Source organism: Drosophila ananassae, chromosome XR (assembly GCF_017639315.1).
Source record: "Drosophila ananassae strain 14024-0371.13 chromosome XR, ASM1763931v2, whole genome shotgun sequence".
Classification (NCBI taxonomy): domain Eukaryota; kingdom Metazoa; phylum Arthropoda; class Insecta; order Diptera; family Drosophilidae; genus Drosophila; species Drosophila ananassae.
Genome location: NC_057932.1, coordinates 4,462,327 through 4,534,415, shown reverse-complemented (window position 1 = coordinate 4,534,415; position 72,089 = coordinate 4,462,327). Strand labels below are relative to the sequence as shown.

Genomic DNA, 72,089 nt, shown 5'->3' with positions numbered 1-72,089 from the left:
AAATTTAAATTGAAAATATCGAAACTGCCCACACTCTTTCAAAGGTACATTTACCTATAAACAATTTAAAGGTGACAATAACATTCCACAGGTGATTCTGAAAGAGGGTTTCACAAAGGTTAATACTAGCTAGTAAAAAATTATTGAATTTTGTAAAATTAATATTTAGTTTATATCGTAGATAATAATATTTTCCAATCGCACATAAACGAAAGATATCACACGCTGCCACGTCATGGGCCGCGATTAACCATTTGCAGAGACTCTACGATCATCCGTGCATGCTCGCCACCGCAACAAAATGGTCTCAGACTCAACTCCCTTTTAAGCCTGTCCCTTTTTTCACTAAACGAAAAAAGCCTGCAGCATATAACGGAGTCGCAATTGCTTACAACCAAATGCCACCTGCAGCAGCGTTAAACTGTTTCGCGTCCTGCGTATTGATAAGGATTAAGATTTATCAGGCTTACTCACAGGCGGCAAAGCAAAGCCTCGATAGTGGTGAATCCTTCCTTGCTAACATGGATATGGCCGAGGACGTCCTTTTTTAAAAAGAAGGAGAGTAGTTAACAATGCACCGGTGATCTGAGCTTAGAGCGGACGACGGACGGCACACGAATTCTTAGATCTGTGCGAATTAGGTTTTGGATTAAGCTTTTTTCTTAAGTTAGTCAGTTCTGGGTTGACAACCGAATAATAAAGACATCATATCTGAGCCGCGACAGTGTAGCTGAAGCTAAGACCCTGCTATCAGCTTACTGGAAGAAGTTCAGCGGCATCATCATCACTGATCTTGACCACCAACTGGTCTGGATCGGTGCTCTGCAGCGCAACACGACTGTAGAGGCACCTGACGAGTAGCCCCAACGGTACACAGCCGGTGAACAGCACGTGCCACGGCGTAACCTCCTGCAAGACCTGTGCAGGCGGGAGATATTGTGGGCATCTCCGTTGCCGCACTATCCCACACCTTTGTCGTAACAGCTGAAGCTAAGACCCAGCTATCAGCACCATCACCATTGATCGTGGCCACCACCTGGACCTGATCCGCACTCTGCATCACTCTACAGTAGCAGAGGCATCCAACATATTGACTGATCGTTGCGGGCAGCAACGTTATAGCCTTAACCCCCTGCAAGACCCGTGCGGGTGGAGAATATTGTGGGTGAACACGCCGCCACAGTATTACCTAACATTATCTTACACTCCACTGCGAACACTGCGAATTGAAAGTGAATAAATATGAGTTCGCTTTTGTCATTCTATTTTTAGAAAGTCCCGTTAGAAATGCCAAGCAGACTATTTTGCGTCGTAAATTTTGGACAATTAGCTAATAGTAAAACCGGTTTTCGCTAGAATAACTCAAAATCAATTTTTTTATTTTTGGCCTATAGCAGCGACCACTGTGCGCTCAAGAATACTTATGATAAAATGTTGTCCATATATGGTTGATCACATAAAAATTAAAACACATACTTTTCACTTCATATCTTAGCTGATTGCCGTCTGACATTGCACAGATTTTGTAGCGTCATTTCCAATCGGCACTCTCGAGGAGGGTTCGGTAAGGGAATTTTTGCCAACCAAAAATATTATTTTTTAAAAATTATGTTTTTAAATTAAACTATTCCATTGCATCACAAAAATCACTTTTCAATATAAAATAATATGTAAAGATCTTGGCTTATGATTATGTTACGATTTCTTCCAAAAATATGACTGCAAAGGTGGAAAAAAACGGGAATTGTCGCGGCCAGTGGCCGATTGCAAGGCGCCTGCAGCGGTGAATAAAAGAAGCTGCAAATTGTTTTTTTCGTGGTGCGGTCGCGGACAGTGGTCAGTAAATAAATAGTTTCTAACAAAGAAGTTCTTATATAAATTAAATGCATTTATTCTATTTACCCTTGCAGAGGCTTTCGAAATAGTTCGAGTGAATATCCTTGTAATAGTTACAGTGAATATCTTCTTTATTATTAGAGAGCGACATGTCGTGTCGCTACTCTGGGTTTTTTCATTCTGATCTTTTTGTACAATTTTACTTTTTCTAAACCTTTCATAAAAAGGCTGCGCTGCTGCAGAGGGTAGCGGCCTAGCGTCGGCAATATATATTACTTATATAAGTTAATTAAGTTAGGTAGTAGTAGTAGTTATTTGTCCTATGCTGATGACGATGTCCTCAGATGCGGATAATGTCCATGGGGGTTCTTCCTTCTTGCTGGAAGTTATGGTGGGAGTTACTAACTCCGTCGTTACTGCCCTTGAGGCTAAGTAACCAATTTCACAAATGAATTGACTTTTACGGCTTGTGCCGGAGAATTGATATAAGACTCCTTTTTTGTATGAAGCTCAAGCATAAACTGAAACTTAAAGCGAACAAAATATATTTCATAGCGGCCACGCAGTGTTCGCCGGCTATGCACGGGCATCCGGCCAGACGCTGTGTCAGCAGTTTGGCCAGCGCGAGCTCTTAAGGAATCGGACATTGCCGTTGCGCGGTTAACTTCAGTTAAGTTATATACTCGCTAATATTTGAGTGAAGTAGATGGACTGCTGTTTATCGTTATGTTTTATCATATAAAAAAACCTCTTGACGAGGTAAAGTACCGGTGACGAACCTGCATGCGAAACCCAAAATATCTGATATCAATTTTAGTGACGAAAATATGCTATATAGGTGTACAAAATTGCATATAAAAAATATTCTTGTTCGGCACGTGACTGATTTTTTTTTTTTGTTTTTCCTACACGTGCCGAACAAGAATATTTTTTATATAGTATATATAGTAAATATATATATATTTTTTAACATTCAAGAAGGTGGAATAATTTTTGATTTTGACATTCAAGAAGGTGGAATAATTAAAAACCTTTCAAAAGATGTAAAGAATTTTTCTATAGCTTCAGTGGCTCTGAAGTTATACGTATTTTTAATTTACAAAGGTATTGGAATTTGGTTAGTTTAAAAATTTTAATTAAAAATTTGCCCAAAAATGTATTTAAAATCCAAAATTGTTTCGTAGTTGTGGGAAACCAAATTGTTTTAACAAATTAACAGATGAGAGGCCTATCCTTATGAGAGTTTTACTATTTAATAAATTTAAAAAAAAAACAAGAAAAGAAAGCTAACTTCGGGCGGAGCCGATGTTTATATACCGTTGCAGTTGAGTCGCAGTCCGCTAGGTGGCGCCTCGCATCTTATATTATTAGATACATACCGGATCGTATATAGTTGGCCGATCCTTATGAAATATGGCATATCGAATTATTTTGCCAAAAGAGGAATCCATTGAAACTCCCATCCTTCTAACTTCAAAAACAACGAAGTTATAGCGAGTTCCGATCAATTAGTTATATGGCAGCTATAGGATATAGTCGGCCGATCCTTATGAAATTCGACAAATCAGATTTCCCCAAAATAGAATCTGTACCAAATCCCATCTTTCTAACTTAAAAAACAATTTGAAATATAAAAATATTTTGGATATTTCCCAATTTAACTTTTCACTTTGATTTGTCGTGTTGCCTTTTGTGTTTTTTCGAAACTTTTTTTCGTTCCTTGCAACCAATCTTAAAAGGCAATTAATAGCGAAACCAAAGTTATGCCAATTTTAATCGTTCTATGGGATCTATGGGATCGTTCTATTTCGATCGTACAGCTATAGGATATAGTCGGCCGATCCTTATGAAATTGGCCAAAATTGTACACAAGATGTTTTGGTCAAACATAACATGTGTGGAAAGTCTCAACTGTCTAACTTAAAAAACACCAATGATATGGCATTTCCGATCAATCCAATATGGCAGCTATAGGATATAGTCGACCGATCCCGGCCGTTCCGACTTATATACTACCTACAAGGAAAAACAGGATGTGTGCAAAGTTTCAACTCGATAGCCTTAAAACTGAGAGACTAGTTTGCGTAGAAACGGACATGCTCATATCGACTCAGGAGGTGATCCTGATCAAGAATATATACATGCGTTGCACACTTTTGACCAAAATTATAATATTTATACCCTCTGCAAGGGTATAAAAACAAAGTTTTGGCATATCCAATCAATGCGCAAAGATAAAAAATTAAAAAAAACTGGAAATTACGTTTTTCCAGTTTTTATAGATAAACCAATTGTTGAATGTAATAATTTATTTTGGGTGTGCGATATTAGAAAAGTATTGGCGGAGTTGTTTTGCCTAGGTTTTTTTTATAGCTTTCAATCCATGATTTGGCCCAAAAATGGATTGAATGGTGGTGGCTGTAATTTAAGCAAAGCAGTGTTTTATTTATATGCATTATATGTTTAGTGGGGGCATATGCATATAACGCTATTTATACCCTTGCAGAGGGTATTATAATTTTGGTCAAAAGTGTGCAACGCAGTGAAAGAGACATCTCCGACCCTATAAAGTATATACATTCTTGATCAGGATCACCTCCTGAGTCGATATGAGCATGTCCGTCTGTCCGTCTGTCCGTCGGTCCGTCTGTCCGTCTGTCTGTCGGTTTCTACGCAAACTAGTCTCTCAGTTTTATAGCTATCGAGTTGAAACTTTGCACACATCCTTCTTTTCCTTGCAGGTAGTACATAAGTCGGAACGGCCGGGATCGGTCGACTATATCCTATAGCTGCCATATAACTGATTGATCGGAAATGCCATAACTTCTTTGTTTTTTAAGATAGAAAGTTGGGACTTTCCACACATGTTATATTTGACCAACATATCTTATGTACAAAATTTCATAAGGATCGGCCGACTATATCCTATAGCTGTCATACAACGATCGGAATTGGCATAACTTTGGTGTTTTTTAAATTAGAAAGATGGGACTTGGTACAGATTCTATTTTGGACAAAATAATCTGATTTGCCAAATTTCATAAGGATCGGCCGACTATATACGATCTTCAATATATCTAATAAAATAAGATGGGTGGCGCCACCTAGCGGACTGCGACTGAACTGCAAGGGTATATCAACTTCGGCTCCGCCCGAAGTTAGCTTTCCTTTCTTGTTAGTCGTAAAATTGTGCATTTGTAAGTCTTCTCATTAAGACATGAGACACTGAAACACAAAGCAGAATTACATCAAAATTTGCCATCAAGCAACGAAATTCGAGATTAGCCGAGTGGAGAGCGTTGTGGTTTCTTACACGGGAGGGCCTGAGTTCTAGTCCTAGTTGAGCCAGTGTTTCTATTTTACTCTTTAAGCCCTTTTTTTATTTGCATTTTATTTTTAAATAAATAAACTAAAAGCTGAAAAGATATACTCCATATTTTTTAGGGTATTGACCAAATATATGCAGACTCCAAAAAGCCAATTGAATACACACACATGTATAAGTAAATGCAAGCTTCACAGGAGGCTGGACAAAATTGGTAGCTGCACTTACAGGTCTATATCTTGAGTTAACGAATTTTGCGTCATCTCAAGAGCTATCTCCACGTGCAATATGAATATGATCAAATGAGCCAATTTTGAAAATAAATTTGTTTTCTTTGGTACCTCAAGATTGGTACCTCAACCGACCCGATCCGACATTTCTTTCAGAAGTTGTTCAAGAAATTCGATTTTTACAGCTTTTTACAAATGCAGGACCTTCACAGGAGGCTGCACAAAATGGGTAGCTGCACTTACAGGACTATATCTTGAGTCAACGAATTTTGCCAGATATGAGCAATTTATCAAAATTTGCGTCATCTTAAAAGCTATCTCCACGTGCAATATAAAAAGGACCAATCGAGCAAATTTTGAAAAATAATGTTTTTTTTTTTTTAAAAATAGTTTTTTTTCAGTGTATGTTTTTTTGTGTACTATATAGACGTTTGGTATCAAAGAAAGTGAAATAGATATTTAAAAATTTCAAAGTGAAATAAATATTTCAACGGTGTAAAGCTATTTTTAATATCTTTGTTAATTATAAAGTTATGAATTTTTTAATTAACAAAGTTTTTTTAATTTTTTGACGAAAGCTTAAGGTATTTCAAAAAGTTGTAGAACAAAAGTTGCTCATATGATAGTAACAAATATTTTCAAATTTTTTTCAGGATTGTTAAGAAAAAAATAGTGCAAACAGACCAACCGACAAACCAACGCAAACTGGCTTCATTTTGAAGAAGAAGAAAAAATTGAATTTTTCGAATAACTTCTCGGGTCGGGTCGATTGAGGTACCAATCGACGCGTATTTAACTCTAGAATGCGAATATATAAAAATATTCTATCTGGGGACTAACATGTGTCCACCAGCCTCACTTCAGTGATTAAAAATTTTTTTACTTTCACCCTAATTTCTCCCAAACCAAATAACTTTTGGAATATGTTTCGACAAAAATTATATAATCGAAACAATACCTTTCGATTTGTATATAATTCATTTAGATCGGTTGCCTACAGATAATTTTTAATTCTTCGGCTATATATAGAGTTTCCTCGCGCACGCCAAGGCATGCAGGTCGTCACTTCGTGGACTTCCGTCCACAGTGATAATAAACAGTATTATTAAGTAATGCCTGGTGGTTGCATTGATCGTTTGAGTCGTTGCAAGTCGTCATTACGATACCGGCCATAATTTATCCTATTTTTGTCAGCTAGATCAATTCAATTAATCAATTGAATCTGTATGTTCTTGTTTACGTGTAACGGATAACCTAGAGCAGATGCTAGTCCCGACTGAGCGTTGCACGCATTTGTAATTCGGCTCTGTCTCGTCAGCAAGTGTAGTAGTGTTCGATGAGCTGCAGTCTTGGGGTGCTCTTAGAATCCTAAATATTCGAAATGTGCGTGCGAAATAAGTTTGCCATTCTGGCCGGAAAAAGAAGGATAAGCTCAACACAGCAAAATGGAGAGGGTTAAGAGACAGATGAAGAACCAAAATAACAAACAACTTTTTTGTAGGCCGCCTAAATATGAAAATCTAAGTCAATACCCTTCTCACAAAAAACCACTTTCTCAAACACTCAACCAGATGAACCACAGGATGGTTTAATAGATGCCAGAGAATTTCCCTCCTGGGTGATCTGCACGCACTTTAGGCTTAAAAAAAATCTTATGATCTTAGATGAGTTTACTTGTTACAACAACACTTCACTGGCTGTACCTTTCTTATGGAGGGTCAGATCGAAAAGAAATCCACGAGGGACGTCAAGGCTGCTCGACAGGTTATATCCGTTTTATATATAAATATATATATATACATATAATATATACTCTGCATATAAGCCATGTTATCGATAGTCTGCATACGAATTCTGATTCGAATTCTATGGGTGATTCGTAACCCCCCTATGGCAATACTAGAGTGGTTCATCTATCCCCGTCTAGTGGCGTATTCCTAAATCCCTTTTCAAACCTAGCCGTTACATACGGTCTCGTTTTTTTGTGAACTGGATTTTTGACAGTTTTGTCTACTCGTTTCTGAGTTTCTACTTCTTACATTTGGTTGTATTGTTATATATTATATTATACAAGGTGCGTTCCAAAGTAAACAGGACTTTTTGAATTTAGCGCCCTCTTGTGGCGCCATCGATATGTCAACTTGTGCGTTAGAATCTGCTATCCGTTATCGACTTTCAGTAAAAATTGCATGACATTTCATCTATTGGAAGTGAGGTTAACATTAAATTTTGTTTTAAAATTGGTGAAACTTTTACCAAAACGTTTCAATTGATGAAACAAGTTTATGGCGATGATTGCCTATCCCGTAGAAGAGTGCACGAGTGGTTTCAACGTTTTTAAAGTGGTCGTGAGGACATAAATGACGATGAACATGTGGGCCAACCAAAATCCATGATCACTGAAAATTCCATCGAAACTGTGCCTGAATTCATAAAAAATCAGCTGAAATCATCGTTAAAATTCATGGAAATAGAATTGATCATCTCCATAACATCGATTTATCGCATTTTGACTGAACATTTGGGCTTACAAAAGGTGTGTGCACGGTTTGTGCCGCACAAATTGACTGACGTCCAAAAATTGCTCAGAATTCCACATTCGAAGATCATCATTAAAGGGCAAAAAAAACCCGTACTTTCTTTACAAGATTGTGACTGGTGGCGAAACGTGGTGTTTTCAATATGATCCCGAAACGAAACGCCAGAGTGCTGAATGGAAGGCGCCGTACCAGCCGAAACCCAAAAAATCGTGCCTGGAGAAGTCAAAAGTAAAGACAATGCTGATTTGTTTTTATGATTCCAAGGGTATTGTCCACAAAGAATTTATTCCACCCGGTCAAAACATTAATACGGTATGCTACCTTGGAGTTTTGAAGCGTTTGGTGCGCCGTATTTGATGTGTTCGGCCCGAATATCGCGAAGATGGAAGTTGGAGTTTGTTGCACGATAATGCGCCGTCTCATCGATGGACGCTTGTGACCGACTATTTGACCAAAAATCACATTTTAAGCATCAACCACTCCCCGTATTCACCTGATATGGCACAGTATTGATATATATCAGTATTGTTATATAATGTGTAATGTAATGTGTTTTATGTGATTCTGTTATTGGGAATTTTTATAATTAAAATTTTTATGGTTTTTTGCCGAGGTTTTCCTGGTTTGTAATGGCTCTGCTTGTGGCTGGATACATGGCTAATAATATAGAACATTCCGGACCACATTAGGGCGAGGGTGTATTAAAAAAAAATACATGCTAGTTTAGATTAGACATAAGCTGAAAGATGAGTCAGCAATCAAACCAAATAACCTGGAGCCCGTAATACGATTAGCACTCGCTGTACAGAATTATTGTGCCAATATTCTTTCAGTGGGGCTACAGGAATACCTAATCGACTCTGCTCTGTTGAGTGTATTGGTTACTAACCTGTTGGGTCATCTGAAGCCGTAACTTTGTATCATAAAACAAAAGGAGGAATATTTTTGCCTTTATCGACGAAGGGTCTTCCTGTACTCTGATGGAGCGCAAATTAGCTAATGAGTGTAATGTTATTGCTTCATATGGGAGGGGTATATGGACCATTTAAGACGGGATCGTCCATGCCTAACTTGTTTATCTCCGGCTGTCTTTACCCAACCAACCTAGAACCTTCTATGTGGCAGATTATATCGTACAAATTCCCTATAGCCGATCAATTGCAAGCTATTAATTACCCATATCCACCGGAATAATAAGACTACTCTTCTTCCATGTTCAACGTTATAATTAGATTTATTATATTTGTAAAGATCGCATTGATTGGCGAAGACCAACTTCGAGTAACATCTTAGCAAGCTACGTTAAACAACTAAGCAAAGGAAATCAAAAGTAACGTATTCTTTTGTAGTAAACTAGTATTCAAGGAAGGGGATTCATACGGTAATGGCATTCTTGTCGCTGACATTATTAATTGGATTGTTTTTTTTTTTTCTGTGAGTTTTCGCTTATTTATAGCATATCTTCAAAATCATTATGTTTGGGTTAGATACACTTTCATGCGGTCCATCCGCGTGGAAAGACCTTCTTATGATGATAAATTTGGATACATTGTTGTCCTTGGAATCTTGGAGGCTCTAGGCTGGAACTTCAGATTATTAATTTATGCATGAACAAAACAGCGCTTTAAATGCCGTTGAATCAACCCTAACTGCTTTAACTTACTTACGTTACAAAGATAACTTTCTTTGGGTTGTGCTATATTTAAAGCTACCTATAACTTGCCTACCAGGCTCTGGGCAAGATTCAATGTTTAATTGCGTCCACTCTTACTAATCACGGAGAGTGTGCCACACGGTTAAGTTGAACCGCCATGTTACTTCCAATTGGTTTGGTTTATCTTTTCTATTATTTTATTATTTCAATTGTACACGAGAGTCACGTCGGACAAAGCACCGCTTCTATAAAAAATTCCCAACCGTATGGTATTTCGCAATGTAGATGAAAGAAAGAAGCTTTGCTTCGTGTTGGCCTTTTATATTCCAATTCCAGGAACTTCGCGGCGTTGCTTTTAGAAAACGTGGATTTGGCTGCAATTTCCGACTCTCCAAAAATCGCAGGGCGACCTTACATTAACTACCATTTGCTGTTTCCAAATTTCCCTCACTGGCGACAAAATTGTCAGAATGGATAGGTTATTACCGGACCATTACTTGAGTTAGGCTTGGACGGGCCAGAAGATCACGCCAGCGAAAACTATCCAGAAGCTTTAAATGTGTTGATGTTTTTGCTAACTTTTGCTCTCAACAAATTCTGCGGCTAGCTCACAGAGTTTGGGGAATCGTTCCACCCAATTTATATATTCGACGTGATTGCCCTAGCCCAGAAATAACACAGGTTGTCTTGGTGCATGGCGCCAAATCGGCTCACGGTTCCCTCCGTTTGGACTCACGTGCTTCAGTTGCGGGGCCTGTGCCGTCGCTGTTGGTGTCGTCGCTGCTCTCGTGTCGTCGCCGCTGCTCTTGTCGTTGGCGTCGCTCCTGTTGCTGCTCCCGTTGTCGCCGCTGCTTCCCGTTGCTGCTTCCGTCGCTGCACCAGTCACATCCTTTCGCTGCTTCTCCTCGCCCCCGGTTGCGTTCGCCACTCGCCTCCAAACACCTGCGTGCATACTATGCAGGATCTATGGCAGACCAGAGGTTTTGGCGTCGCGTCTCCTTTAACTCTAAGTGATACGGATCAGGATTCAATTGACTTTACCGGAATGTACCTGCTTGAATGAACAGTGAAACCACTGTTGGGCCTGAGTTCCCGATTTAACTACCCCTTGCTTTACAGGATCACACCTGGTCCTAACGGTCAGGACAAAGCGTACGCCAGGTCGATCCGTCGCTATCGCTATGACACCAGGATACCTGTTGTGTCCGGGAATAATCCAACTCGACTCGAAGCCCAAGGGTATGCTTAAGTTCCGTCGCGGATCCTTGATCCTTTTCCCACTTGCTCCTTGATTACTACTCCTTGGCTGATTCGCGTACCGCCGCCGGACTTACTCACAGGGGGTCCTTAAGCTACTGATCGCAGATCCTTGCGCACTCGCTTTTAATCCCGCACCTGAGACTGTCGGACTTACCCACAGGGGTCCTTCTAATTCCTCCTAATACTCCTAATTCCTCCAAGGAAACTTTCCGCTTGAATGTCAGACTTACCCACGGGGACTCGGTCCGATTTGCTCCATGGGCCCCCCTTATATAGTGCCTGAGGCGCCCGTTAATCCTTGCAAATTTCGCCTCCTGCCCCGCATTTCTATCGGCGGGCTTTCATTATTTACCCCCCCGTTTCCCCGCTTGGGCTTTCGATCTGTATTGCTATTTTGCAGGTCATCGGACTATTACAAGGTGTTAGCACCTAGTGCCAAGACCTAGTACCCGATCAAGATGCATCAGCAGGTCACAATATACAAGCATCAGACCTACTAGCCTATTAATAATGTAACGATAAGCATAAGCCAATTCCAACCTACTAACCCGGCACTAGTCGATGGCACCGGAAGCAGAATCAGCATTATCAGCGGGAAGAATGACCGACTGACCGAAGCAATCAAAAACCAGCCAGCGAAGCCGAAATGCGTGTGGAAAGCAGTACATGAACAAACAATCTGAGTCAGCAGATTCAGAGGTGGGTGACCCTGGCATTAACCTTAGTTTTAGCACGTCCATAACATTGACCTTTCTTAGCGTTAATGATGTATAATTTAGCATCTTATATAAGAGTTGTTCTTCTGAAATAAAGACACTTGCGAGATCAGAATCAATAGTCTCGTTACTTAGTGTTGAAACTACGGCACTTAAAATTGACCTACTTCATGTGATCCTGTGTAAAACGATTCACAAAGTAGGACTCTCTAAAACCTATCTACTTCGCGTGGCTTCAGTGTAAACGGACCACAAGTAGAATCCGCGGCATACCAGTCTACTTCAAGTGTTGCTCCCGTGAAACGGATCACAAGTAGACCCCGCATTACCTAACCACTTCGAGTGTTGCTCCCGTGAAACGGACCACGAGGAGATCCCGCGGCATACCAGTCTATTTCGAGTGTTGCTCCCGTGAAACGGACCACCAGTAGACCCCGCGTTACCTAACCTACTTCAGACGAACCACCATACCACCTGTACTTGAGGAAAACCACCCCAGGACTTCAAGCACATCAACTCCAGTCTGATCACAGCAAGCGTCTGGCCAACCCGAGCAGTCCCTTGCAGAATCCAGGTAAATTTAGTCAAGACTATTTACGGTCTTTGACTACGACTCCGGGACCTACCGTTACTCCCGTGAGTTCATGTTTGACGTAGTTGCCGCATAATGCTCTTCGGACGAACATTTGGTGACCCCGACGTGATCCTTTAGGATCACAACTTGAACACAAGCCTCAACGCAATTTAACTCAACGAAAAAAAAAGGGAAGAGATACATCGCAACGATGGGATCAGAATCCGACCCCGAAATCCAAATGCTCTTTGATGAGCAAATTGAAAGCAACATAGCCATCCGCAGAGCGTAAACTCAAGGGAGGATACTTCGAGGAGAGACTCAGACAGCTCACTGACTCATGGACCCAGTTTAAAAAAAATGATGCTAAGCTCCATGAGCTAGCACTAAGTCCTGAGAATGAGTATTTCACAAAGGCCAAAGCGCTAGAAGAGCTCGTAAAAAAATATGAAGCAATATTTTCGGATGGAATCCCATCCGTGTCAGGCCCGTCACAAAGGCCCCGGAAAACAGGCGAAAATCTCGAGCCAAATGCACAATCATCACGAGGAAACGAAGGAGAAGACCTTCGATTAATATCATTAAAACGAAGACATGAAGGACGGTTAGACGATATGGAAGACTTTCTGTGCAACCGCACCGAAGGACGGAAAGTGTCCACACACGTCAGACAACACATGAAGGAGCTATGGAAGGAAATCGTCATGTGATACCATGATCTCATCGACCTGGAACCAGCCATAAAAAATTATGGACACACCAATGACAGATTTCAGGTGGTACGAGCAGAATACTTTTCGTTTCTGAGCGAAGGATCGCAATCGACTTCAGCATCAACACAAAAACCCGCGATCGCACCTCCGTTTGTAATACCACCAGTAAAAATTCCAAAGTTTGACGGAGACTACCGGCATTGGCTACGATTCTACGAAATTTTTACGGAATGCATCCACGATCAAGACTATAGCGATGCAGTAAAATTCCGTCATTTGGAGAATCATGTAACAGGTGAAGCACAAATCCTAATCGCAACGTCGATTGGCGGACAGACCAGTTACCAGGATGCATGGCAACGACTAAAGAATCGATACCACAATGAACGGCTGTTAATTGAATCCGCGATCCAAGAGCTTTTCGGACACCCCAGAACAAATGGATCAGCGGACCAGCTGCGCAGCTTACATGATACCGTGCTCCGAATGGTCGCCACTCTCGACGCACTCAAAGTGTCAACAGACAACTGGGAGCCAATCTTGATACACATCATTGACGAAAGATTGGATCCACAAACGCTGTCATCTCTAGAACTAGCCATCACCGATCCCACCAATCGACAATCTCTGAAGGAGATGTTAGAAAACCTGGAGCGTCAGGCAACCAGTCAAGTAACAATGCAGAAAAATATGTCGACCGCTCCACTTCGATCCAGTTCATCACGTGGTGTGTGTTCATTACATGGACCAGCCGGACCCCCTCAGCAATGCTGCACACTCCTATATTGTGGATCACAGATTAACATAATCACCAGAAGGATGGCTGACACACTTGGACTACAATTGGAGCCAACCATGAACATCGCTGCACTAGAAGGACAGCCACTACTAAAAAATACCGCACTTGGATGGATTGTGATGGGGCCAGTGCGACCGGAATCAGCTCCTAATATCAAGGCAGAACAAGTCGTCGGTAATACGACGGTTTGGACACCGGAAGCTAACGATCCACGACAAAATTTGATTGCATGCATCGGCAAGGAGCAAATAGTAAAATCCAGAAGATTACATAGTTTCCCACTCATGGCGGATCAACCAGGAGAGCCGCAGACGGACCCCGAACCACAAGCCCAAGGTTGTCAACTACATCTGAAGAGCATAGAGTGCAAGGGCCAGTAACCAAGGAAATTCAAGGAGTGGAAATCACCTCCTATTCGGCATGGGTAACATGCATCTCCAAAAGGGAGCAAGAAGCAAAGTCAAGAGAGGACCAAGAGTCCTGTATGCGCACTGACCAACCAGAAAAACGGTCTAGTACTTCATGGGATGCCCAAGGAGAATGGTTACGAGGGCGCGCAACAAGGCGAAGGAGACAACAGAGCGGATAGAATTATCGTTAGTATCTTATCAATGTTGGAGATCTCACCCACATGATTCAAAATTTTTTTTGGTATTAACATTAGGTTTTTAGTAATTAGTTTTAAGATCCACAATATTTTCTAGCGCAAGGGTACACATCGATTCTCTGAGACGGACCAACAACAGCGCACAGCCCCTATTATTGAGTACCTCAATGGGGGGGGAGAATGTTGGCACCTAGTGCCAAGACCTACTACCCGATCAAGATGCATCAGTAGGCCAAAATATACAAGCATTAGACCTACTATCCTATTAATAATGTAACGATAAGCATAAGCCAATATCCAACCTACTAACCCGGCACTAGTCGATGGCACCGGAAGCAGAATCAGCATTATCAGCGGGAAGAATGACCGACTGACCGAAGCAATCAAAAACCAGCCAGCGAAGCCGAAATGCGTGTGGAAAGCAGTACATGAACAAACAATCTGAGTCAGTAGATTCAGAGGTGGGTGACCCTGGCATTAACCTTAGTTTTAGCACGTCCATAACATTGACTTTTCTTAGCTTTAATGATGTATAATTTAGCATCTTATATAAGAGTTGTTCTTCTGAAATAAAGACACTTGCGAGATCAGAGTCAATAGTCTCGTTACTTAGTGTTGAAACTACGGCACTTAAAATTGACCTACTTCATGTGATCCTGTGTAAAACGATTCACAAAGTAGGACTCTCTAAAACCTATCTACTTCGCGTGGCTCCAGTGTAAACGGACCACAAGTAGAATCCGCGGCATACCAGTCTACTTCAAGTGTTGCTCCCGTGAAACGGATCACAAGTAGACCCCGCATTACCTAACCACTTCGAGTGTTGCTCCCGTGAAACGGACCACGAGGAGATCCCGCGGCATACCAGTCTATTTCGAGTGTTGCTCCCGTGAAACGGACCACCAGTAGACCCCGCGTTACCTAACCTACTTCAGACGAACCACCATACCACCTGTACTTGAGGAAAACCACCCCAGGACTTCAAGCACATCAACTCCAGTCTGATCACAGCAAGCGTCTGGCCAACCCGAGCAGTCCCTTGCAGAATCCAGGTAAATTTAGTCAAGACTATTTACGGTCTTTGACTACGACTCCGGGACCTACCGTTACTCCCGTGAGTTCATGTTTGACGTAGTTGCCGCATAATGCTCTTCGGACGAACATTTGGTGACCCCGACGTGATCCTTTAGGATCACAACTTGAACACAAGCCTCAACGCAATTTAACTCAACGAAAAAAAAAGGGAAGAGATACATCGCAACGATGGGATCAGAATCCGACCCCGAAATCCAAATGCTCTTTGATGAGCAAATTGAAAGCAACATAGCCATCCGCAGAGCGTAAACTCAAGGGAGGATACTTCGAGGAGAGACTCAGACAGCTCACTGACTCATGGACCCAGTTTAAAAAAAATGATGCTAAGCTCCATGAGCTAGCACTAAGTCCTGAGAATGAGTATTTCACAAAGGCCAAAGCGCTAGAAGAGCTCGTAAAAAAATATGAAGCAATATTTTCGGATGGAATCCCATCCGTGTCAGGCCCGTCACAAAGGCCCCGGAAAACAGGCGAAAATCTCGAGCCAAATGCACAATCATCACGAGGAAACGAAGGAGAAGACCTTCGATTAATATCATTAAAACGAAGACATGAAGGACGGTTAGACGATATGGAAGACTTTCTGTGCAACCGCACCGAAGGACGGAAAGTGTCCACACACGTCAGACAACACATGAAGGAGCTATGGAAGGAAATCGTCACGTGATACCATGATCTCATCGACCTGGAACCAGCCATAAAAAATTATGGACACACCAATGACAGATTTCAGGTGGTACGAGCAGAATACTTTTCGTTTCTGAGCGAAGGATCGCAATCGACTTCAGCATCAACACAAAAACCCGCGATCGCACCTCCGTTTGTAATACCACCAGTAAAAATTCCAAAGTTTGACGGAGACTACCGGCATTGGCTACGATTCTACGAAATTTTTACGGAATGCATCCACGATCAAGACTATAGCGATGCAGTAAAATTCCGTCATTTGGAGAATCATGTAACAGGTGAAGCACAAATCCTAATCGCAACGTCGATTGGCGGACAGACCAGTTACCAGGATGCATGGCAACGACTAAAGAATCGATACCACAATGAACGGCTGTTAATTGAATCCGCGATCCAAGAGCTTTTCGGACACCCCAGAACAAATGGATCAGCGGACCAGCTGCGCAGCTTACATGATACCGTGCTCCGAATGGTCGCCACTCTCGACGCACTCAAAGTGTCAACAGACAACTGGGAGCCAATCTTGATACACATCATTGACGAAAGATTGGATCCACAAACGCTGTCATCTCTAGAACTAGCCATCACCGATCCCACCAATCGACAATCTCTGAAGGAGATGTTAGAAAACCTGGAGCGTCAGGCAACCAGTCAAGTAACAATGCAGAAAAATATGTCGACCGCTCCACTTCGATCCAGTTCATCACGTGGTGTGTGTTCATTACATGGACCAGCCGGACCCCCTCAGCAATGCTGCACACTCCTATATTGTGGATCACAGATTAACATAATCACCAGAAGGATGGCTGACACACTTGGACTACAATTGGAGCCAACCATGAACATCGCTGCACTAGAAGGACAGCCACTACTAAAAAATACCCCACTTGGATGGATTGTGATGGGGCCAGTGCGACCGGAATCAGCTCCTAATATCAAGGCAGAACAAGTCGTCGGTAATACGACGGTTTGGACACCGGAAGCTAACGATCCACGACAAAATTTGATTGCATGCATCGGCAAGGAGCAAATAGTAAAATCCAGAAGATTACATAGTTTCCCACTCATGGCGGATCAACCAGGAGAGCCGCAGACGGACCCCGAACCACAAGCCCAAGGTTGTCAACTACATCTGAAGAGCATAGAGTGCAAGGGCCAGTAACCAAGGAAATTCAAGGAGTGGAAGTCACCTCCTATTCGGCATGGGTAACATGCATCTCCAAAAGGGAGCAAGAAGCAAAGTCAAGAGAGGACCAAGAGTCCTGTATGCGCACTGACCAACCAGAAAAACGGTCTAGTACTTCATGGGATGCCCAAGGAGAATGGTTACGAGGGCGCGCAACAAGGCGAAGGAGACAACAGAGCGGATAGAATTATCGTTAGTATCTTATCAATGTTGGAGATCTCACCCACATGATTCAAAATTTTTTTTGGTATTAACATTAGGTTTTTAGTAATTAGTTTTAAGATCCACAATATTTTCTAGCGCAAGGGTACACATCGATTCTCTGAGACGGACCAACAACAGCGCACAGCCCCTATTATTGAGTACCTCAATGGGGGGGGAGAATGTTGGCACCTAGTGCCAAGACCTACTACCCGATCAAGATGCATCAGTAGGCCAAAATATACAAGCATTAGACCTACTATCCTATTAATAATGTAACGATAAGCATAAGCCAATATCCAACCTACTAACCCGGCACTAGTCGATGGCACCGGAAGCAGAATCAGCATTATCAGCGGGAAGAATGACCGACTGACCGAAGCAATCAAAAACCAGCCAGCGAAGCCGAAATGCGTGTGGAAAGCAGTACATGAACAAACAATCTGAGTCAGCAGATTCAGAGGTGGGTGACCCTGGCATTAACCTTAGTTTTAGCACGTCCATAACATTGACTTTTCTTAGCTTTAATGATGTATAATTTAGCATCTTATATAAGAGTTGTTCTTCTGAAATAAAGACACTTGCGAGATCAGAGTCAATAGTCTCGTTACTTAGTGTTGAAACTACGGCACTTAAAATTGACCTACTTCATGTGATCCTGTGTAAAACGATTCACAAAGTAGGACTCTCTAAAACCTATCTACTTCGCGTGGCTCCAGTGTAAACGGACCACAAGTAGAATCCGCGGCATACCAGTCTACTTCAAGTGTTGCTCCCGTGAAACGGACCACAAGTAGACCCCGCATTACCTAACCACTTCGAGTGTTGCTCCCGTGAAACGGACCACGAGGAGATCCCGCGGCATACCAGTCTATTTCGAGTGTTGCTCCCGTGAAACGGACCGCCAGTAACACCGGCCGATAAGGAATCAAACGAACCACCATACCACCGGTACTTGAGGAAAACCACCCCAGGACTTCAAGCACATCAACTAGTCAAGACTATTTACGGTCTTTGACTTCGACTCCGGGACCTACCGTTACTCCCGTGAGTTCATGATTGACGTAGTTGCCGCATAACGCTCTACGGACGAACAAAGGATATATGCTTGATCAGGATCACCTCATGAGTCGCTATAAGCATGTCCGTATGTACGTCTGCCAGTTTCTACGCAAACTAGTCTCTCAGTTTTAGAGCTATCGAAACTTTGCACACATCCTTTTTTTGTTTGCAGTATATAAATCGGAACGGGCGGGATCGGTCGACTATATCCTATAGCTGCCATATAACTGATTGATCGGAAATTCCATAACTTTAGTGTTTTTTAAGTGAGAAGGTTGGGACTTTCCACACATGTTATATTTGGCTAAGATATCTTATCTACAAAATTGTATAAGGATCAGCCAACTACATCCTATAGCTCTCATAGAACGATCGGAATTGGCATAACTTTGGGAGTTTCAATAGATTCCTGTTTGGGCAAAATAATTCGATATGCCAAATTTCACAAGGATCGGCCAACTATATATATCCGCTATACTTCGACTCAACTGCAAGGGTATATAAACTTCGGTAATCGGTGCTATAATTCCGTAATCGCTACAACCTTTCCGGGATCCATGGCAATTCCCTGACTCGTTATCCGGTGGCCTAGTTACAATAGCTCTTCAATGAAGAAATGGCACTTGTCCGTGTTCATTCTTAAGTTTGCCGCCTTCATTCTACAGAATACTTCCTTCAATTTCGCCATATGCTCCTCTCTTGTGCGTATGATCACGATGATGTCATCCTGATACGCAAATGCGTGCGGATCCATATCCGGGATCCATATTACCTGGTCTTAAGCCCTTTGAAACTTTGCCAAGGCCGAGTGTAACCCGAACGGCATAACCTTCCACTGGTACAGACCTTTTCCTGGTACCGTAAAGGCCGTGTATTTTCTGCTCCCTTACTTCAGTGGGATTTGCCAATAGCCGTCTTTAAGGCTGCTGAAAAATTTTGCCTCCCTCAGTTGTTCCAGTTATTGTTGTGTCGAATTTTGCGAGGAAATCCCATTCAAGCACCACGTGTCTCCCATGCCTGGCAACACTAACATATTCAAATTTTGTTCCTTGTTGCCAAAGCTTACTGCTGTCTGGAGTACCATTTGAGTCTCTGTGTGGCTCCTGTTGGCCAACTTTATTAGTCTCCTTGTTCTCCGCTCTTCGGCGTTTCCCGGGTTCTCTGCTAGCTCTTCTGAAATGAAGCTAGCCGTTGCCCCGGGGTCTATCATGGCCCTCACTTCTGCACCTCCGACCTTGACGACCGGCGCCAACTGCTGATCGTCTCCTTATAAACCTCCATCTAGTTCAGAGAGGCAGCACCTCGCGATCTCTGCCTTCCTCTCTACGGCTGAGATCTCTGCGCGTTTCCCGCTCTTTGGCACCATTGTGTGCTTCTTAAACCCACTGCGCCGCATATCCTGCAGAACAAAATTCTAGGGTTCCTGCACCCACTGGAATAATGGCCCATGCCTCCGCACCTGTTGCATGCCTGTGCTGGGTTATGGGATATGTTCCTGTCTAGGCGTCGCTGCCCACTGCATGTTCGGCTGCCTTTGACTTTGGTTTGCTGCCCATCGTTGATTCGGCTGCTGTTGCCTTGGGCCTGTCCATTGATGGCTCGGCTGCTGTTGCTGCGGCATTTGGCGATGCTCCTCAGGCTGCCATCTCTGCCCCCACCCCTGTCCTGGATGGCTCTGTTGCTCCGGTGGTTTATGGTGCGGTTCCTCTTTTGGCCATCTTCTGTCTACCGCGGAGGCTTGTCTATTGAAGATCTCCTCTTCCAAGGCCAGCTCCTCGAATTCCTCGGCTAGACCCATAACCTCCTCGAGCGATGCGCATGCGTATGGCCTCATGAACATTTTCATTCGCGGCATGCAGTTCTCCACCAGCCTTTCAATCACCTCCTTCGTGACTTTTCCTAAAGGCTTCATAAGCGTCTGAAGGTCCTCCATATATTCCTTGAACGGTTCTTTCGGCAGGAAAAAGGCCTCGAAGCTCTTTCTGAACTCCTTCCATATGGGCCACTCCTCATCTTTCATGGTGAACCATCTTTGCGCTCTGCCCTGGAGTAGTTCTGGCATCGCCTGCTGGATTGTGTTTATTTCCAACCCGTAAGTTTTAGCGGACCATGCTACTCGGTCCACGAACTCGAGTGGATCTCCTGTTCCGTCGAATCGGAACGACCATTGCCGGTTTTGTTTGCCCACTTTCGCATAGTCAACCTGCACCGGGACTGGCTTCCGCTCTTGTGGCTCCATGCTCCTTATACTTTTCAATTCTGGTACTGCCAGACTTTGAATGAGCTTCTCCGACTCGCTCACCGCTCATTGTCTCGGCGTGGACCTCTGCCCGTATTTCTCCTTGAATCCACGCGAGACCGCCATCACTTCGTCGTCCTTCGTCTCGTCGACCCACCTTGCAACAAGTGCCCTCATGTTCTCTACTATTCCATCCGCTGGGAGACCGAGCTCTCTGCACACTTCGCACAACTCCTCCTTGCGAAACGCGTAAATCCAATTCTTTCTCCCCTTCTTGAAGCTGTGTTACTCCTAGACTCTAAAGCAATCACGTAGTTTGGCCGCCAGGTGTAACGAACTGTTTTTGCTAACTTTTGCTCGCAACAAATGCCGCGGCTAGCTCACAGAGTTTGGGGAATCGTTCCACCGAATTTATATATTCGACGTGATTACCCGAGCCCAGAAATAACACAAGGTGCTTCGTTTTATAAATATCCCGTTTATTCCGATAAAGTTGACAAAGGGTGAATCTCACCGGCTGCTCGGCTCAGCCGACCGACCGCTCGTCCTCCCATCGATCTCCAATCACCGCTCCGGGTTGATGCCAATACACACGCCCTCCCAAAGCTTGCGCCCAGCAGGTCGTGCCTGGCGCCGAATTGGCTCACGATTCCCTCCGTTTGGACTCACGTGCTTCAGTTGCGGGGCCTGTGCCGTCGTTGTTGGTGTCGTCGCTGCTCTCCTGTCGTCGCTGCTCTCGTATCGTCGCCGCTGCTCCTGTCGTTGGCGTCGTTTCTCTCGCTTCTCCCGTTGCTGCTTCCGTCGCTGATCCTTTCGCTGCTTCTCCTTTGTAGACGCCGTGGACCTTCGGATTAGGTGGCCGGCACCTAATCCGTGTGAGCAGACCGATAGGCTCACCACCGAGGTATACACCGGGCCGGATACGCTTCTCGGTGCCTGGTGGCCGGATCAGGGCACGAAGGGCCTACCTACCGCCTCTGGACTTACCCGCAGGGGGTTCTTAAGCTACAGATCGCAGATCCTTGCGTACTCGCTTTAAATCCCGCATTTGAGACAGTCGGACTTACCCACGGGGGATCCTTCAGCCTATACTCCTAATTCCTCCAAGGAAACTTTCCCGCTTGAATGTCAGACTTACCCACGGGGGTCTTTCTTTATTTATTTTTTGTCTCTGAAACTATTTACGGTGCGACGAGGCGTTCCTATTCAGATGCTATCAGACAATGGATGGAATTTTCGCGGCGCTAGAGAAAAAAAAGCAACAAATTTGTAATTTTGTAATTTTGTTTGCATAAAGTCGGCTTGATTTACCTGGGAGGCTCTAGGGACCTGGGAGTGTCCCAACACTGCGCGTTGACTGAGTGATGACATAATCCCGATGCAGGTGAGGAATTGGGATCTTTAGCCTAAAAAAAATCATCGCAAACAAGTGGCAGATGCAATGTGAAAGTATCGGTCACTGGCAGCGCTGTGGCTGAAGGGAATCGCTGGGTTCTGGTGGTGTGGCAATTTTGATGATATCCGTTGATTCAGGGGCTGGAGGAACTGGGCACTTGGCCCAAATTAGAAGAACGAACAATGTTTCCCAACATGAGGAAAGTGCACGAGTATGCGTTGCCAATTTCGCCATAACACAAAACGTCCAGCTCATCATCGAATGCTGAAAATTTGGCAACCAGGGATTATCCCAAAATTTCCCACAGTCGCAAATTTCCGAACATTTGAACATTACCAAACTTTTTTTCCACCAAATCGTGGAGTTGCATTTACTCTAGGCAACTTCAAGCTTTTTTTTCAAAAGGGTTACCCTTGAAGATAATGATCATCTCCAGAATCTATAATACGCCACTTTGGCAACAGAAAAAGTGTAATGGAAATGGAAAAAGTAACTGTGATCAAACACGCTTTATTGATAGGCTTGGTCCGCCCATAGAGTCCTATTTTTATTTTATCCAATCTATTTATATGCAAGCGCTGACTGACCGTTATAATTAATTTCAATACCGGCCGGTACCACCAGAATGAGTCCCCGATAACCAAATTAAATAAATAAATAAATAGATAAATACATGAATAAAAAAATAAACAAAATGAAAAAATAAACAAATTAAATAAATGAATAAATAAATAAATAATTGATTTTAAAAAAGATAAATAAACACTATTAAACCAAATGAACAAATGAATAAATCAGTATACTAATAAATGTCGAAATACATAAATAAATAATTACATAAACGCTCCCTCCTTAAATTTTGGACTAATAGACTTCTATAAAAAAATTCTCGCAGTAACACAACTATATATGGTTTCCTATCTGGGGGCTATAAGGAAGGATGTTTGGGGTTCCAGATTAATGCTTTCCGTCTGAACCGTGATTTCCTTGATCTCCGGGAGAGTGTTATTAGCGGCATTGTCGACTATACTAACCATCAATTTTATTGATGGTTATTAGTCAAGATGCCTTGAGATATATATATATATTTAATATTTTTGTTTTCCATTTATAGGGTTTTTTCTTCTGGTCCTTCTTGGAGCAACGCAAAGGCTATTTGTGTTTAACCGTTTGGGACTTCCGTTTTTGGTTCAGAACCCCTAAAAATATAAAAAAACATCCTTTTTATCCTATTCTTCTATCAACGCATATGTATCCTTTGTAGTTTAAGACACAGCCGTTGTATTTTCTTTTTCTATTAATCTTATCCTTTTCCTACTCTTATCTATTTCTACTTTAAGTCCTATATATTTATCACAGTACATATCACAATTTATTCCTTGCTGCGCAAATCGGCCTTTGGTCTATTCAGGCCCGATGTCGCATATGGAATTTCAATTCAACTTTGATTTGTACTGCCATAAATTGACTCTATTTCCTTTCTTCTTTCGCAGTCCAGAAACCTACTAATTGAGGACCTCTCGAGCGGTTCTCTTTCTGGTTTTAGCTTTCTGGACCCACGAAAGTAGAGGTTCCTCTTGTGGAGGCTATATCGTTGGTTTCAAATATTGGGCGCCATACTGTTATGACCTACTCCTGGTCCGACGGTCCGCCAATCGGCATGGGTCTGGCTCAGGCTAGCTTATCCAGGGCCGTGGTTCTTCCGTGACCCTTCCCATACAGACCGCTAACAATAATAAACATCCAACATATACTAAACAGCACATGTTAGACGTTTCACAACACTAAATTCCCCACAACATTTAAATTCAAATCCTAACATACCGAGACCAACAAACTTCCAACACTCATCCTCACCTAACCAACACGGGATCTCTATCCTACTCCTGCTGACATGGAGTAATTGGGCCTGCCCTCCCTTCCATAGCGGAACGCTGGCCACTTCTTGCGTCCGCCCCTATTCTTTCCTCTCAATCCCCTCCTACTTTCCCATTATCGTATCCCTAACCCCCACTTTATCCTCTACTCAGTCTTCATTCTTTCATTCAAATTTTTATTAAATAATCTATACAAATTATGCTTAACCAACACGGGATCTCTATCCTTCTCCTGCTGACATGGAGTAATTGGGCCTGCCCTCCCTTCCATAGCGGAACGCTGGCCACTTCTTGCGTCCGCCCCTATTCTTTCCTCTCAATCCCCTCCTACTTTCCCATTATCCTATCCCTAACCCCCACTTTATCCTCTACTCAGTCTTCATTCTTTCATTCAAATTTTTATTAAATAATCTATACAAATTATGCTTAATCAGTTTTCTATCTCTAGAGGCGTAGGGACTACCGCCAAAACAAAAAGGAAATTTATTTAATTTCCTTGGGAAATTGTCAACCGTTAGCTCCAACAGCCGCGATCGGAACTTACATTTAAATGTACAAATAAAAAGAAAAAAAAAAAATATATATAAAATAAAAAAAAAAACTAGAATAAAAACGGGTTTTTTGATTTCTGAGATTTTTTTAAATTCCCCAAAAAAAAAAACACGCCAGGCCTAGCTTTCTTTTTCACGGCCTGGCTTCTTCCCCCGGAGATGCGAGTCTGGTCGGTCCTGGAATGAAGAAGCCCATTTATTACGGCTCTCCTTCCTGGACCGACCTCTTACCTTAGCTTCCTGCCGGTCCTGCTTCCCGCTCTGTCTCCTTCAATTTCCTTTGATACGGCAAAATCACAATTCCCTTACGCCACAAAACAAGAAGAAGTTCCTCTTTTTTATTTTTTTTATTTTATTTTATATGTATACGACCGCACCGCTTGACCACTGCCTTTCAAATCACCTTCTCTGCCATCCCTGGCATGGTCATTCAGATCGGACCGTTGTTCCAGACCCGCTCCGTCCCAGGTCATCAACCCTCTTATCCCAAAATTTTCCTGCTCTGAACTAGGTGGCAGCCCTGCGACCCTTTTCCTTCACTAGGTGGCAGCCCTGCTCCGATTGTTTACATCGGCCACAACAGCCACATTAGCATTTTACGCTTATTAGCGTCAAATGATAATGGAAAGGTGGACGATTCAGCTCTACTTCTTGGATCAGACCCATGCTCGGGAGGCGGCTCTGGACCCTATCTTCAGCGCCCAACGTGGGAGACGACCCCTCGGATTCTCGATGTCACCATGGCACTTGGCTTCTTCCCTCTGCCGGCGTCTTCTTGTCCCGCAAGTACCTCCATATTTACAAGATGCCTGATTTATGCTTTCTTTTCTCTTCCAGGCACCTCTCCGTTGGTCGTTATCTCCTCCCTTTCTTATTTGTGTCACTGCCTCAGATCCTTTACGTGGAATACTCCCGCGGTCTTTCCGTCCAGATTCTCCACCTCATACATGTTTTCGCCGATCGGCCTAGGTCCCAATCTCTGTGGTCCTCGTCCAGGTATGCCCTAATTGCGTTCAGTACCGCATTCGACTGAGGGGAATAAACTGCTGTCCTGACGTGGCGGATGTGGAATTCCTGCATCATTTCCTGGAATCGCTTTGCCACGAACTGTTTCCCATTGTCCGAATAAATGGTCTTCGGCACTCCAAAGGTGTGAAACACCTCTCCCACCAGGAACCTAACCACCTCTGCCGTCGTGGCTTCCTTCATGGCTTTCAGGAACACGAACTTTGAAAAATGGTCTACCACAATAAAGATATACGCGTGCCCTTTTCGAGATCTCCGATATTTCCCCAAGAAATCTATGTATAGCTTTTGGAATGGCCTGTAGGTTACCGTTTCGGCTCCTAGACCTGGCCGCGGGACGCTTTTCGTAGGTTTCGTCTCCTTGCAAGTCCGACATTCCCTCACAAAAGCCCGAACCTGAGCCACCATTCCTGGCCAATAAAATCGCTGCCTTAAGCGATGCAGGGTCTTTGCCATCCCTCCATGAGCCTTATCGGGCGGGGAATGCGCCTGGTCTATCATGGCCGCGCTCAGCGAGGCCGGTACCCACAACTTCCAGGTGTTCTCCTCCAACTCCACCGCGCTTTTACATTCTGTCCTTTTGAATACGAAGCCATCCACAATCTTTACATCCGGAAACCTATCCTTTTCAGCCTCGAGCAACTGCTTTAACTCCATGTACTCTGGGGATTCAAATTCCGTGGTTTGGAATCCGAGCATCCAGTCTTCCTCTGGTTCCTCGACGGCTTCCACCATCCTGGAGAGCGTGTCTGCCACCACGTTCTCTGATCATTTACAGTTCTCGATTGCCATCTGATATGGTTGCAGTTTAAACGACCACCTCGCTAACCTTCCCGCCAGGTTCTTCACGGACATGATCCATTGTAGGCTCGAATGATCCGTGATCACGGCATAAGCTCAGCTTACCGCCAGCACGGCTGCTAAACATTCTTTCTCCGTTTCGCTGTAGTTGCGCTGCGCTGGGTTCAGTTTCTGCGAAAAGAAGGCTATGGGACGTTCGTTTTTTTCCTCCTCTATTTGGAACAGTACCGCTCCTACTCCGGTATCTGAAGCATCGCACTGTACATAAAACATCCTTTTAAAATCCGGATGTCTCAGAACCGGTGATGCAGTCAGCGCCTCCTTCAGCATCCTTACGGACCTCTCCGCCTCCTCTGTCATAACGAACTTGCCCTTTTTTCAAGGTATCCGTGAGCGGCGCCGCCAGTTCTGCAAAGTTCCGTATGAATCTTCGATACCACCCTGCCATCCCGAGAAACCGTCGAACCTCCTTGGCACTTTTCGGCATCATCACCTTTTTTATGGCCTCCACTTTCTCTGGGTCCGTCCTTACAATTCCTCCGCCGATCACATATCCTAGATATGTGTGGCCCTGCTGCCTTCAGGCTCCTGGATACCTCTTCCAGCATTTCCATGTGTTCCTGAAAATTTTCTGACACTACTAATAGGTCATCCAGGTACACGAAGACGCTTTCCCTGAGCCTCTGCGGTATTACTTTGTCTTTGGGCTGCGTTTGTCCCGAATGGCATCACCACGAAATGGTATAACGGGCGTCCCGGGACCGTAAACGCCGAATACCTCTTGCTGGCTTCGTCCAATTCTATCTGCCAGAACTTAAGGTCCATACTTGAGATATACCTTGTCGTTTCTATTCGGCTCAAGATCCCCTCGATGCGGATACGCGTGCTTGACCGTTATCTTGTGCAGCTTTCGGGCATCGAGGCAGAGGCGATTCTTTCCTGGCTTTCGGACTAACGTGATGGTATTACTCCATGCACTGTCACTCTCTTCTATAACTCCCAGGCGTAGCATCTCATCTATTTCTTGGTAAATGAGTGTCTGCACCGCTGGTGACACTGGATAGTGCCGATCCTTGAGCGGGGTGGCCCCTTCCGCCAGCTCGATGCTATGCTTCATGACCTCTGTCCTTCCTAAACCATTCTCCTCAAAATTCGGGAATGAGTTTTTTATTTTGTTTAATTGTTTTTTTTTTCCTCTTCTCCCAATTCATGCTGCTTATGACCATCCTTCTCTGTCCCTGTTCTGCTCGCTTTCTCTTCATCCATTTCTATCTCGCCTACTCCAAACAACTCCGTCGCGATTTCAAACTCTTGCCAGAAATTCACTTCTAGGTATAATTCTTGCTCCAACGATGGACATAGGTAGAATAGGATTTCTCGAGCCCTTTTTTTGTACTCCACCTGCATCTTCACCTTGCCTAAGATCTGTTGCTTCGATCCATTCGCTGTTCGGACCTTTGCATGCCATGGCTTCCATGGGATTTCGAGACGTTCCACCAATTCTCTGCAGCCTCTTCCCATTAGACTAATCGAAGCTCCGGAATCTAGTTGTCCTCTCATAATTCTCCCTGCTACCTTGACCATAGCGTATGGTCGAGGGTCTGTCTTGGAGGAGGACCCACGCGTCATGGACATCACGCTCGCGGATCTTCTTGACCCTTCTTGTAGCCATCGTCATACCTGCTAGCTGGTTCTCTCGGAAGATTCTTTCCCTCGCCTCCTTGTACTGACGCACCCTCTCCTCCAAACTTCGATAGACTTTTTTTTCCGCTTTACCTCCTATCGCTTCCTAGGTGTCGGATAAGGGAACTCGTGCTTCTATCTTTAGCCTTCCTACTGCCTCTTCTGGACTTCGGGCTCTTTCGTCGAACGAAGGTTGCCCTCTGACGCAACGTTCCTGTTAGCGTTTCCCGGCCTGCAATTTGGGCATTTGGGCGTTACGGTATTTGCCAATGCACATTTGTAACAGAAAAGCCTACGCTGAGCCGCTTCGCAGTCCATGTAGACATGACCCTCCTGCTGAGAGTTCAAACAGATGATCACTTTTCGGGGTGCGCCGCTAGAGATTGCCTAGTTTATCCGTTGCGTTCATTTCGGCTTGTCCTCCTGTCCAGTAGGGATGCACTTTTCCAGTCTTCCAACTCGTTGCTCATCCTGGGGCTTGAATCCAGCGCTCACGCGATGCCTATGTCCTGCTCCTCGCTCCAGATTTAGAACTCGTTCCACTTCCTTGCACTCATCGTGCAGATGTTCTAGAGTGTAAGCTCGCATCGGATAAGTCCACTGCCTCATCGGTTTCAGGAGATTTCTTTTTGCCGTCTTGATAACCTAATCGCTTTCCACTCCTGATTTCACAGAAGCTACCAGTCTACTTAGAGCCATAAAATACTCTTCCAGTGACTCTCCTTGCCGTTGCTTCCTCTCCGCGATGTACTGGATTTGATCGTAGTCGCCTCTATTATCGCAATATCTGCGTTGCAGGGCTTCTTTTAATTCTCTCCAGTCTTGTGGCGGCTTGGTCCTTATTAGCAGCCAGTACCATTCGGATGCCTCTTCCGTCAACAACCGGTGGAAGTCTCGAATCAGCTCAATCCACGGCATCCCATATTGTTTCTGAAAATGTTCTACCCGGAACAGAAAATCTTCCGCCCTCATCGTTCCTGGACTACCTGAAAATTGGAAACCCCATTTATCTATCGGAACATACTGCCGGCTCCTCTGTTGTGATCCCTGTTCCTGCGGTACCATATATGTTCCAGCCATATTGGTGCTTCTGGGCCCGTCCATTTGTGATCCTTGGAAAGTTCTATTCCTGCTCGAGCTCCGGTGCCTCCAATTATTCGGCGGTGGTGGAAACTCCCAATTTCCGCTACGCTCCGCTCTTTGACTGCTTTCCGCTAATACCCGGTTCAGCAAGGCGTTCGTTCCGACCGTTCCTAATGCGTCTCCTTGGCTTCTGTTGTTTCCTGTCCCTGAACTTGGTGGGGCAAGGAAAACCGTATCTTTCTCTGCCTTTTGTTTGTCTCCCTATTGCTTTCCTGAATTAGGAGAACCGCCAGCTGAACCATTAGGCCGTGGATTCTCCACCTGGATGGCCATGGAGGATTCTGATGACCTCGAGGAAGGAACTTTTCCGGAGTCCCGATCCATCTTCCGGAGTATTTGTTCAAATCCCGTCCTCATGCACAGGTCGATCCTTCGATCCACCAGTTGGCTGAGATCTACCCTTAGCTGCTCTTGGGAGGTGTGAATGAGGGCCTGCATCTCTAATCGATTGAAAGATGCATAGGCCTCTGCGTTTTCCAGGCTATACTGCTCCTGAATGGGATCTAATTGGACATGAGAGTATGTCCCGAATGGAGTTGATGATTGTTCCATGCTGAGGTTTTTCGGGATTGCCCCCCTTTGTTGTGCGCTGAGTCGAGTGGTCTCTCTGCTTTGCTCGGTACCTCTCTGTGCTCCCCCCTTCATGTCCAAATCTCTTTCCCCTCCTTCGAGCATCGATAGGCTTGGTCCGCCCATAGAGTCCTATTTTTATTTTATCCAATCTATTTATATGCAAGCGCTGACTGACTGTTATAATTAATTTCAATACCGGCCGGTACCACCAGAATGAGTCCCCGATAACCAAATTAAATAAATAAATGAATAGATAAATACATGAATAAATAAATAAACAAAATGAAAAAATAAACAAATTAAATAAATGAATAAATAAATAAATAATTGATTTAAAAAAAGATAAATGAACACTTAATAGTGTATATACCAAATAAACAAATGAATAAATAAGTATACTAATAAATTTCGAAATACATAAATAAATAATTACATAAACGCTCCCTCCTTAAATTTTGGACTAATAGACTTCTATAAAAAAATTCTCTCAGTAACACAACTATATCTGGTTTCCTATCTGGGGGCTATAAGGAAGGATGTTTGGGGTTCCAGATTGAGGCTTTCCGTCTGAACCGTGATTTCCTTGATCTCCGGGAGAGTGTTATTAGCGGCATTGTCGACTATACTAACAATCAATTTTATTGATGGTTATTAGTCAAGATGCCTTGAGATATATATATATATTTAATATTTTTGTTTTCCATTTATAGGGTTTTTTCTTCTGGTCCTTCTTGGAGCAACGCAAAGGCTATTTGTGTTTAACCGTTTGGGACTTCCGTTTTTGGTTCAGAACCCCTAAAAATATAAAAAAACATCCTTTTTATCCTATTCTTCTATCAACGCATATGTATCCTTTGTAGTTTAAGACACAGCCGTTGTATTTTCTTTTTCTATTAATCTTATCCTTTTCCTACTCTTATCTATTTCTACTTTAAGTCCTATCTATTTATCACAGTACATATCACAATTTATTCCTTGCTGCGCAAATCGGCCTTTGGTCTATTCAGGCCCGATGTCGCATATGGAATTTCAATTCAACTTTGATTTGTACTGCCATAAATTGACTCTATTTCCTTTCTTCTTTCGCAGTCCAGAAACCTACTAATTGAGGACCTCTCGAGCGGTTCTCTTTCTGGATTTAGCTTTCTGGACCCACGAAAGTAGAGGTTCCTCTTGTGGAGGCTATATCGTTGGTTTCAAATATTGGGCGCCATACTGTTATGACCTACTCCTGGTCCGACGGTCCGCCAATCGGCATGGGTCTGGCTCAGGCTAGCTTATCCAGGGCCGTGGTTCTTCCGTGACCCTTCCCATACAGACCGCTAACAATAATAAACATCCAACATATACTAAACAGCACATGTTAGACGTTTCACAACACTAAATTCCCCACAACATTTAAATTCAAATCCTAACATACCGAGACCAACAAACTTCCAACACTCATCCTCACCTGACCAACACGGGATCTCTATCCTACTCCTGCTGACATGGAGTAATTGGGCCTGCCCTCCCTTCCATAGCGGAACGCTGGCCACTTCTTGCGTCCGCCCCTATTCTTTCCTCTCAATCCCCTCCTACTTTCCCATTATCCTTTTCCTAACCCCCACTTTATCCTCTACTCAGTCTTCATTCTTTCATTCAAATTTTTATTAAATAATCTATACAAATTATGCTTAATCAGTTTTCTATCTCTATCCTTTACTTTTTTTTATTCCGACGCTTTGGTTTCGCTCTGGGCTTAATTCATAATAATACGGCAATTATCATAATATAATAACAAACTCACTTCCCGCCCGGGTTTATATCCCTACCTAAGAGAGCTCTCCTTAAGACGTAGGGACTACCGCCAAAACAAAAAGGAAATTTATTTAATTTCCTTGGGAAATTGTCAACCGTTAGCTCCAACAGCCGCGATCGGAACTTACATTTAAATGTACAAATAAAAAGAAAAAAAATAAATATATATAAAATAAAAAAAACAACCAGAATAAAAAAAAACCGAATAATTAAAGAACAATGAAATACATATACACCAACACAAAAATAAATGGGTATTAAAATTAAATAATAAATTTAATTAAAGCGCAAAAAAAATTCTCTCCTAATGTATATCTCTATCGGATTTCCAATCACGATCGGCTATCTTCCAGGCTTCTTTCCTTCGTGGGTGGATTCCGGCCCCGAGAAGATGGGGCAATTCTCCGGATTATGGTCAACCAGTCATATATAGAAACAAGAATGGAAAGCTAACTTCGGGCGGAGCCGAAGTTGATATACCCTTGCAGTTCAGTCGCAGTCCGCTAGGTGGCGCCACCCATCTTATTTTATTAGATATATAGCGGATCGTTTATAGTCGGCCGATCCTTATGAAAATTGGCAGATCAGAGTGTTTTCCCCAAAATAGAATCTGTACCAAATCCCATCTTTCTAACTTAAAAAACACCAAAGTTATGCCAATTCCGATCGTTCTATGACAACTATAGGATATAGTCGGCCGATCCTTATGATTTTTTACAAATTTTGTACATAAGATATTTTGGTCAAATATAACATGTGTGGAAAGTCCCAACCCTCTAACTTAAAAAAGACCAATGTTATGGCATTTCCGATCAATCAGTTATATGGCAGCTATAGGATATAGTCGACCGATCCCGGCCGTTCCGACTTATATACTACCTGCAAAGGAAAGAAGGGTGTGTGCAAAGTTTCAACTCGATAGCTCCAAAACTGAGAGACTAGTTTGCGTAGAAACTGACAGACAGACAGACGGACATACGGACATGCTCATATCAACTCAGGAGGTGATCCTGATCAAGAATATATATACTTTATAGGGTCGGAGATGTCTCCTTCACTGCGTTGCACACTTTTGATCAAAATTATAATACCCTCTGCAAGGGTATAAAAAGAGGAACTTCTTCTTGTGTTGTGCAGAGGTGCAGAGGGTAATATAATTTTGATCAAAAGTGTTGTTGGGACTTTCCACACATGTTATATTTGACCAAAATATCTTATGTACAAAATTTCATAAGGATCGGCCGACTATATCCTATAGCTGCCATACAACGATCGGAATTGGCATAACTTTGGTGTTTTTTAAGTTAGAAAGCTGGGACTTGGTACAGATTACTGTTTGAGCAACATTATTCATGGCATGGTCATTCAGATCGGACCGTTGTTCCAGACCCACTCCGTCCCAGGTCATCAACCCTCTTATCCCAAAATTTCCCTGCTCGGAACTAGGTGGCAGCCCTGCGACCCTTTTCCTTCACTAGGTGGCAGCCCTGCTCCGATTGTTTACATCGGTCACAACACATGAGTTCTCTATTGCAAAATAAAATTTTGTGTTGGCAGGTGTAATTATATTGAATAGTATACTTACGCAGTGCCTGTTGATAAATCCCGTTTAATTTGGTTTACGTCACGAGTGCGATGCATTTTAGTAGGTGGTACATATAAAGAGCTATCATTGGTTGCACTACTAACATTGCGGATTGAAGTCGAAGTTGCTTTGTCGCTTTCTGCAGTGCATCTAGGTTTTTCTGTGTTAATATCATTTGAGATTGTCCCAAGAAGTGTCGATAACGGTAAATTCTGTGCAATCGTTGCTACAGTTTCATTTGTGCCATGACGGCGAAAATCCCGAAACTTAGTTTTAGTACTATTTAAACCACTGTTTGAGCAGTCGGATACACTTTCATTAGAGCTTGACGTTGATGCAGTCATAATAGAAGAATAGTTTTAACCCAACTTGTATGAGTAATGGCCACTTTTGTTGGGGTATTGCTGCTGTGGACCACAAACATCATTACCCAATAAATTATCTTTTATGGGTTTTTTGAAAGTCGTTGGTATAGTTTTTTGAGTTATTATATTAGCTGGTATCGTTTCAGAACTAGAAGTACTTGCAAAAAAGTGAGTACCGGGGCCAGACTGTGATTCCATTGATGATGCAGTCCTTTCAAATTCTGGATGGCGCCTATTATTGGAACTGCTTGATGGTGATGCTTGAAGTCCGAGATTTTTTATCTCACTATTAGTAATTTCATAAGAAGACAAAACGACATTATCGGCACTTGAACTAGTAGCAGGACACTGTAAAATTCTATCTTTTTGCATCATTGTATTTGTGATTCCAATTTTTGATTGTCCTATTTCACCTGTGCTATGCAAAGTTGATAAATTACTTCCCGAATTATACACATATTTAACAACATTTGGAATACTCTGCAAACTTGATGAAATTGTAGGTTCAGTATAATCCGGTTTCATTGCTACTCGATATATTTTTTTTTTTGGAAAGGATACTTTGCACAACAAACTGTATCTCCTTTCAAAGATTTTTGTAACTGAGAAGCTCTAGGCATTCGCTTTGGTGGGCTGTGTCTACCGGTATTGTTAATTTTTAGGGCACTGGTGTATTCTGAAAATGTTTCTTTACTCTGAAAATCCGATCATAGTTATCAATCTATATATTGATGACTAAATTTTAAAATTTATAAATTTAATTAAATTTAAAATCCAATATGGCCGCAACCGTTTCTTCCCGTGGTCGCAATAAAGTTGGTCCAAACACTACACCAAGATTAAAAACCGACATCTTATTTTTTCGTATTTCCGTGAAACTCCGAAAAAAAAGTAAAATTAGATTGGCTAGAATAAATCAAGTGATCACTAGAATAAATCAAGTGAGGCTCTTGAGTTACAGAGCGTGTTCGGTAGAAATTTTCCCCATTTCAAATAAAAAATCATTGCTCTTTATTCCCAAAATTCTCATAGAAGCGGAGCGGGGTCAACGACCGTGGTCTGAGATGCACGATGAGTTTTCCATAAGAAAATAGCTTTACGGTACAAACAGTCGCACATTATGAACAAAGAATTCTCATATTCATGCATTGCTCTCGAAAAAAAGGACTATTCATAATGCATTAGGCAGATTTGACTGCAGTTATGAGAGATGCGCTATAAAAAAGTATTCAACAAAATTTAAGATGAAATAAATTTTGTAATGTACAAGAGGATGCTGGTGTAAACGAAAAAAAAAGAAGATAACCTCAAAAATTTTATATTGCATTTTATGACCTTCCACCAACTGTAGTTGACAATTTTAAGTGTATAACAAACGCCTCCTCCGATACCAAAAAGAAAATCACCCAATTCTCATACTTTGCTGTCCACCGTGCGTTAAAATTGATTTCAAAGAAGAAATTGATTTGTGTCAATGTCGGACCTTAATGAGGGTAATCTCATGCTAGTAAAAACCCAAGTCAATGATGAATAGTTTATAAACATTACGGATCTCACTGATATATGCAAAATAAAGTGTTAATTCTATGAGGCCCTCAATTTGATAAAGCCCGTTTTTTCAGTTTGTTCGAAAGATATTTAGCTCTACGACTTATAATACGAAAGGGACCAAACGTGCGAAGATCCCTCGGAGGCACATTAAAATTGATAAGCCCCAGTAACATGGGGCAATCAATGTTGTTGGAAACAATATTTTCGGCAATCATCAACGCTGCCACAGTACTTCGATCTTCCAGTGTAAAAATATGAAGGAGAAGGCACCGGTTAGGGGAATTTAATTCGGTGCCAATTTTATTAATTTTTTCTGGTGTCTATTATAAATGATTTTGCTTGCGGGACTCCCAATAATTAATGCATATTCCAACCCCGACTTGACGAATGCTGTAGCCTCAAATAAGGAATTTTAGAGTGTTCTGTGTGCCTCTTCACAAAGCCCAGCATGGCATACGCCTTAAGTGTTATAAAGTCAAAGTGACTTAAAATTTTAATTTATTATCAAAAATGACTTCGATCCAAAGATTTTGTTAGATGACTCCTACGATACCTAGCTTAGGGCTACTGAACGGGTCGCATGTTACGGATACCAAACCACCTTATAATCTACGGACTAAAGTGTCACTCAATCCGTGCCGAGTCAGCCTGGCGGTCCGGTATATAAGTTCTGCCCAGTCTCTAACGGAGGGCTCTATGTACCTGGTGACCCCCTGTTCTTAGAAGCCTTTCCTGGGCTTCGCGGAACTCCACCCGGGTGGACTGTTCCCTTTCCGCATCTCGTGAGACATAATAAGGAAAACCTAAAAATAAAAATCAAAAGGGGGTACCATAAGGGTAACCCCGAAGTCAAAATCCCAAGAGATAAGTGAAGATGGGTAGATGAGTAGCAGCAAAGTGCTTCGAGCTTTTGGTCAAGGAACCAGGCCCCCCTCCTGTCTGCAAAAACGGGGGTGATTCCAAAGCAGTGTGCAAGTTATAGAATTCGATGATGAGCGGTCCGAAGAGCTGTACAAAATGGCGGTAGACGAACTAGATGTGAAATTAGAGCCAGCATTTTAGCTTAAAAGCACTTTAGCATTTTTTTGCACCTTTTATTATTGCAAATCGAAGGGAATGCATTGATCTGATGCTAGTATCAAAACAGGTTCTCAGGTTCTCCACAGAAAAACCAACTGGGTCAAATATAATCGAATCCTTTCCAGTATCCTTCTATCCACACCATTTCACCAAACCATCAGACTATCCACAAGCCCAAGAACAAAACCAAATAAGCAAAAAAGCATCCTGGAGTTCTACAGAACTAGCAATCCTCCAGACGAAAAGCAGAGCCCTATTCAATAGGGCTAAAGCCAGAAACGAGAAGATACTCAGGACCCAATACAAGGCTTCCTTTGCCTCTTAAAAAAAGCCATCCGAAAAGCGAAGCGCTCCTCATAGAACTTTTTCTGCTCGAACATTGAAAACACCACCAAAGCTGCGAGGCTTTGGAAAATCCTATCCCAATCAGCCACAATTTTAGGCTATCTTAAAAAAAGAAGATGGCACGTAGACCAGTACAAGTGAGGAATCTCTAGCTACACTGTTGGACACCCACTTTCCAGTTGCACCCCAGAAGCGGCAGAACCCGCATCAGCACGGTTTTATAGCCACGGCTTTATAAGAGTTATCACGGGGAACTGGCTAGTGGAAACAAATGCTAGTCGAATGAATTCACCCCGCAACAACTACTGTCGCAGGTATAAGGACGAAGAAGAGGTAGAAACTGTTGAGAATCTTCTATGCCCAGCCCTGCAGTGTTTCAGACTTCTACCCATAGGTGATAGGCTCTTTTCCAGCATCTCGGTGAGGTCAGAAATACTCAAAACTTATACCTCTACTCCAAAATGTGAACTAGACAAAGTCAATTGGGATCTCTAAATGCGAAATTTGCTTTAACTTTGATACGACCAATGAATTAAATTTGTTTATAGCCAAAATAATAAAAGACAAGTATACCATAAGTATACATAAATCTAAATAACTCCGCAACAAATCTTGGCTCCAGTTTCACTTTTAGTGAGCTTGAGTATGTATCATACTTCAGTAAGCGAAAAGAGGAAACTCGCAGTATAGATCGGATTTCATATCCAATGCTTAGGCTGTTTCACTCTGAAGCTAGGTACCGCCTATTAGAAATGTACAACACAATTTTCGCTTGAGGCCTCTACCCCCATGAGTGGAAATTCGACAATTTTATCCAAATTCAAAAACCTAATAAACCAACTTAATTTTAGACTACCCTGTTCTACTTCCCTGTCTAAGCAACACCCTAGAAAAAAATTTAAAAGCCTACTATGGTTTATCACAAAACATAAACTTGTTAGTTTCCACCAAATTGCTTTTAAAAAACTATTGATTCCCTTCTGCATGCCCATTGTTATGCATCTGATGACGGTATTGGATTAACTTTCCCGGTGGGGGGTACTTTAAAAGACCTTCATTTTAGCGAAGGCTTACATCTCCGAATTTCTACATTTATTTTTCCTAGCACGATCCGAATTTGTGAGACTCTTTCAAAGAAGTCCTTATTAAAAGCACTGTACGGATTCAAGCAAAACATTTGTTTGAATATTGAACACAACCGACACAAATAAAATGTAAGCATTTCCAAATTCGAGTACAAACCATCAGAAAACTACCAAATAGTTTACTGATATATTCGGAATAAAAACGGAACCCTTTTCAGCAAATAATTTAATTAAATATAATTAATAATTAAAAAATAAGCTGAGATTAAAAGACAATACCCCAAATCAAAAAAAAAAAAAAAGATAATCAAATAGATGACATAGAACAATCCTCAGTATCAGAATAGAACAGCCCGGTGCCATTATCACATAAAAACTCACTTCCTGGCTCAGAACAAAAACGTTGGAGCTTAGTAATTTACCACCGTAATAAACAAAGGAATTTTACAAAAAAAATTTAACTTAATTTTTAACTACCATTTTCAGTCCGATGCAAATAAATAAAGTAGATTCAAACCGTTCTGCAATTATTACAGACGTTTCATAACTAATAACCTTTCATATCCTCCCGCCTCACGTACATTTACAAATGGCGAAAGTAATAAATCGTAAACTGAACGGGAATTGAAAGCGATACATTAAGTTATAAATTATATATATTAGACGAAACATATATGGCACAAAATTCACTATAAAAACAGATCACAAACCATTGACACACTTATTTTCGATGAAAACCCCAACTTCCTAGTAAATCAGAATGAGATTATATTTAAAAGAATATCAATTCACAGCTGTATACCTTAAGGAAAAAGCCTTAAGCCGTATCAAAAATAAGCATAAAGGAACTAAAAGATTTAAATAAACAAATTGTAAGATGATGATTCCATAGTAAACAGAACAAAAACTGCTCAGTTTTACCATCTAGTTCGGATTTGCAAAAGAAACCGACAACTTCTTAGTCAAAAATATTTGACGTCACTCATAACGAAAATGTTAAAAAGTAGTGACCTTCCATTTAACAATATTGAACTGTTCTCTTAAGAGAGGAAAACAGGTATATGCAAGTTGATAATCTATATACCAATAAAATATTCGACTTAGATTAATTTTTCCAAAGGCTCTTCTCAGTGACGTAACCGAATAAAACCCAGTGACATAACCCGAAAGAATATAGTGAAGCAGCTTCACCTCATTAAATTATTCGATATGCTTTGTAATTAAATGTCTTTTTAAATTTGATGTATGAAAGCCTGCAAGCTTTACACCGCAAACGTTGCACTTTGATTATTTTCTTCCCAATCATCGAAACGTTCAGCGAATGAGCAGAGTGATAAAAAATATTTAAAATGGCTTTTCGGTAAAGCACAAACCGAATTGCTCAATAGACACTGGAGCGCGATTTTCCCCTAAATCTTTGCGCAAATGGTCCCTAAACAACAGTTATTCTTAGACAATAAAAAAATAGTTGTGTTATTTGCGAGCTCTGCCAAACCCCCCAAAACCCCTTTGACGACAGAATCACCGTTAAAAGCATTTTATACAGTGTAAGTGGATACGATCGGTGCATTATCTAAATCAGATTAAGGTTACGATCAGATACGCAGTTACTCTAATCTGCGATTTAATAAAATACCTTGTTGCAATCATCATACAAGATAAAAGTTCAAGAAAAGTAGCAAAAATTGGAATCTTTTATTGTAAAGTACGGCCCAATGAAGACGTTCATTACGGACATGGAAACCAAATATAACAATTCAGTTATCAATGATTTATGCAAATATCTGAAAATTGATAACATAACATCATCACCAAACCTTGGGGACAATAGAAATAAGCCATGGAACATTTACCGAATACGTTAGATTGTACATCTCGTGTAGCAAAACACAATGGGATGTTTGGCTTAGATATTTCACACATTGTTTTAATACTACATTCTCTGTGGCACATGGATACTGTCCATATGAGCTTGTGTTTGTTAAACCCCAACTTTAAAAATTGCTGTTGAATGTCATTGACTTTAAGACACCAAGATAATATAACATTTTAAAACAAAATTTAATCATTTAAAACGAAAAAATAAAAATAAAATAGTTCATAAGGATAGAATCAAGTAATTTTACTCATAAGTACAAACTTTATGGTGGACAACAATCAAAAAAAAACCAACACAAAAATAAATATAAATAACATGACTATTGTTTCTGAGAAAACAAAACAAAAACAAGAAAGGATATCTATCTTCGGGTGGAGCCGAAGTTGATTCACCCTTGCAGTTAAGGTTGTGCCATTTCCGATCGTTCAGTCATATGGCGGCTATAGAATATAGTCGGCCGATCCGAATGAAATTTGGCAGAACGAATAAGATTGCATTGTAGCTTAAAAGACACCAAGTTATGCCAATTTCGATCTTTCAGTTATATGGTAGCTATAAAATATAGTCGACCGATCCTTATGAAATTCGGCAAATCAGATTATTTTGTCCAAAATAGAATAGCTGGTCTGGCTTATATACTGCCTGCAAACAAAAGAAAAATGTGTGCAAAGATGTGTGTAGAAACAAACAGACAGACGGTCATGCTCATATCGACTCAGGAGGTGATCCTGATCAAGAATATATATACTTTATAGAGTCGGAGATGTCTCTTTCACTGCGTTGCACACTTTTGACCAAAATTATAATACCCTCTGCAAGGGTATAAAAATTATAACAATAACACTGTGCGACAAACAAAAAAAAAAAGGAAATACACTTGGGAAAGGAGATAGTGTAGGTTGTTAATCTGGTCGAAGAGAACTCAAAAATATTTTTTTTATATTTTTGGAACCCTCCAATTTTTATTTATTTAAAAAAAACCGTTTTTTCGGGACTTTTTTGCGCTTAAAAATTCCTGAACGCGTTTTTTTCAACCGATTTCAAAATTTTCGGTGTTTTTCAATAGTTAAATGTTGTAGCTTTTGAAAATAAAATATATCTTCGATTTTGTTGAACAAAAAGGACAATATTTTTACACCTGAAACTGAAGTTTTCGACTTTTATTCGTGTTTTTCGGATTTTGATGCCAGTTTTTCGGTACAACTTACAAAAATTCGGCCATTTTTGATACATATCAATGTTGCCTCATTCCTTCTGAATAAAACGAGACGAATTTCATAAAAAAATTATGAAAATTGGTGAAGTTATAACGCTTTTCCTAAAAAGAGTCAATTCAACCTAGCGTGCGCTCCGGAGTACCTGTGCGTATAAGACAGGAATATGCTCTTCTTCTTATAGTGCTCCCATGGTTTTATTGACTTTTTTTGGGAAAAGCGTTATAACTTCAACAATTTTTATTATTTTTTAATGAAATTTGTATCGTTTTATTCAGTATTAAAGAGACAATATTAATATGTGGCAAAAATGACAGAATTTTTGTCAGAAGAAAGCAATATACTCTTATTTTTATACACATTGTTCCTCCGAAGCGCTCGCTAGGTTGAGTTGACTTTTTTTGGGAGAAGCGTTATAACTTCACCAATTTTCATATTTTTTTGATGAAATTTGTCTCGTTTTATTCAGAATAAATGAGACAACATTGATATGTATCAAAAATGACCAAATTTTTGTAAGTTGTACCGAAAAACTGGCATCAAAATCCGAAAAACACGAATAAAAGTCGAAAACTTCAGTTTCAGGTGTAAAAATTTTGTCCTTTTTGTTCAACAAAATCGAAGATATATTTTTTTTTCAAAAGCTACAACATTTAACTATTGAAAAACACCGAAAATTTTGAAAGCGGTTGAAAAAAAACGCGTTCAGGAATTTTTAAGCGCAAAAAAGTCCCGAAAAACGGTTTTTTTTTAAATAAATAAAAATTGGAGGGTTCCAAAAATATAAAAAAAATATTTTTGAGTTCTCTTCGACCAGATTAACAACCTACACTATCTCGTTTCACAAGTGTTTTTTCACTGTCGCACCGTGTAATCATTATTTACGGTCCCTAATAAAAATACATTTGAATGGAAAAAATGACTTTTGATAAAAAAAAAAGTAAATAATAACTTTTTTTAAAGAAAAATTACAAAAATCTTGAGAAATTCCCAGCTTAGTATCATATCTAAAACATTTTTTTACCTTTTTAAGCATTTTCAATATTGTCAATTTTTCTACCGCAGAGTGACGCTCTTATGAGGCTACATTTAAAAAAAAAATTTATTTTTACGATCATTTACACAGGCCAACAGAACAACAAAGGCCAACAAAGTCCAGAACAAACATGAGTTCCATCACCCACAGTTTCCGCGGTACACCTACGAGAAGAAATTGATCAAATTTTATCATTTATTGAATTATGTTGGTCATGTAATTGCGTTGACCATCATTGTTTTTAGTGCATATCATTTTTGAAATGTATGTGTACCAACTTAAATAAAAAAACAAGAAAGGAAAGCTAACTTCGGGCGGAGCCGAAGTTGATATACCCTTGCAGTTGAGTCGCAGTCCGCTAGGTGTCGCCACGCATCTTATATTATTAGATATATAGCGGATCGCATATAGTTGACCGATCCTTATGAAATTAGGCAAATCAAATTATTTTGCCATAAGAGGAATCCATTGAAACTCCTTCTTACTTCAAAAACAACGAAGTTATAGCATTTCCGATCAATCAGTTATATGGCAGCTATAGGATATAGTCGGCCGATCCTTATGAAATTCGACAAATCAGATTGTTTTTCCCAAAATAGAATCTGTACCAAAACCCATCTTTCTAACTTAAACAACACCAAAGTTATGCCAATTCCGATCGATCTATGACAGCTATAGGATATAGTCGGCCGATCCTTATGATTTTTTACAAATTTTGTACATAAGATATTTTGGTCAAATATAACATGTGTGGAAAGTCCCAACCCTCTAACTTAAAAAACACCAATGTTATGGCATTTCCGATCAATCAGTTATATGGCAGCTATAGGATATAGTCGACCGATCCCGGCCGTTCCGACTTATATACTACCTGCAAAGGAAAGAAGGGTGTGTGCAAAGTTTCAACTCGATAGCTCCAAAACTGAGAGACTAGTTTGCGTAGAAACCGACAGACAGACAGACAGACAGACGGACAGACGGACATGCTCATATCAACTCAGGAGGTGATCCTGATCAAGAATATATATACTTTATAGGGTCGGAGATGTCTCCTTCACTGCGTTGCACACTTTTGACCAAAATTATAATACCCTCTGCAAGGGTATAAAAATATTTGACAAAATGGCGACCTATCAAAGTTGAAAAATCGTTTTTCGTTAAAAAAGCAGTAGTTTTTCAGCTGTAAAAAAAAAGTTTTGCATAAAAAAATCAATCCTTCGATTAAGTACTAGATTATTATGTAATAAAAGAGCATGCTAAATTTCAAGACAATCGGGTCACTAGTTTTCGAGTAAGAGTGGTCACCGACTTCAAAAACGTAGTTTTGAGAAAAACGTGTTTAAAGTTTCAACTCACCATTACGCTTACCGGACGCCCCTCCCTTTCAACATGTGTATCTCAATGTATGTTCACCGGATCATTTTAAAATTTTGTGGACACATTTCTAAATGTATATACTTTAAGAAAATGCAAAAAAAAAAATTCGATTTTTTGAAAATTACAAGTGCGCATGCCCCCTTAAGTTGCAGAAGAAAGATGGTCAATGCAGCAAAAGAAAAATCATAATTTTTTTGCGTTTAATAAAAAGTGTTTTTATTCAACCCAGCACATCATTTCAAAAAGTTACATTTTAAATTATTTTAAGCTTAACTTGTACCAATCCCCTTAAAAAAATTTTACCAAATAGAAAAGAAAGCTTTTCTGTACACCAAAATATATATTATTGAATCAACGTGCGTTAGCTCTTAGTAGTCGTGGTCCTTCTCCAACTTTTGTGTGAATTATATACTTCAATGTATTTTTTTGTTGAATTTTTAACAATTCCATTATTTCCCGAAAGATATTGTCTTTTGTTTTTGATTGTATGTCCAGATTTGACAAGGGAATACCTCTCAGATAGTCTGCACTTTCCTCATCATTTGGGAATGCTTTATTGATTGCATAAATTAACTTGGGAATATTCTCTTCCAAAATGTAAACATTCGTTTGGTGCGGCATCAATGGTAAAAGCGATAAGCGAGCTTTCCATCAATTCATTAAAATCGTGGACAAACGACACAATTGAATGAGAAGTTTCGTTCATGTAAACACAAGGCGGATAATTGCCCATGGCAATAGCATGAAATTGATTCGAGTCTTTCATTGTAATCTTAGCGAACGTATCAAAGTCATGTTTATGAATTACTGTTTTTAATTGATTCACTCTTTCGGGGACTACTTTATCGGCGCGATGTTGAATTAATTGAGACGTTTGCACAGAACGTTGCATTCCTAGCGTAGAACCGGTATTTTTCCGTTGATCATTGACGACTTAAATAATCGAATTGTAGCGGAGCGTAGAACTACAGGATCAAGGGGTACTAGCGCCACCTATCGGGCGTTAGCCGTGGTAAGTGGCAACATTATACTCTATAGTTTATCGGCAATCTGCAAGACTGCATTTGCGTTAACGTTAAGTCTCCCACTAATCCCAGCTCTAGCGCCGGCAGGAAGCTACTGCTAAACGCACCATGCTTTCTTTCCCAAACCGCACCTTGACCTGAAAGGTTGCTTACTGAGAGGTTGCTTGAAAAGTAGCTGTTCAATCCGGCTGTCCAAGAAAGAAGAGAGAAGTTGGATCCGGTTAAGTCGCTATCCGATCTTGCCCCGATCCAAGTCGAGATTTGCTAGCTACACGGATTTAAAGTGTAAAACAGTGGATAGTAGAAGCGTTCTGGCCAGATTGTGGTCATATTAAATATTGTTTTCCCAGGCCCCTAAGGGTAAGTTCGATAAGCTGCAGAGCAAAGCAAATGAATATGCTCTCACACAAACATTTTTAAAGAGAAACTTCTTATACGACGCCGGAAAATGTTGCGTTAAACGTTTAACGCTCCAGTGGAGGGGGAATAGCGTTGAACGCTTAACGCAACTCGGAAGGAGAAGAGGAAAAGAGAAAGATAGAGTGCGAGAGAGAGAGAGAGTGAATGAGAGTAAGGTATCGCCAGGCGCATGCGCTGCTATGGCGATACACGTAGCGCGTAACAGCTGCCTAGACTAATATAAGTGCCTATGCGTGAGTGCATAAAGCGTCCTATGTGTCGAAAATTCTTTTTCTTATTCTTATCTCGTATTTTGTTATTAAAGTGTTTCCCATAATTAATTCGTGTTCTATATAATATTGACGCACTACTTGTAGTATTAGTACAGTGAATAGTGATTCAAACAAACAATAAAATGAGTGACAGTGAAAATACGCATAACACAGCGGATTCCAGGTTATGTGGTGGTACGTTTCTCTTGAATATTTCAATTGTCCATAACAGATGCACCTTGTGGATCATATCATCTTGAAATTAATATCAATTGGATTGGCAAAAATTTTAATGGTTTGATTTTGAATTGATTTTACAGCGGAAAAAGACAGTGCAGCCGGTGTTTTAAGAGGAGGGAACAGAGCACAATATTATCGTGAATACCGAGCACGAAAGAAAGCAGAACTTGGACTTTGCTTTATAATAAATTTATAAAATGTGAATTGAAGAAAGTGTTGGTCACTCCACTTTATTTTTATCCTTTCCCTCCCGCTATTTTTTTTTATACGAAATAATGTGCATTTTTTGGAATATCGCTAAGAAGTTTCACTTCTTTCGCGCGTAGGGACTCCACGCACACAATTTTTTTTTATCTCAGGGTAGGGAACGCTGGCTTTGAATAATCACCGTTTACCTCTGTCACGGAGACAGAAGCAGCGAGCAGAGCAAAATTGATCCCCGCTCCAAGAAGCTTAGTCTATTTTCGGCACGGTCTCTATACAGTTCGGCGTGGGCATAAGTCCGAGTGCGGCGAGGAGGGGACAACTCCCCTAAAACCACAAAAAAGTCTAAAGGTGTCTCTTACCGTTTTGGGAACTCTAAGATCCTTTAAATAATTCAGAAATGGCCCAAACATCATAAATGCATTACGCGTAAAAATATAATATAAAGAAAAAAACCCAGTTATAGTTAACACTAAATAATATTGTAGGTTAAAATTTCGAAAGTTTAAAAATATAAGTTAAAGTCAATTATAATGAATAACAAGATTGGTATGGATTTGTAAAATTTAAATATGTAAAAGTTGAAAAAAAATGTCAATATAAAAAGTGAATTATGAGGCTACAGAAAAAAAAAATATGCAAAAGAAGTTATAAAATCACTTATCAGTAGGAAGATCTTAGAAAAAAATATGTGAAGGAGGAATTGAAAAAAAAGTTAATGCAAATTTCGGTCGCTTAAAGACATGCGCTAAATATTGTGCATTTGCCGAATTTTTTTTGTTGTTGTTAGTTTTTTTATTGTGTTTGCCTGCCAGAATTTCACAGCACCACCGTCAACGAATGGAAGCGCATTCGTCATTGGAGAAATTTAAGGTGAGCTTTATATATTATTTGGTAATAAAACAAGTTTGATTCTTTTTCTACCGAAATTTTGTTACACGATCACATGAATATAAATGAGTATGAAGAAATAATTTTCCTCAAAAATTTAAAAATATTAAAAAAAAAACATTTAATTGAATTGCATTGGAATAAAAACTTTAACCCACAAACTTTTAGAAAGATTTACTGTTATTTTTTATACCCTTGCAGAGGGTATTATAATTTTGGTCAAAAGTGTGCAACGCAGTGAAGGAGACATCTCCGACTCTATAAAGTATATATATTCTTGATCAGGATCACCTCCTGAGTCGATATGAGCATGTCCGTCTGTCCGTTTCTACGCAAACTAGTCTCTCAGTTTTAAAGCTATCGAGTTGAAACTTTGCACACACCCTTCTTTCCTTTGCAGGCAGTATATAAGTCGGAACGGCCGGGATCGGTCGACTATATCCTATAGCTGCCATATAACTGATTGATCGGAAATGCCATAACTTGGGTGTTTTTTAAGTTAGAGGGTTGGGACTTTCCACACATGTTATATTTGACCAAAATATCTTGTGTGCAAAATTTCATAAGGATCGGCCGACTATATCCTATAGCTGTCATAGAACGATCGAAATTGGCATAACTTTGGTGTTTTTTAAGTTAGAAAGATGGGATTTGGTACAGATTATTCTTTAGGCAAAATAATTCGATATGCCAAATTTCATAAGGATCGGCCGACTATATACGATCCGCTATATATCTAATAGTATAAGATGCGTGGCGCCACCTAGCGGACTGCGACTGAACTGCAAGGGTATATCAACTTCGGCTCCGCCCGAAGTTAGCTTTCCTTTCTTGTTTTTAGAATATTTTATGAGCATTAAGAATGAATGTCCTATCTTTCCCTTTATTACATGAATAAACAAATATTATAATGTCTGAGTAAATACCCAGTTTTAACTCCATGCTGACCCAAGAGCCGTCGTAAGTTCAAGATACTAAAAGGGGCCTAATGCATGGCTTTGTTGGAAGAGCATTGGCCATGGTAGGGAGGGCTGATAACACCCCGTTCACATCTAGGGGCGTGGCATGTCAAGCGAGAAGTACTGTTTCATTTTCTTAACCGCCTGTCCGATTTTTATGCTATCTCTTTTCCGGCCGATTCAGGCTCGTTACCTATTCGCACGCGATAAATTTTAATTATTAAAGATACAAATGAGCGCCCGTAATCTGAATCCTCTAAATAACACCACGACATTTGCCGACGAGATATAGCCGGGTTTCAACGCGTGCGGGATTAACAGGCTGCAAGACCACCAGCTCAACTTTGTTCGTTACAAAATGCATATTTGGCCAAAATTTTGATGATAAAACTTGTTTAGCAACAGAGTCACACCCACTATCTAAATTTCCTCGATGCCATTGGACGAATCCTCCATATACGCTACGACAGGCCGACCCACTTCCTGGTCGAGCTACAGTACTTAATTGATCATTAACGGGAATGCCATACAAACAAGCTAAAGAATAAACAAGACAAGCATAACCAGCGGGCTCGAAGCAAGTCCTGCTGCGGTATTATAAGAGTATATTTATTGTATAAACAAAAAACGGACAAGGCCATAACGCCTCGGTTGTTGATGAGGAATATACATACTTATACATTTTCCTTGGTCGGAAATGGATTTTTCAAGCGTATGCAAATTACGGGCTATTAAAAATCGGCAGGAGCCGAAGTTTGCTAATAGTTGTTGCAATAAAGGCGATAATGATACTAGGTAAATATTTCTGATAGTTCTCACAGATAGACAAAGAAATTGACTGATCTAAGCATTTCATATGAGTAAAAACAAGGAAGAAAAGCTAACTTCGGGCGGAATCTTTCAAAATAGTAAGGTTGTGCCATTTTCGATCGTTCAGTTATATGGCAGTTATAGGATATACTAAACCGATTCTTATGAAATTTGGCAAATGGCTCATTTTTGCCCAAAATACAATCTGTTTAGGACCCATCTTTCTAACTTAAAAAACACCAAAGTTACGGCATTTCCAGGTATATGGCAGCTATAGGATATAACTATATAGTTTCAACTCGATAGCTTTAAAACTGAGAGACTAGTTTGCGTAGAAACAAACAGACAGTCAGGCGGACATGCTTATATCCACTCAGGAGGTGATCCTGATCATATATACTTTATAGGGTCGGAGATGTCTTCTTCACTGCGTTGCACACTTTTGACCAAAATTATAATACCCTGCAAGGGTCTCACACAAAGAGTGTAAGAAATATGAAGTTGTACGAATTTCGGATTATGCCAGATATAAGCGATATATCAAACCTTGCGTCATCAAGGGCTACCTTCAAACTCAATATAAATAAAATCGTAAGAGATTAAAAAACTTCTTTTCAGTGTATGTCTTTTTTTCTAGTACGTAGACATTGTCGGGTCAAGAGCCGCTGGAAAGTTTGGCCGGCAATAATTTATTGAATTTGTTTATCTTTTCTTTAATCTTTATCTCCGGTACCTCTCGGTCGCTTCGCAGCATCAAGCGTTGAGCCGCGTTTCTTATTCTAATTCGGTCTTCAACCCTACGCAGTCACATACATATTTCATATGTTATATATATAAACCAATCATTTAAATAAATTTTAATCAGACATAGAATTCTAAAGGTCCTTGTTTTTTATTAAAGCCTAGATTTGGAACATTAAATGAAGCTCCTGCAAATACTCGGTAACTGAACATTAGTGAACCCGACGTGATTGTGCTTAGGAAGATATTTGGTTGAATTATTGTTGAATTAACTTGTAGAATTATTTTCCATTGGAATTTTTTTGCTGCATGGCTTAAAATATATAAACATATGTAAATAAATTTAAACATTAAAAAACATTAATCGGTTTGTGATTTGTGCGCGCAATATTAACATCTTGCGGTTGACATACAGACATACGCTTTTTGCAGAGTGCTACAATCGCGCATACATATAATATATATCCCCGTTACATAGAAGTTTCACAGTGGGTCGTGAGCTGACAATAAATAAACGAACTAAAACAATATGTTTCTTGCGAAAATGAATCCGTTTTTCAAGTGTGTATCTTCTGGAAGGAAAGAATTTCTGAGCCAAAGTGCAGTTATCCTTTTTGAGGACCTTGAAAGATTGCTGTCCTCCTTGAAAGCAGTGGAGACATTTCCGGAGGCGATGATAAATGTGCGACTTAGCGAATTGGAAGGCATCGTTGCGGATTTCAAGAGCACACACAAGGAGCTGTCCGAGCTGGATGTTTCAGAACTCAGGAGCGATCTGCGCGTTAACAACAATGATGCGGCGAGGGAGGCACGATTTATCCTGGACCAGGAGATTATGTGGCGCTCCAGTTTGTTGCCAGCGAGTTCGACACTGATCAACGCTACTTCTGCCACCAATTTTGATGCTTCGTTCGGCAGAACTTTCCAGGCTTTGCCGTCACTGCCACTTCCCACTTTTAGTGGAGGTTATCTGTTATCTGTTTAGTGGAGGTCACTGTTCTCGATCACGGTGGACGCAAACCCATTCATAAGTCGGATCGAGAAGCTTCAGCGGTTGCGGCCGTCGTGAATCTGCCTTGCAGACTGTTCGATCGTTGGAGCTCACGCACAAAAATTATGACGTCGCATTGCATCGTCACCGTCGCATCCGGTGACAGTATCCGGTGTAGGAGGCGCAGGGTTCTCTACAGATGGGTTTTCTGTGAAAGTCAGTTTGCAATTCTAATGCTCTGTCTACTCGGCGCAAATAACTGCGATCGTAGCCTCCAACATCACTGACCTTCAGCCCAATTTTGCATTGGACGTCGGCTCTTGGATAATTCTCGATAATGTAAAGCTAGCGGATCTTCATTTTCACTAGCCTCAGCCAGTTGATTTGCTAATTGGAGCTGGATTATTTAAGAGTTTCTATGTATGGGGCAAATTCATCTGTCTCCTGGTAACCCCTGGAGGGCAACTCCATCCAAAAAACTCGGCTCGGTTGAATCGTTTGTGGAGGCGGAGGCCCTGACGATAGTAAGGTTCTCATGGTAGCTGAGCAGTCAGAGTTGCTCGCCCAGCCTCAGACGGAGCCAGTGGAGATGGAGTCTCATCGCAGTTTTGTGTCCAAGCCAAAGAAGAAGCACCTCCGCAAAGTATTCAGCGAGAAGGATAAGTATTACAGGCACCGTCGTCACATCGAGCAGCGCATGGAGAAGCGTCTGGCCGAGATCTGCACAATGGTGGCTAGTGTGATAGGTCATATATTACCCAGTGTGGATATGAAGCCGCTCTTGGACTTTGGCACTGAAATGGCTACCGAGATGCCATCGCACAGCTGCAGTGACAGCGAGGATGAAGACGTCGATGACGGAGTGTGTCGGGTGCGCTGCTGAAGACGGCGTCCGGAGCTACAACGCGGGCAGTCAACAAATTGTGCCTGCTACCCCTTCATGATGCTGTTGAAAGCGCATCTTCCAGCGGGGGGAGTATTTCGGGTCAAGCAGCCGCCGGAAAGTTTGGACGGATATGATTTATTTAATTTGAGTATCTTTTCTTTATCTTTGTCTCTATTCGTCGCCCGCTCTTGTGCATTCGATCGGCCACCTGCATCTGCCGTCATGCGCTATCGTTGTCTCGCTCTCTCGCGGTATCTCTCGGTCGCTCCGCAGCATCAAGCGTTGAGCCGCGGTCCCGCGACTTTTACTCTAATTTGGTCGTCAACCCTACGCAGTCACATACATATGACACATACATATGACATATATATATAATTTAAATAAATTGAAATTATACATATAAATCTAAAGGTCCTTGTTTTTTATTAGAGCCTACATTTGGAACACTAAAAAAAGCTCCCGAAAACGCTCGGTAACTGAACAGCAGCTATAGAATATAGTTGGCCGATCATTATGAAATTTGGCAAAACATTTGGAAAATGTTGATCAAGAAAATATATACTTTATAGGGTCGGAGATGTCTACTTCACTGCATTGTACACTTTTGACCAAAATTATAATACCTTCTGCAAGGGTATTGTTGGGCCAAGCAGTCAAAGGTCAAGCTATTTAAAATAATTTATAAATTCTGAATCGGAGAAGCAGCGACTGGCATTTCAGCAGTTTCTATTTTTGTTTGGTTCTTCCCCGTTCGCATGCGCTGTAGTGGTATTTGTAGCACATGCTTTTTGAGGCTTTTTTGTGGAGAGATGAGCATATTAGCTCATCTTGCATTTGTGTGCTTTCCCCCGCCTCCCCTCTTGTCAACAAAATGATAAACAAATGCATTGTTCTGAATTTCTATTGCTAAGCTTTCATTTACTTGTATTTTTGGCATTGATTTGAGCGGCTGCGATTTTAGGGTTAGATTGAACCTTAAATAAAATATTGGAAAGTGAATTAAAATTGAACCATGTCTATGTATTGCAGGTTCAGCTTGATTCGTAAAGCTTTACAAAAGTTGTAGATTTACAAAAGAAATTACTTTTTGAAAATATGAGATTAAAAACTCCAATTTAATTGAAGAAAATATTGTTTAACCACTTATAATAAATTCAATAAAATTATTTCGAGTTTTTCCTTAAATCCAAAATTAAAACATGGTATGATCTACTGATTTCAATAAGAAAATAAAAATCTTCCAAAGAAAAATGTTTGGCGAAAAATCATAGAAGACCAAAAAAACGCCGCATTGTCAAAGTGGCTGGTGCTCGCCTACATTTACAAATTTTGCCACCGCATCCGTTACGACGGAATTTTTGTTCAACATTTCCAAGGAGGAACCCATTTTCTGTTGCGAGTCGTCCAGCTTACCGAGATTAAGGAAGAAATAAGCTTCCTTAAATCGCGCAGATTGATTCCACCCTCAAGCCCGCTTGCCTCGTTTGCTTCTTTTGTGGATGATGCTAGTTTGCTTCGTTTGACGGGCGATTGCGGAACTCTACGTTGGATTTTGATGGACATCTTGAATTCGCCTCGTCCTCTAGAGCGAGAGAGTTGAATGATTCCAAAGCTTTGATGTAACAAGAGTGGATTTTTGCGGACCGTTTATCTACAAGGCAGATTGTTGGAATGAGAGCCCTATCAAATATAATGTGAGCTTATTCATCTGCTTCAGTACGAAGATTATCCATTTAGAGTTAGTCAAGGGCCTTTCCACAGCTTCGTTTCAGAGCCCACTTCAACGTTTATTTGGTTTATTTGTACGCAAAGTAACCCCAGACAGATATGGTCGGATAATGCTACCAATTTTGTGGGTGCCAAGAATGAGATGAACGAGTTCAAGCGAAGATTCCTCAGCTAGGGTCACCATTCTGCTAGGGTTGCCTGTCGGAATCTATCGAGTGGCGGTTTATTCCTCCACGCTCTCCCCATTTTGGCTGCATTGGTAAAGACGGCGAAACACCACTTATATCGGGCAGTTGGTCCCACAATTCTTGGTTTCGAGAAATTGAGGACTTTGTAATGCTACTAAGCCTCAATCGTTAAATCAAGGCCCCTTGTGTCGATTTGTGAAATCCTACTCCAGCTCATTTTTTAAATGGCGGCTCGCCCTCAACGTTCATCGAACCGGACCTTACTGCCCTAAACGTCAACCGTTTGGATGGGTGGCAGAGAGTCTGCTTCTTGCAGCAAGTTTTCTGGGCGCATTGGAAGGAGGAGTATCTTACGCTGTTGCAGCAGCGTTCTAAATGGCGCACCCCTGGCCCTATAGTTTCTGTTGGTTACATAGTCCTAGTGAAGGATGAGAATCTACCCCTATTGAAGTGGCCTCTGACCAGGATACTGATGCTGGTTCCTGGGCGAGACGGAGTAAGCCGTGTAGTCATGCTTAAGACAGCGGTCGGAACGACTAGGATTCAGCTGAAGGTCCAGCCTTCAACGGGGGGAGGATGTTGAGCCAAGCAGCCAAAGGTTAAGCTATTTTAAATAATTTATAAATTCTGAAACGGAGGAGCTGCGACGGGTTTATCAGAAGTTTTTGTTTTTCTTTGTTTCACCCCCGTTCTCGCATGCTCTTTAGTGGTGTTTGTAGCGCATACGCTTTTGGGTTTTTATAGAGTGTGCGTTCTCCCGCATCGCCTCTTGCCAACAAAATGATAAATATCATTTTCATTTACTTGTATTTTTGGTATTGATTTGAGCGGCTGCGGGTTTGGGGTTATATTGAACCTCAAAATAAAATATTAGAAATTGAATTGAAATTGAACCTTGCCTATTTATTCGGCCGCTATAAAAAATATATGAAGCTTAAAAAAAATATTTCGAAGTCATAGTAAATTCAAATGTTTAAGGGATTTTTGAGGGGTAAAATTTAAAGAGGTGTGTCGATCACCAGTTGGCACCTAGGGCCAAGACCTACTACCCTATATGCACACTAAGTAATTTGATCCATTCAATATGCATCAGCATGTTGCTATATACAAACCCACTAACCTATTAGCAATTTTAAACTGGGACCATGACTCTCCTTGAAGTATCCTTCCTTGAGTTTTCGCTCTGCGGAGTCCTAGTGAAGTTTCTTATTAGCCTTTGGATGGCTATGTTGTTTTCAATTTGCTCATCAATGAGCTTTTGGATTACGGTGTTTCGCGGCTACGTCGGATTCGAACTCGCGGGAAAAACCGTAGGAGTCGTAGTCAAGGAATGTATGAAATCTGACTAATTTACCTGGATTCTGCAAGGGACTGATTGGGTTGACCACGTGCTTGCTGTGATCAGGCTGGAGTGGATGTAGGGTACTTGACATTGGCTACGATTCTAAGACATTTTTACGGAATGCATCCACAATCAAGACTACAGCGATGCAGTAAAATTCCGTCATTTGGAGAATCATGTAACAGGTGAAGCAAAAAACCTCATCTCAACGTCAATTGGCGGACAGACCAGTTACCAGGATGCATGGCAACGACTAAAGAATCGATACCAAAATGAACGGCTGTTAATTAAATCCGCGATCCAAGAGCTTTTCGGACACCTCAGAACAAATGGATCAGCGGACCAGCTGCGCAGCCTACATGATACCGTGCTCCGAACAATCGTTACTCTCAACGCACTCAAGGTGTCAACAGACAACTGGGAGCCAATCTTGATACACAATCATTGAGGAAAGATTGGAACCACACACGCTGTCATCTCTAGAACTAGCCGTCACCGATCCAACCAATCGACAATCTCTGAAGCAGATGTTGGAAAACTTTGAGCGTCAGACAACCAGTCAAGTAACAATGCCAAAAAAAAAAACGTCGACCGCTCCACTTCGATCCAACTCATCAGAGTGGTGTGTTCAGCCACAGCCCTGCTTACAGAAAAGCCCACCGTTCTGTTACCAACCGCCCAAGTGGCAATACATGGACCAGCCGGACCCCCTCAGCAATGCCGCACACTCCTAGATTCTGGATCACAGATTAACATAATCACCAGAAAGATGGCTGACACACTTGGACTACAATTTGAGCCATCAACCCTGAACACCGCTGCTCTGGAAGGAACAAATAAAAGATCACGAAAAAAGGCTGTGGTGACCCTATCATCAGCCATCCCACCCTATTCAAGCGGCAAGAAATATCTCACCTCAGTTGCGCTTGGCCGATCCTGAATTTACGCAGCCCCAGAATATTCATCTGTTGTTGGGCGCCGAAATCATCTCCCAGCTTATGAGGCCACAACAGGCATATTTGGGAGAAGAACAGCCACTACTAAAAAATACCGCGCTTGGATGGCTTGTGATGGGGCCAGTGCGACCGGAATCAGCTCCTAATATCAAGGCAGAACAAGTCGTCGGTAATACGACGGTTTGGACACCGGAAGCTAACGAGCCACGAACGAATTTTGGCACCCAGTTGGTGCCAAGACCTACTACCCTATATGCACACTTAGGAATTCGATCCAATCAATATGCATCAGCATGTTGCAATATACAAACCCACTAACCTGTTAGCAATAAGCACAAAACAATATCCAACCTAATAACCCGGCACTAGTAGACGGCGCCAGAAGCAGAAATCAGCATTATCAGCGGGAAGAATGACCGACTGACCGAAGCAAGCAAAAATCAGCTAGCTAAACCAAAATGCATGTACAAGCAGTACATGAACAAACAATCTGAGTCAGCAGACTCAGAGGTGGGTGACCCTGGCATTAACATTAGTTTTAGCACGTCCATAACATTGACCTTTTCTTAGATTTAATTATGTATAATTTAGCATCTTATATAAGAATTGTTCCTCTGAAATAAAGACAGTAGCGAAATCAGAATGAATAGTCTCGTTACTCAGTGTCTGAACTACGGCACTTAAAATCAACCTACTTCGGGTGATCCTTTGTAAAACGATTCACAAGTAGGACTCTCTGAAAGCTATCTACTTCGCGTGGCTCCAGTGTAATCGGACCACCAGTAGAACTTTCATCATCGAACCTACTTCGAGTGGCTCCAGTGTAAACGGACCACAAGTAAGGCTTCATTATCTACTTTACCACAAGTAGAACCCGCGGCATACCAGTCTACTTCGAGTGTTGCTCCCGTGAAACGGACCACCAGTAGACCTCGCGTTATTCAACCTACTTCGAGTGTTACTCCCGTGAAATGGACGACCATCACCCTTGACTTCACTGGGTTATTTGTTTCTTTAACATACCGCTATAACGGTATTTGGAACCGAAAATATTATTAGAAGGATGTAGAAGGAATCGTGAAGTTTTAAATGTGTGGACAAAATTTTGTTCTTAACCAGTCTCATTTTAAATAACATTCCCTAGTCGAAAATGTCTCTGTTTAAAACTTTATGGATCAGCTTCGGTTTTTCAATCTAAATATGTATGCAACTCGATGAGTATTGAGCTGAAAACTGAAATTTGACTTGTAATTTTCGGCACAAAAGATGTGTTGTATGCAGCACTATAGAATAAACATCTGAGTGTGTTGATATCTTGCCGACTCAGGTTGAGACTTAAGTCTAACCGAACGACCAATGCTTGATAATGCTTGTTTACTTAAAAAAGTGGGCAAAAGTACTTCATGGTAATCTATCAGTTATTTAGAAATTAAATTTTTTTCCTGGATCTTTGCACAACTTGATGATCTTGATTGAGTAAATTACACAGTGTAACAGTGATTTTGAACTTTTGAAGTGACATAGTAGGAATTGTTTATTGGGTCGAGTATAGCACATAACCATGTTTGAAATATTTGTAACACCCTCAAAATCTTGATTTATGGTTAAAAATCCGTTTTTAGGGACTTTTTTGCGCTTAAAAATTCCTGAACGCGTTTTTTTCAACCGATTTAAAAATTTTTGCTGATTTTTAATAGTTAAATATTGTAGCTTTTGAAAAAAAAATATATCTTCGATTTTGTTAAACAAAAACAAGAAAGGAAAGCTAACTTCGGGCGGAGCCGAAGTTTATATACCCTTGCAGTTGAGTCGCAGTCCGCTAGGTGGCGCCACGCATCTTATATTATTAGATATATAGCGGATCGTATATAGTTGGCCGATCCTTATGAAACTTGGCAAATCGAATTAATTTGCCAAAATAGGAATCCATTGAAACTCCCATCCTTCTAACTTGAAAAACAACGAAGTTATAGCATTTCCGATCAATCAGTTATATGACAGCTATAGGATATAGCCGGCCGATCCTGATGACATTTAGCAGATCATATAAGTTGGCCCAAATTAGAATGCACAGAAAGTCCCATCCTTCTAACTTGAAAAACAACGAAGTTATAGCATTTCCGATCAATCTGTTATATGGCAGCTATAGGATATAGTTGGCCGATCCTTATGAAATTCGACAAATCAGATTGTTTTTCCCAAAATAGAATCTGTACCAAAACCCATCTTTCTAACTTAAACAACACCAAAGTTATGCCAATTCCGATCGATCTATGATAGCTATAGGATATAGTCGGCCGATCCTTATGATTTTTTACAAATTTTGTACATAAGATATTTTGGTCAAATATAACATGTGTGGAAAGTCCCAACCCTCTAACTTAAAAAACACCAAAGTTATGGCATTTCCGATCAATCAGTTATATGGCAGCTATAGGATATAGTCGACCGATCCCGGCCGTTCCGACTTATATACTGCCTGCAAAGGAAAGGTGTGTGCAAAGTTTCAACTCGATAGCTTTAAAACTGAGAGACTAGTTTGCGTAGAAACAGACAGACGGACAGACGGACCGACGGACAGACGGACAGACGGACATGCTCATATCGACTCAGGAGGTGATCCTGATCAAGAATATATATACCTTATAGGGTCGGAGGGCCGTCAGCCAATCGGGTACAACAGGGGGAGAAACGCATGAGCTCATGTGCCGTAACTGTGTACACCGATGGTAGTGCGACTATACTCTCCACGTCTCCTCCAGTTTTAGCCAGGCTTATCATGACAAGCGGGCTATGTCATGATGGACGAACCCCTTCCCGCCTACTCGTGGGTCCAACAAATGAACGATAACAATTTAATAAGAAAAACAAACAGTGGAGAACGGAACTCCCTAAGAAAGTCCGGAAATGGGATCTCGGATCCGTCAATCTCCAAGGCAGATAGAGGCCAAAGAGATGCTGGGATGGCGAAGCTCCCCACTGAGGGACAACATCCGGAGGCGAGCGGCGCCTGTGTAGGGGGAGATGCCAAGGCACCGACCCCCAAAACGGGGCCCACTATGGGACCACCGAACGGTGTGGGGGGTAAGATCCCTGAATCGAGCTCCTTTCGCACCGGCGGCACCCCTAAGGAAGGCCCCGGTCCGACGACTGCTGGCCCCCTGCAGCGGAAGGGCTCCTATAAAGATAGGAGGAGAGCGGCCTTCATCCTGATGAGGGCAGACCCATCGGCGGAGTCCAATCCCGATCAGGCTGAAATAATAAAGTGGGCGAGGGAAATCCTGCCTGACTTTCAGCCAGCAAGAGCGGGAGCCAGATTGGACCCAAAGAAGCCGACAGGAGTAGGCGACTCTGCCAAGGAGAGTGCACAGAGTGCGAAAAGGCAGAGGTCGACCGACGGTGGAGCGCCCCTAGCTAAGAAGAATAAGGTGCAGACACAGAGTAACAGATCTTTCGCCGAAGTTACCAAAGGCAGGACCATCATTGGGGTCATTGATAATGGCTCCAAAGATGGCCTGATCCCCAAGGAGCTTTGGCGTAAGGTAGTGAATGAGCTGCATGGGCGCTTCATGGAGGAGATGCTCAAGAGCGGAGGACCTCCACCGGACTGCGAAGACGCAGGGTGGTACCAGGGTAGCATCAAGGTGATAGCGTGCCAAGATGCGAGGTCTGTAAACCTCTACAAGCGAATGATTGCGTCGCTTGGGGAGGTCTACCCAGGAGCCCAGGAGTCCCCAGCAAACCGAGGGCCCGCGTATGGCTGACAGAGAAGCCGGCGGACCCTGCCACCATTCTGGCCATGCTTCAAATGTGCAATCCCACACTCCCTACGGCGGACTGGAGGGTCGCCAAGGTGGAGGAAGCAGTGGGACTGAGAAGGCAGGTTGTCCTCACTCTAAATGAGGAGACTGCGAAGATCCTGGAGGGTGTCGGTAGCCGTATCAAATAGGGGTTCGAGCACGTTGCGGTGAGGATCTACAAGTCGGATGCGAAGAGTAAACCTGGAGGCATCGACTTGGAGATGGACGCACAGGAGCTAGACTCGGGGGAACCAACCGAAGAGGTCCGCCCAGAAGGAATGTCAGATGTGGAGGAGGACATTCTGGAAGGGTACACCTCAGAGGAGAGTGACCTGGCGAGGGCTCTTGGTGGCGTCGGCATGGAGGAGGACTCACTGCTGGGTTCCGAGGCGGAGGTTACTGTGGTGGAGAATCTAAAGGATGTCCCTGACATTCCTGCAGATAAACCTCCATCACAGTAAGGTGGCTTCCGCCGCCCTCCTGCTCCATCTTGCAGAGGATGGAGCTGACGTGGCCCTCATCCAAGAACCCTGGATCCACGGAGACAGGATTCTCGGTCTGGGGGCGTCGGACTTCAGGCTGTACACAGCCGATGTAACAGGTAAAAAGCGAGCATGCATACTCGCAAAGAAAAGCCTTAATACCTTCTTGCTACCAAATTTCAGCAATGAAGATCACGTAGCCCCATCGATAGAGGGCCCAGACGGCCATCTAAGAATATGCTCGGCATATATGAGTCACGACCACCAAGGACCTCCACCCCATTCGCTACTCAGGCGGCTTGTGGAAGACAGCGAAAGGAAGGACATCGACCTAATAATAGGATGCGATGCCAACGCTCACCACAATCAGTGGGGAAGCACTGACACAAACGAGAGGGGTGAGTCAATCTTCGATTTTATCCTCAGCTCTAAGCTTCTAGTGGGTAACAGAGGTTCACAACCCACCTTCGTAGTCAAGAACAGAAGGGAGGTTCTTGATGTCACATTATTCTCGCACTCCCTGGCTGATGCAATCACCAGCTGGAGAGTCCATGACAAACACTCATTTTCAGACCATCGCTATATTGAGATAGTAGTAAATTTTGAAAACTTCACCAAGCAAGCAGTACGAAATTCTAGAAAGGCAAACTGGGAGCTCTATAAAAATATACTAGATAGATCCTTAGGCGAACCGCCTTCGGAGACCATCGAGACCTATGAGGGGCTCAACGCCATGGTAGACAAGCTTATTGCGACTAGTGCAAAAACTTACCACAAGGCCTGCCCCAAAAAAAGAATAGGTAGCAACAGATCGAAGAAGCCTCCGTGGTGGACCTCGTCTTTAGCCCCGTACAAAAAAAATGCACGTAGGGCCTTCAACCACGCGCACCGTACCAACACAGACGAGGCGTGGGAAACCTATAAAGCTGAACTTAGGCAATATAACAAAGAATTGCGCAAGGCAAAGAGGGTTGCCTGGGCCAATTTCTGCACCAACATTCAGGAGACATCAGAGGCCGCCCGCCTAAGAAAGATTCTCTCTACTACAGCCGCCATCGCAGGTTACATTAAGAACACGGAGGGGTGCTGGACAACCTCAAGCCTGGAAACCCTGGAGACCCTTATCAACGCACACTTCCCGGGTTGCTCTTCGGAAGGAACAACCCAGGTGATGCGTAGCCAGGGTCACCAGGGCTCGCTCAACTACCTACTTAGTGACAGAAACCTGAAATGGGCAATAGACAGTTTTAAACCCTTCAAATCTCCGGGACCGGACGGTATTCTACCAGCTCAGTTATCCAGAGCCGGTATTAACCTAAGGAAATGGATTAAGAAAATCTTCTGCACAGTCTTCACTACTGGTATGATACCAAAGGCATGGCTGTGCACGAAGGTTGTATTCATACCCAAGGCGGGGAAACCATTCCACTGTACCCCCAAGGACTTCAGACCTATAAGTCTGTCTTCCTTTCTCCTTAAGACTATGGAAAGACTCTTAAGTCTCCATCTACAACTTAACATTAACCCAAACGACATCTCATGCTCTCAGCATGCTTACAAAAGGGGCCGATCAACAGAAACAGCCCTGCACGATATCACTATGATCGTCGAACGAGCGATTAATTTCAAGGAATACGCACTTGTGGCTTTTCTAGACATAGAAGGGGCCTTCAACAACATCTTACCGTGCTCAATAATCGACGCACTGACGGGACTTGGAATAGACAATCGATCAACTCACCTAATACGGCAGATCCTGGTTAACAGGAGTGTCGAGGCTACACTTGGAGGTTCGACTATTCGAAGATACGTCAAGAGGGGCACCCCACAAGGAGGTGTACTCTCACCACTACTATGGAACGTGGCGGTTAACAGCCTACTACGATCCTTAGAGGGTGGCGGATGTAAGATCATTGCGTACGCGGACGATGTTGCTATTGCCTTCGTGGGGAAATTCCCACAGACGCTATGCGACCTAATGACAGGGAAGCTCGAAGTTCTGTCGGCCTGGGAAAGAACGGGCTGGGAGTCAACCCGTCCAAGACAGAGCTCGTGCTGTTCACCAGGAAGTACAAAATACCTAACCTAAGACTTCCGAAGCTCCTAGGAGAAACACTAGTTCTTAGTGATAGTGCGAAGTACCTAGGTATCACACTAAACAGGAAACTGGACTGGAAGCTGAACACCGCTGATAGGACTAAGAAAGCGGCAATAGCACTCTATACCTGCCGCAAGGCGATAGGCCTGAAATGGGGAATGTCCCCGAAGATGGTCAGATGGTTATACACAGCGATCATCAGACCAATTCTATTCTATGGTGTTGTTGTCTGGTGGCCCGCCCTAGACAACTCCACATGCAGGGAAAAGTTCAGGAAGATGCAGCGCATGGCGGAAGTCTGTATAACAGGCAGTCTACGCACTACGCCTAGTGATGCCCTAGACACTATACTTGACCTACTGCCAGTTGAACTGATGGGGGTAAGGACAGCCACTCTGGCAGCAATAAGACTGCGGGAGGCAAACCTATGGAGCAAAAATAGTTTCGGTCATACCAGACTGGACCTACAACATTTCATGCCTGAGGGGGGTACGGATTACTGTGTGCCCGTCGACCAACCCACCACTAACTACAAAGTCTTAATCCCCTCGAGGGAGGAATGGGATGCCCGGATACCGGGACCGGAGGGCTCCATTCATATCTATACAGATGGATCAAAACTTAACGGCCAGGTGGGAGGCGGTTACTTTTGCGAGCATCTGAGCCTAAAGGAGTCCTTCAGACTCCCTGACCACTGCAGTGTGTTCCAGGCTGAAGTAGTAGCCATTAAGGAAGCACTTGAATCCCCAGCTCTAAGGGGCAATCGGGGTACGATATGTATCTTCTCAGATAGTCAAGCAGCGCTCAAGGCACTTGACGGATTCTCATCCAACTCCAGGACAGTCAATGACTGTCGCAGATCTCTCAACGAGATGGCTGAACAGCTTGACATCTACCTCATCTGGGTCCCCGGTCACATGGACCACGAGGGAACTGTGCTGCAGATGAACTAGCTAGGGCAGGGACTACCAACCCTCTCCTACCGGAGAAAGAACTTGTAGGCATACCCTTGGCTACTTGCAGGCTAAAGTGCAGGGAGTTTTTCGACCTGGCAGCCAATAGGAAATGGAGTAATCTCCAGACCTGTAGAACATCACGTTTGATCTGGCCGACACGTTCTCAGAAAAGATCGGCGAGACTTATTGCTCTGACTAGACCGGAATGCAGCCTAGTGATTGGGGCAATCACTGGGCACTGGCTGATAGGCGAACACGCGGCCAGGCTTGCAGTCCCCCACAATGATTTCTTCTCGGTGAAACCCTTGCTCCAGCGGCAGCACAAGGAGCCCTAGCGGCTCAAGTGGAAGCGAGGGGGTATTCTATGACCCCCTTGCATCACCGCCCTAACCTAACCTAACCTAGGGTCGGAGAGGTCTTCTTCACTGCGTTGCACACTTTCGACCAAAATTATAATACCCTCTGCAAGGGTATAAAAACAAAATTTTTACACCTGAAACTGAAGTTATCGACTTTCATTCGTGTTTTTCGGATTTTGACGCCAGTTTTTCGGTACAACTTACACAAATTCTGTAATTTTTGCCACATATCAATGTTGTCTCATTAATTCTGAATAAAATGAGACAAATTTTATCAAAAAATAATGAAAATTGGTAAAGTTATAACGCTTTTCCCAAAAAAAGTCAATTCAACCTTGCGTGCGCTCCGGAGTACCTGTGTATATAAGACAGGAATATGCTCTTCTTCTTATAGTGCTCCCATGGTTTTATTGACTTTTTTTCGTTTTATTCAAAATTAATGAGACAACATTGATATGTGGCAAAAATGACATTTTTGTAAATTGTACCGAAAAACTGGTGTCAAAATCCGAAAAACACGAATGAAAGTCGAAAACTTCAGTTTCAGGTGTAAAAATTTTGTCCTTTTTGTTTAACAAAATCAAAGATATATTTTTTTTTTCAAAAGGTACAACATTTCACTATTAAAAAACACCGAAAATTTTGAAATCAGTTGAAAAAAACGCGTCCAGGAATTTTTAAGCGCAAAGAAGTCCCGAAAACGGTTTTTTAACCATAAATCAAGATTTTGAGGGGGTTACAAATATTTCAAACATGGTTTTGTGATATACTCGACCCAATAAACAATTCCTACTATGTCACTTCAAAAGTTCATTCACTTTTGTTTTTTTTGTAGCACTGTGTTATTTTATTGGCATTGTTTCAAGTTACTTAGGAAACTTTTCCCAATACCCTTATTGCTCAAATCTAAAGGAAAATAAGCATTTTTAAATTATAAATCGTTTTCTTTATCACTGTGGACGGAATTTCACGAGGTGACGACCTGCATGCCTTGGCGTGCGCGAGGAAACTCTATATAAAGCCGAAGAATTAAAAATTTTCTGTAGGCAACCGATCTAAATGAATTATATACCAATCGAAAGGTATTGTTTCAATTAGATAATTTTTGTCAAAACATATTCCAAAAGTTATTTGGTTTGGGAGAAATTAGGGTAAAAGTAAAAAAATTTTTAATCACTGGGAATCATTCGCATTTTAGAGCTAAATACGCGTCGATTGGTACCTCAATCGATCAGATCCGACATTTCATTCAGAAGTTATTCGATTTTTTCTTCTTCTTCAAAATGAAGCCAGTTGTCGGTTTGTCTGTTTGCACTATTTTTCCCTTAACAATCCTGAAAAAAATTGGAAAATATTTGTTACTATCATATGAGCAAATATTGTTCTACAACTTTTTGAAATACCTTAAGCTTTTGTCAAAAAATTAAAAAAACTTTGTTAATTAAAAAATGCATAACTTTATAATTAAGAAAGATATTAAAAAGAGCTTTACACCGTTTTTAAATATCTATTTCACTTTCTTTGGGACCAAACGTCTATATAGTACACAAAAAAAATACACTGAAAATAAACTTTTTTTTTAAGAAAAAAAATTATTTTTCAAAATTTGCCCGATTGGTCCTTTTTATATTGCACGTGGAGATAGATTTTGAGATGACGCAACTTTTGATATATCGCTCATATCTGGCAACATCCGTTTACTCAAGATTTAGTCCTGTAAGTGCAGCTACCCATATTGTGCAGCCTCCTGTGAAGCTTGCATTTATTTTTACATGTGTGTGTATTTGATTGGCAACTTTGCTTTTTGAAGTCTGCATATTTTTATATTATATATACCCTAAAAAATATGGAGTATATCTTTTCAGAATTTAGTTTATTTATTTAAAAATAAAATTAAAATAAAAAAGGGCTTATAAAGTAAAACTTAAACATTGTGTAAACAGCTGAGCAACAATCAGATGAAGGATAACAGAAGCTGTTATATAAGTTATCGAATAGTAGAACGAGACTGTTAAATAAAGCTACGAGTAGTTAGTCTTAAGCAAGAAATAGAGCAGAAACGACGCATAAGTTAAGATCAAAAGACAATGATGTAAAACTAGCATATCCACACATTAATAAACCTATGAGACCACTAAGAAAACCATCCTCTCACAGTTCAGAAGTGGGATACTAATGTGTTGGTGCAGTGTAGTGGAGATATAGTCAGGAAAATTGGAACAGAATCGTCGGCGTGGAAAGTTGGTAATGGGTAGCAGCCCCAGAGATTACTCGATACTTGTGAGCAACGTCTAAGTCTGAGAAAAATTATCACAGTTATGAGCTGGAAGCTCTAGCCGTCGTCGAGTCGTTGGAGCGATTTTAGTATTATGTCTACGGTAAAAATGTTCGAGTAGTTACCGATTGTAATGCCCTGAAATCTTCAATGGATAAGAAGGAACTTATACCCCGAATTGTACGATGGTGGTTAAGGATTCAAGAATATGACATCGAGATTGTACATCGAGCTGGAATACTGATGTGCCACGTTGATGCTTTAAGCCGAGCACCTTTTGAAAACGCACATGAAATGGAGACTGCATGTCTGAAGATTTCCAAAACCCTGATAGACGAAGCTGACTGGTTATTCGCGATACAACTACAAGATGAGAAGATCCAGAACATCGTAGCGGATATGACAAGTGCGAAGCAAACCGAGAACGATGAGTACGTAATAGAGCAATATCGCCTATTTCGAAAATACGACAACAAGTTGCTATGGGTTGTGCCGAAACAGCTAAGATACCTTATACTACACGAATGCCACGACAAAGCAGGACACATGAGCACAGAGAAAACAATGCAGCGCATTCTTAATTTGTTTTGCTTTCCCCGAATGCGAAATTTCGTTAAGAGCTATATAAAATCATGCATAGGTTGCGCGCTAAACAAAATACCAGGTGGATGCCAAGAAGGAGAGTATCATTACGATGACATTAAGCCCATCCCATTTTATACTGTACACATGGATCACCTAGGACCTTTTCCAAAGAGTTTAAAGAGGAATGAGCATATTCTAGTTATTGTCGACGCCTTTACGAAGTTTACTATAGTTCGAGCAACAAAAAGTACTGCAACTAAACATGTCTTGGATATCCTGCAAGAGGTTACAAGCTACTTGGGAATGCCAGGACGAATCATCACCGATCGAGGTACCGCCTTCACTTCGAAAGATTTCGAAAAATATTGCAAGTCGAACAACATAAAGCACATCCTTAACGCCGTAAGGACACCGAGGGCCAACGGTCATGCAGAGAGAACGAACAGAATTATTTTGTCCATGCTACTGCCTTCAAATGAAAACGATAAGCGATGGGACGAAATGCTACGATCTATCCAATGGAGCATTAATACCATGGTAAATAGCACAACTAAATGTTCCCCATTTCAGCTTCTTTATGGATACGAGCCAAGAGATATTTTAAAGAACACCCTGACCAGCGTAATCCAGAATCAAGAGCAGAGGCTGATGACAGATGTCGAGTTGGATACGCTACGAGCAGACGCTGCAACTAGAGTCAACGATCAAAGAGCTGCAGCCAAGAAACGGTACGACGAAAAACACGCTAAGCCCACACAATATAAGCTAGGAGATATTGTACTGGTGGAGAACGAGCCAAGCAGCACGGGTACTTCCAGAAAATTGGAGCCTCGCTATAAAGGACCTTTTATTGTCAAAAAGGTGTTGCCGAACGACCGATATCTAGTGGAAGATATCCCCCAGGCCCAACGAAAGCAGAGACATTATAAGTCGGTTTATGCATCCGACAAGATAAAGCGCTGGTGTGAACTTCCAGAAGATGACCAAGATGACGACGATGACTCGAAGGACGACCCCATCTACGAATCTCGCGAGGACGCTGAGAATTTATCAGGAAAGGCCGAATGTAAACATCTGAGCAACAATCAGATGTAGGATAACAGAAGCTGTTATATAAGTTATCGAATAGTAGAACGAGACTGTTAAATAAAGCTACGAGTAGTTAGTCTTAAGCAAGAAATAGAGCAGAAACGACGCATAAGTTAAGATCAAAAGACAATGATGTAAAACTAGCATATCCACACATTAATAAACCTATGAGACCACTAAGAAAACCATCCTCTCACAGTTCAGAAGTGGGATACTAATGTGTTGGTGCAGTGTAGTGGAGATATAGTCAGGAAAATTGGAACGGAATCGTCGGCGTGGAAAGTTGGTAATGGGTAGCAGCCCCAGAGATTACTCGATACTTGTGCGTGGCAGACGGATTTAAAGAAAAAGCCAGACAGTCGTGGTGAAATTCGCATTGAAAAGAACATTTTGAAAAAGCATTGAAGAAAATGGTCAAGATAGCAGAACTCAAGGTGGACCAGTTGAGATTTTTGTTAAGAGAACGAAATCTTGCAGCTGCGGGATCCAGAGCAGAGTTAGTACAGCGACTAGTTGAATTTGAGGAATTAGAAGACGTGGAGATGCCACAAGCTAGTGGAAACGTGAGTCAACGAGAGGAATCGGTGACGTCAAAAGCGGCAGCTATTTCACAACTGCAGAATGAATTGACTGAGCTGAAGAATATGATGGCGCAGTTGGTGAGCATGCAGAAGCCAAATGCAGATGATAGAGTTAATGGGCAGCAACGCACAGAGGAAACCAGGAGGAATATCACAGGAGACGATATTCCTAATCTACAAGCCAGAAACAACGTGAGACAAGCGTCGGTAAAGGAAATCGCAGACACTTTGCCAGAGTTTGATCCAGGAGACGAGAACGCTATATCAGTGAACCAATTCATCGATCGTGTCAACAAATTGGTTGGTGCGTATCATTGGGACGAGACGTTTTTATTATTGGCAATTTATACAAAGATCAAGGGACCAGCCAAGATGTGGTTCGATTCTTCGCCAGTGGTGCACACTACGTGGAGTGACTTCGCGCAAGCTATGAGAGATGAGTTTGGAGCACGCCCGGACGAAGCGGAAGTGCATTTCAACATGACTAATGCAACCAGACGAGCAAAAGAAACAGTGAAGGAGTATTGTTTCCGGATGTCAGCCCTAGGAGTGCGGTACAGTCTGAGCGAGGCAGCGGTTATCAGATATGTTCGCGCAGGATTACAGCACCGAGAGTTGCAAAACAGCATTGCAGCGATACATTTTTCAACAATGAAGCAGCATAGAGATGCAGCCGAATCTTATTTCGTAAACAGAGGTCGGACAGCAGCAAACAAAAAGGAGTTTGTGCCTAAATACAACAATTTCGAGATGAAACAGGACAGCGATGTGAAAGCAGCAAAGCCAAAGGATTTGAAGACATGTTTCAAGTGTGGAGAGTTGGGACACTTTGCCAATTCGTGCCCAAGTAAGGAGGAGAAGCTTCGCTGTAACAAATGCAATACTTTTCATGCAATCACGGAAAGTTGCCAAACTGCAAAGGTGATGGGTTTAGGAGCAACAAATCAAGACAAGTTATTCACCAGAATAGTCCGTATAAATTCAAAGAGCTATAACGCATTTATAGATACGGGTAGCCAGGCTAGAATCATTCGACAGTCAGTTGCGAATGAATTAAAGGCAGATCGGCATGAGTGCTCTATGAGGATTAGAGGCATATGTGGAGGATCGTGTATTCTTTCTGAAGAAGTCGTTATCCAGATGGACGTTGAAGGGAAGACCATTGATGCCAAGTTATACGTAGCAGACGACGAGCTTTTGCAAGAAGACCTTTTGCTGGGACAGGATGTCATTGTTAGCGCCCAGTTATCCCCAAAATTTACGGCAGACGACGTCGAAGTCAAGCGAGCGGTGCAGCAAGCAGAAACTATTGGAAGCGAACGTGGTACTCATAAGCTTCTTGTTAATATGCAAAACAATCAGGAAAGAAGTCAAATGAATCAGTTGTTGAGCAAGTTCGAAGATGTCTTCTCTACAGGATTGCAAGGAATAGGAAAAACTCACATTGTCCAAGCCAAAATAGATGTTGAGAGCAACCAAGTAGTTTCCCAGCCACCATACAGAATTCCCGATCAAAAGAAGGAAGTTGTCGCCAAGATGTTGGACGAGTTATTGCAGCAGGATATTATCCAACAATCTACGTCAGAGTATGCCAGCCCTGTAGTACTCATCAAAAAGCCGAACGGTAGTGACCGACTATGTGTTGATTACCGCCGTCTGAACAAGCTGTTAAAGAAGGAGAATTTTCCGGTCCCGAATATAGAAGAGCGTCTTCAAGAGGCGAAACGATTTAAGTATTTCACCTCACTGGATTTAAATAGCGGATATTACCAAATTGAGATAGCACCTGAAAGCCGAAAGTTTATCGCATTCATCACCACAGATGGACTTTACGAGTTTAAGCGACTTCCGTTTGGGCTAAAGAATACCCCCGCAATTTTCAATCGTCTCATGGAAGAACTACAAAAGCGAGTGCATAAAGGAGATATGATTCACTACATGGACGACATTCTTATTGGTAGCAATAATTTCGAGGAGATGTATGCCAAGCTAGAGAGAGTCCTTACAGTATTGCGAGAGTGTGGACTAACTCTAAATCTGGATAAATGTAAGTTGTACGAGCAGTCTATTACGTTTCTAGGACATCAAATTCACGATGGAGGTATCAGCCCAGGAGAAGTAAAGACGAATGCTATTTCCATGTTTCCCACACCGTCCAATGTCACCGAAGTTTTTAGGACTCACAGGATATTTTCGAAAATTTGTCGCCGGATACGCTATTATATTAGAGCCGTTACGTATGCTGTTGCGAAAAGCACAAACATTCAAATGGGAGCAGCGCCAAGAGGACACGTTTAACGAATTGAAAAGATGCCTAACGTCAAGACCTGTTATCACAAGTTATCGCCTAGATGCTGAACAGGAATTACACACAGATGCCAGTGATGTGGGTTTGGGCGCCGTACTGATGCAAAATGAAGAGGGTCAACTAAAGCCAATTGCTTATTTTAGTCGAGCAACGTCTAAGTCTGAGAAAAATTATCACAGTTATGAGCTGGAAGCTCTAGCCGTCGTCGAGTCGTTGGAGCGATTTTAGTATTATGTCTACGGTAAAAATGTTCGAGTAGTTACCGATTGTAATGCCCTGAAATCTTCAATGGATAAGAAGGAACTTATACCCCGAATTGTACGATGGTGGTTAAGGATTCAAGAATATGACATCGAGATTGTACATCTAGCTGGAATACTGATGTGCCACGTTGATGCTTTAAGCCGAGCACCTTTTGAAAACGCACATGAAATGGAGACTGCATGTCTGAAGATTTCCAAAACCCTGATAGACGAAGCTGACTGGTTATTCGCGATACAACTACAAGATGAGAAGATCCAGAACATCGTAGCGGATATGACAAGTGCGAAGCAAACCGAGAACGATGAGTACGTAATAGAGCAATATCGCCTATTTCGAAAATACGACAACAAGTTGCTATGGGTTGTGCCGAAACAGCTAAGATACCTTATACTACACGAATGCCACGACAAAGCAGGACACATGAGCACAGAGAAAACAATGCAGCGCATTCTTAATTTGTTTTGCTTTCCCCGAATGCGAAATTTCGTTAAGAGCTATATAAAATCATGCATAGGTTGCGCGCTAAACAAAATACCAGGTGGATGCCAAGAAGGAGAGTATCATTACGATGACATTAAGCCCATCCCATTTTATACTGTACACATGGATCACCTAGGACCTTTTCCAAAGAGTTTAAAGAGGAATGAGCATATTCTAGTTATTGTCGACGCCTTTACGAAGTTTACTATAGTTCGAGCAACAAAAAGTACTGCAACTAAACATGTCTTGGATATCCTGCAAGAGGTTACAAGCTACTTGGGAATGCCAGGACGAATCATCACCGATCGAGGTACCGCCTTCACTTCGAAAGATTTCGAAAAATATTGCAAGTCGAACAACATAAAGCACATCCTTAACGCCGTAAGGACACCGAGGGCCAACGGTCATGCAGAGAGAACGAACAGAATTATTTTGTCCATGCTACTGCCTTCAAATGAAAACGATAAGCGATGGGACGAAATGCTACGATCTATCCAGTGGAGCATTAATACCATGGTAAATAGCACAACTAAATGTTCCCCATTTCAGCTTCTTTATGGATACGAGCCAAGAGATATTTTAAAGAACACCCTGACCAGCGTAATCCAGAATCAAGAGCAGAGGCTGATGACAGATGTCGAGTTGGATACGCTAAGAGCAGACGCTGCAACTAGAGTCAACGATCAAAGAGCTGCAGCCAAGAAACGGTACGACGAAAAACACGCTAAGCCCACACAATATAAGCTAGGAGATATTGTACTGGTGGAGAACGAGCCAAGCAGCACGGGTACTTCCAGAAAATTGGAGCCTCGCTATAAAGGACCTTTTATTGTCAAAAAGGTGTTGCCGAACGACCGATATCTAGTGGAAGATATCCCCCAGGCCCAACGAAAGCAGAGACATTATAAGTCGGTTTATGCATCCGACAAGATAAAGCGCTGGTGTGAACTTCCAGAAGATGACCAAGATGACGACGATGACTCGAAGGACGACCCCATCTACGAATCTCGCGAGGACGCTGAGAATTTATCAGGAAAGGCCGAATGTAAACATCTGAGCAACAATCAGATGTAGGATAACAGAAGCTGTTATATAAGTTATCGAATAGTAGAACGAGACTGTTAAATAAAGCTACGAGTAGTTAGTCTTAAGCAAGAAATAGAGCAGAAACGACGCATAAGTTAAGATCAAAAGTCAATGATGTAAAACTATATCTAGCATATCCACACATTAATAAACCTATGAGACCACTAAGAAAACCATCCTCTCACAATTGACTCAACTAGGACTCGAACCCAGGCCCTCCGGGTTAGGAACCACGACGCTCTCCACTCGGCCAACCTCGAACTTTGTTGGTTCAGGGCAAATTTTGATCTAATTCTGCTTTGTGTTTCAGTGTCTCATGTCTTAATGAGAAGACTCACAAGATTGGTACTTCAACCGATGTAAAAATCTGTAAGCTGTAAAAATCGAATTCCTTGAATATCTTCTGAAAGAAATGTCGGATCGGGTCGGTTGAGGTACCCAATCTTGAGGTACCAAAGAAAAAAGCTAACAATTTTTTCCAGCCTCCTGTGAAGCTTGCATTTACTTATACATGTGTGTGTATTTGATTGGCAACTTTGCTTTTTGGAGTCTGCATATATTTGGTCAATACCCTAAAAAATATGGAGTATATCTTTTCAGATTTTAGTTTATTTATTTAAAAATAAAATAATGCATATAAATAAAACTTTGCTTTACTTAAATTACAGCCATCACCGTTTTTGGGCCAAATTATGGATTAAAAGCTAAAAAAAACAAGAAAGGAAAGCTAACTTCGGGCGGAACAACACCAAAGTTATGCCAATTCCGATCGATCTATGAGAGCTATAGGATATAGTCGGCCGATCCTTATGATTTTTTACAAATTTTGTACATAAGATATTTTGGTCAAATATAACATGTGTGGAAAGTCCCAACCCTCTAACTTAAAAAACACCAATGTTATGGCATTTCCGATCAATCAGTTATATGGCAGCTATAGGATATAGTCGACCGATCCCGGCCATTCCGACTTTTATACTACCTGCAAGGAAAAAAAAGATGT

General features: G+C 41.8%; 2 protein-coding genes and 1 pseudogene across 2 annotated transcripts; 2 read left to right on the top strand and 1 right to left on the bottom strand.

Annotated features, from left to right (window-relative positions):
* Positions 1-43,280: 43,280 nt before the first annotated feature.
* Positions 43,281-48,447, bottom strand: LOC26515531 (annotated as a pseudogene).
* Positions 48,448-50,158: 1,711 nt separating this feature from the next.
* On the top strand, positions 50,159-66,373 carry LOC123257649. The gene is made up of 2 exons (XM_044717468.1): positions 50,159-50,369; positions 64,815-66,373. The coding sequence occupies exons 1-2, from the start codon at positions 50,159-50,161 to the stop codon at positions 66,371-66,373; spliced, it is 1,770 nt and encodes a 589-aa protein (XP_044573403.1).
* Positions 66,374-66,777: 404 nt separating this feature from the next.
* LOC123257648 (uncharacterized protein K02A2.6-like) lies at positions 66,778-69,484 on the top strand. Its single transcript, XM_044717467.1, has 2 exons — positions 66,778-68,995; positions 69,300-69,484. Exons 1-2 carry the CDS (start codon positions 66,778-66,780, stop codon positions 69,482-69,484), a joined length of 2,403 nt encoding a protein of 800 aa, XP_044573402.1.
* Positions 69,485-72,089: the final 2,605 nt, after the last annotated feature.

Bases quoted from the DNA above. Each gene is read 5' to 3' on its own strand.
- LOC123257648 (XM_044717467.1), top strand. From the start codon at position 66,778: ATGGTCAAGATAGCAGAACTCAAGGTGGACCAGTTGAGATTTTTGTTA. The intron at 68,996-69,299 runs GTAAGTTGTACG...GTTATCGCCTAG, and splicing joins AACTCTAAATCTGGATAAAT to ATGCTGAACAGGAATTACAC.
- LOC123257649 (XM_044717468.1), top strand. From the start codon at position 50,159: ATGGTAGCTGAGCAGTCAGAGTTGCTCGCCCAGCCTCAGACGGAGCCA. The intron at 50,370-64,814 runs GTCATATATTAC...ATGTTCGAGTAG, and splicing joins AATGGTGGCTAGTGTGATAG to TTACCGATTGTAATGCCCTG.